Raw genomic sequence first — 72,089 nt, 5'->3', positions numbered from 1 at the left:
TTGTGGACTGGATTCATGCCAGCCACCATGGCCTCAGGTCCAGACAAATCGGCTGTCAGCCATTGAATGGCCGCCAGCCAAACAGCTCTTTCCGTGGCCGAAACCTGTTTGGCACAAGCAGCAGTCTTCGACTCTTCATTGCCGAGAATTTCTGGAGAAGGACATCCTGAAAATGAAGCCTTACTAGACATTCTTAAAAATAAACAAATAAATGAAAATTAAAATTAAAATTAAAATTTTTTTTTCTATTTTTCATCATAATGTAGGATATAATTGTATACATTAGGATGACAATTTGTGGATTGTGTTGTCACATTTCAAAGATTAAGCATTCTATTACATAAATCATCTAAACCCGACACGACACGAATACTAATTAGATTAAAAATATAAGCTCAAATATTATGTAATTATTAAATAATTAACACATAATGTAACGCATTTGACCCCAATTAATAATCATGTCGAGATATATTTTGTATAAGTTTATATGATTACATATTAATGACCTAATTAACTTGTTTATTTAAAAACAAAATTAAAATAAGTCAAATGTATGTTAAATAATTTAAAATTATAATTAGATTAATTAACATGATTATTAAATTAATTAATTCTAATCAAACTTACATTATAAAAATCGACTAAAATACTGTCTATTTATTAAATTTAATTGTACTCAATCGAAACCCGTGAATATTATACTAGATTCTAAATATGTTAACAAATCGTATTAAAACTTAACACCCCTAATAAACATTCTCTTTATTTTTTATTTTTTATGATCTAAATCCAATCAATTTTTCGATAATCTCAAAATATACAAGATCTATTGCCAAAGTAATGAAAGCCCACGTTTTCCTCGAGGATCCAAAGTTTCTTCTCTTACTCAAACTTTATGCTTTAATCCCAACCCTTTTTTTTTCTTTTTTTTTCTTTTTTTATCATAATCACCTCACATATTGCCCCATGTGTTGTAAAATATACTGAAGACCCATCATTTTCCCTCAAACATTTTAAAGAATCCAAAGTCTTTTTCCTTTTTTCTTCCTTTTTTTTTTTTTAACACGTGTCACCCACTTTTCATTAGTCAAAGTATTCCAATCAAAATTATGATGAGGATTTAAGATACATCAAATAAAATAAAATAAAAGTATAAAAATGTATATGCTTTTATGCTCAAAGGATATTCCACCATGTCTTGGTCAACCCAATCCCAATTTGACTTACAAGTGTGAACCATACATCTTCCTTTTGAATTGTTTGGAGATATCATTTCCCCTTTAAATTATTCATAAATTCAAATTTTTTTTTATATATACAATTATTGTATATTATATTATATATTTTTTATAATAAAAAAAAATATTATCTCTTCTTAAATGTTGCTTCTTTCTTTCTACACTTTTCTATATAATTGGCCTTCAACCAACTCACGATGACAGGGGAAAAGATGGAAGGAGGGTGTCGTGGCAAGAACCATAAAGCCCCCATGTTTTTATTGTATGATTGAAAGGTTGAATATGAAATTAATATTTATATAATAATATTTTTAATGTACAAAAAGTAAACTTCATAATAGAGTATTTGGGCCATTAAATCCAATAAAAATAAAATTTTATCAATTGAATTCATATGGGTCATACAAAAATACAACTACTCAACAATAAATTAAGTAATTAAAAACAATTTTTGAAAATTTTTTTAGCATAATAATTTTACTTAATTGATTCGTGTTTTTGATAAGAAAAAGTAGATTTTCGTACCCTCATTAAAAAATTTATAAAATAAGAACCTAGTTTTAAAAAATTTAAAATTTACATATTTATTTTAAAATAATGAAGGATATATTTGGTAATTATTTTTTAAAATAGTTTTGAAAAATAATTTTAATATATTTTTACTCATTTTATATATTTGTATAATTATTATTTTTAAATAATTATTAAAAAAACAAGTAAAAACATAATAAAATAATATAAAAGGGAAAATGAATGTATGTTATTAAACGTATTTTTTTTATTTTTTGTTTTGAAGAATATAAAATTATTTATGAAAATAATTATAAAACAGATCCTAAAAATTTATATATTTTTTTTATTATAGATATTTTTTATCATTCCATATATAATCTTCTAAACGAATCTTGTTTCGTGATTATTTTGAAATAAGTGGGTAGAAAATAAAATTACATACAAAATTTTAAAAAATATGAATAAAATAAAATAAAGGGCAATTATTGGGGTAGGTTGAGTAAAAAAAAAGTGGTCCAATTAAAGATTGTGGGGGCAGCCTACCCCACCCAAAGACCAGAGGAAAGACAGCTTGTAGGTACACCCAAACATTCAAAACTTGTTTTTAGCTTTCTGATTACAGATTGGGCTGGGCCAGCCCTAGGCCCACTAGAGGACAGCAATGAAAAGAAGAGTAGACACAATAGCTCCATGCCTGCCCTCCACCTTTTTTCTTTTTTAGGATTTTTTTTTAAGTTGAAATTTGTTTGTTTGGATGAGAGTCGTGACTCATGAGACTTGAGAGGGACTGTATTTGTTACTTGCAAAGAAAAAGGAGGAAGGTTAGTTTGAAAATAGGGTTAGGCCTTAATTTTTCTTTAGAAATTTTGGAAATTTTTTTGGTCAACTTGTCCTATATTATTATTTTTGTCATGTTACTTGCATTAGACTTAATTTAAAAATGTATTAGAAGTTTGTTAGAAGAAATTAATTAATTAGATAAGTTTTCGGGTCAAAATAGTCATTTTATGAAAATAAATAAATAAATAAATTTATATTTAAAATGACATTTTTATTGTCAGGAGACATAATATTTATTTATTTTTAATTATCAATTATAATTTTATTTTTTAAAGAGGATGATGTGAGACTCGCATAATAAAAAATAAGTTATGTTGAATATAAATTTTAAAAGGGTTTAAAACTGAAGTTGAAGGGATTAAAAATTTTCTATTAGGGTTTGAAAATAATATTATTATTATTAAAAAAAAAACCCAAGAAAAGTTTGACTTGTTCCATTCAAAAGAAAATACAAATATTTTGACTGTTGACTGGTAGAAGGTATTCTAAATTATTTACCGCTTGAAAAGATTGGGTGCCCTTCATCTTGGGGTGTATACCCTGTGGGAGGACAGTGGTGGGGTCAGAAGCCTAATCAAAATTCCCAAAGTGTAGGTGGGGAATGGACCACCATGGATAAGCCCTATGTGTCAGGGACTCAGAATAGCATAATCATTGCAGAAGCTGACATTTCCACTTGGTTGCTGGTTTCTTAATTTATTTATTTTTCTGAGTCATGTCACTTTTTCATAGTCAATAATGTTGCCTTTTATTTATTTATTTAAAGTTTAATTTTTAATTTTTATTTATTATAAAGTTAACCACTAATCACATTTTCAAATGCCAGTTTCTTGTCTACAATATGATTATACTTATGTCACTTAGTGCAAACACAAGACCCATGAATGATTTCCAGGATTTTGGAAAAATTATAACATTTTTGAAATAATTGAAAAGGTAGTTTTCAATTTGAATTAATAGAATAAAATTATGAAATAATCTCATATTTATGAATTTATCTTCTTTCATTGTTTTTTTTAAGTAATATATTTTTTACATAAATATTCTTAATTATTTTAAATATTTATAATATATTTAAAAAAACAATGATTATTTTTATAAGAAAATATTTATGACATTTTTTGTTAAAATTTAGTAAAAAAAAATGGTTAAATTTATAAAATTGAGTTTCTAATTATCATTTTAATATTGGCCCCAACAAATCTAGCATTTTCATTGCATTAATAAAGAGCATGGTAAACTTTGAATGAGAAAAAGAAAATTAAAATGGTGAGAGAGAAGTAGAGGTTCATCCTAAAGTTCAGACACGATTTTACATTGATTGACATGGAGTGGCCTAGAAACATCATTTTTCTTTGTATCGTCTAGATTCTATTCAAACCAATTGCTTTCGAGCTGGAAAATTTGGATTGTTCTTGAAATCATCTATCGTAATCGTAAAGAAAAAACTTATTATAATCAATTTTGATAAAGATTTAAAGTTTATTTGGTAACTGTTTTTGAAAACTAATTTATGACGTTTTAGAAAACAAAAGTTTGTTTAGAAATTTAAAATATTTTTAACATATTTTTAATATCGTTTTATATCTAACGTTTTATTTTTAATCATTTTACATGTTTATATGATAATTTTTTAAAACAATATTAGAAAATAAGTGAAAATAACTAAAATATATACAAAAAAACATAAAATAGTTTTTTGTTATTGAACATGTTTTCCCGCTTTTTTGTTTTTTTTATGATAGAAAACTATTATCGAAAATAGTTACAAAACAAATCCTTAATATTTATGAGTTTTCATGAATCTGATATCAATTATTAAATTCAAGTTTTGACTATTTTATATGAAAATTAATTTTCAATTCATTTAAATAGACTAAGTCTTTTACGATATCTAACATCACTATCATTTAGGTAATCCATCATTGGGTTTAAGAACGATATCATTGCATTTCAGCAATTAAGATTTATGATGTGTGATGGTGTTAGTCTTTCTAACATTTTCATTTGTTATTTTAAAGACAATTTAAAAAATTTGAATCTATTTAAATATATTCACTGTTAGTATTATTATAAAAACGAGTAATATGATTAGCTAATCTAAGTACTCGTTTGGATATATTTTTTGTTTTGTATTTTTAAAATTATAAAATAATAATTTCTATATAAATTGTAATAAGTATGGTATAAAAATGAACTCTAGTGTCTTTAAATTTTTTAAAACTTAAAGTAGTAAAATTATTTTAATATCTTGAATTTTTAAAAGTCATTATCGTGTAATTTATAATCATTTTAATATTTAAAAATAAAAACAAAAAATATATCCAAACAATATCTTAATTGACAACATGAGACACACCTAATAGTAACCAGATACTCATTTATTCATTCAAGATATTAGTAATCAATTATGCTTACTTTTAGAATAAATATGATTAATGAAATATTTGATGATATTTTAAATCGATTAAGGTCAAATGTATTTAACCAAAATATTGATAATAAAATTAATTTTAATAAATTTAAAATTTGAATTTAACTATCAAATTTTAATACTGACTTAAAATTTGATAAGTATGTAAGGATGCCATACGAATATTAAATTGTTTACGCAAATAAATAAAATTAATCATAAATAAGTTGGGATAAAATATAATTAATTAAATAAATAAAAATTGATATGGGTGGAATGTCACTCACTTGTGGGAGTGAATAAATTCCAAAACCTCTAAGTAATGGGTGGGCCCCACGTAACACCCATTGATGAGATGCCATCACGTGTCATTCCACCCACATGTTTTTTGTTTTACACCATCCACCACCTCAACCGTCCACCACTTCCTATGTCCCAACCAACATTCATATTTTTGATTTCTTCCTCACTCCAACTTTCTTATCAAAATATTTCTAATTTGTACTTTTTTGTTTTTTTTCATAAAAATAACATATAGTATTTGATGTAATTACTTGTTTTATACTTTTTTTATTTTTTATTGTGACATAATTTATCTATTATAAATATTTTTTTCAATGTTATTTTGAACGTTTATTGTTTAAAGCAAATTTCGAATTAGAGATATATATTTAAAAAAAATTAAAACAAAAATGAAAGGTGGAGATGATGTATTTCACCATTAGTGTCAAAATTAATGTTTAAAGGTGAAATATATTAAAAATATTTGAATAAAACCATATTTTGTTTGGTGGTGATTTAAAAAAATAAAAATAATCAAGATTTATAAAATATGAAAAAATATTTTAGTGTTCAAACCTGTTTGGTATTGATGTCGAGAAGAAGAGCTCTTAGTCTAAAAAGTGTTTTTGAAAAAAAAAATAAAGTGTTTAATAAATTTTAGGAAAGATTTTAATTTTTTTTTTAAATCACTTGTAACATTGAAAAACCATTTATAACATTTGTCTAGAGAAACATTTGATAAAAGATTATCCTAAAAACACTTTGAGTATAAATACTATTAAGTGCACTTTAAAAATCACTTGCAATGATTTGTGAAAAAATATTTGATAGATGATTCACGTGAAAACACTTAAAAGAAAATACTTTAATTAAAAACACTTTGAATATAAATATAACTAAATATACTCGAAAATCACTTATGTTTTCTATAGAAACATTCCATAGATGATTTTTCTAAAAATATTTTTTAAAAAAATATTTCAATTAAAAACACTATTAAATGTACTATAAAAGTTTATTAAATGATGATTCTAAAAAATGGCTCTTAGCTTAAGAGAGTTTTTTTTTTTTTTTTTTTTTAATTAGGTGTTCAACAAAATTTAGGAAACATTTTTAAAAGCCTAAAACATCACTTTTAGATTTAGAAAATTACTAAAATGTGTTCGAGAGTGTTTTTTACTCAAAGTATTTTTAAAAAAATCAATTATCAAGTGTTTTGTCATAAATAATTTTTTAATACTATAATTGACTTTTTAAATTTAGAAAATATTTTCTAAAAAATTGTCTAATATTTAATTTTAAAAAAAATTAAGTTAAAAACATTTCGAAAATGACAATAAAACGAAAAATCTTATTATAATAATTTATGGAGACTAACCGGAAAGATGATTCTCTTAAAAATATTTTTAGATTAAAATAATTATATCAAAAGTTTATTTGGCAGTCATTTTATAAAATGCTTTTAATATTTTAAAATTTTTATCATTTAAATATTAAAAATCTTAAAAATATTTTATAAAATCACTATTAAATACCCTCTAAAAATGTCTAAAATAGAAATATCGTGATCTAAATTTTATACAAAAATTTATTTATTTATTTAAAATGATGTTGATATACATAGAACTTGTACCATTAAATTATTAATTTCATAGTACTACAAAATGTTCCAATCAATCATTCTAATAAACTTTGATTATCATTGATTTAACTTTTATTATAATAATATTTGATTGTCTAACATTAATCCACGTGTCCTCTCTTTGCATGTCATGCTAATTATTTGGCCGTTAAATATGTACTATTTATTAAATTAATCAGAGCTTGTACGTCAAGTTAGGTAGACTTCCCATTTGGTTTCCTATGCTTTTCACTTTATATATTTTTTATTTTTTAATAAAAAGAAAAATAAAAAGTTTAAAATAATTTATTATTTTATTTTCTACTGTTCTACCACCAATCATAAATACCTTCAAATTTGGTGATAAAAATAATGATGCAAATTGTTCTTTTATTTATTTTATTTTTATTTTTTATTTATGGAAAGAAATTATGGAGCCACCTATCCGAACATGAATTGTAAATTAAAAATTTAAATATAAGTAAGATTAAAAATATATATAAAAAAACTGATTTTAAATTTATTTTATTAACAAATAAACTTTTGAAAGCTATGTTTGATTCCCTTGAATTTTGAGAAAAAATATCAGAAAAAGAAAAAAAGTGAAAAATTAAAAGAAAAAGAAAAATCGTATTTAAAATTAATAAATTATTTTTATATATTACTTTAAATTCATTTCATATATATTTTTATTTTACTTTAAAATAAAATATTTTAAAAATATATAAATTTATAATTAATTTTAATTATATTTTATTTTTTTTCATATATTATCTTTTATAAAAAATTAAGAATGAAAAAACAATTTTTTTTTTTGTTTTTATCAATTTTCTTTCCCATTTTTTTTTTTATATTTTATGAGAACTAAATATAACCTTAAGATTTGTTCAAAAAATTTATATTAGATGTTTCAATAAAATAGAAATAAAGAAAAAAATAAAAAAATTTAAATGTTATAAAACCTTTAATTTTTATGTTATTTTATCATGATTTTGATTACTATATTTTAAATTATATTATATTATGATTCATTTTTCCATTCCCTAATTTTCAAATGGATATTTTTTTTTTATTATCATATACCAAACACACACTTAAACTAATTTAATATAAATTTGAAATCCGACTTAATCCCCATTTACAATTATAATGAGCTGGCATATTCAACAATTAGCTCCCATTTAGATGTTGAACTTATTTTTAATTATTTTTTTAATTATAATCATAATAAATTAATAATACAACTTTTTTCTAATATAAAATTATCCCATAGATTTATAGATTTGTAATAGCTATGGAGGTGATTATAATAATCAAAGGAGCCTGCCATCTTGTCTCTCCATTTTTTAATTATTTTTTGTCATATTATAAAGAAATTACACGTGGGCTTTTACAAAGTCAAATTTCACAGCTTTACTAAAGAGCTAGTGTTAAAAAAAATTTAATTGGAAAAAATATAATAATTCCCAAGTAATAAATAAATTACTAATTAAATATCTTTTAATTAATTTGGTTATATTTTTTGAAAACCAATAAACAATTAATATTTTGCTTTATCTTTCTACAAATTTTAACTTAAATGCACTTCACAATTTATTTTCTAAGAATAATTTATAGCACAAAAATAATCAAATATACAAATTTGGTATTTTTTAAGAATAATTAGAATATTTCCTTAATATTCCCAACCCCAATTCATCATATTCAATAAAAATTTACCTATTTATCCCAAAGTGTAAAATGGCGGCATCTTAAATAACAAATTTGACACTAGAATTAAAAATAAAATGAAAGTTAAAATAAATAAAATGAATTAATAATTTAATGATTTTTAAATATTTTTTTATATAAAAATTAAATAATTTGAAAACATAAAATTTTTAATTATATTTGATTTTTTTATATTTTATAAAATAATTTAAATATTATTTTTATTTTTATTATTTTAAGTTATGTTTGATTCCGAAAAATTTGAGAGAAAATATAAAAAAAAGAAAATAAGGAATAAAATGTGAAAAAAAGAAAAAAATGAAAAAAATATTTAAAATCAATAAATTATTTTTATATACTTCTTTAAATTTATTTTATTTAATTATATAAAAATTAAATGATTTTAAAATACATAAATTTCTAACTAATCTTAATTATATTTAATTTTTTTTATATTTTTCATAATGAAATCAAATAAAAGAAAATTATTTTTTTTAATATTTTTAAGAAACCAAACGTAACCTTAATACTTTCCGGGAAGATGACGTGAAGTTAAAAAAAATAATAAGGGAGAAAAAGGTAAGAACTCAAACCAAATAGAAGAAAGGAGACATATGATAAGCTACAATGGGGTGCTGTGCATGGGATTAGAGACCCAGTGGAGAGTGACCCACATTTATAAATGTTTTTCACTAAACCTAAACCGTATAAATAATATTATATTATTAAAATAATTTTTTTTAAAGATTTTAAAATTAAGTAATTTTATTAGTTAATTAAATTAAAGAAATAATTAATTCTTATTTAATTTGTGCAGAGATCCGCGACTGTAAACAAACGTGCCGCGTGTAAAAAATATTAAAAAAACAAGGAAGTGGAAGACTTTCTCTCTCTATGTCTGCCCTTTTCTCTCTCTGGACTGTTGCTCTCTCTAGTTTTTTCCTCAAGGATTTGTCTGCTCGCGCTTGATGGGGAGGAGCTTGATTCTGTAGTGATAAATAAATGGGAAAGAACAAAAAAGCCAAGTTGAGTCTGATACACCTGCAAAAATCGCCATCCTTCTGTTTCTTCTGTTTCGGGTTACTGTATCGACTTTGGATGAGCGAATAAAATGGTTTTGGGTGATGGGTATGGTTGGATTTTGCTGGGTTCCGTGATCTTGTGGCTCAGATTGGTTTCGTCGAGCTGACCCCACCTGGGAATGCTAGTGATAGTGAGCAATATAGATAAGCGTATTCGAAATAGAAATTATTTGTCTGTTTATGCTTTATGTTGTAACTTGTATGTGGGGGTGTTTGTTGAGCTGTTCTATCTTCTCTCTTTGGGTTCTGGAACCTCTTGGGTCTGGTTCGATCGTGGTATTTGAGTTCGGCGGTGGAGCTTTAGCTTTCCACTTTTGATTATTTTGCAGATTTTGTGGGTGGGTTTCTAGTCTTAGTTCAATTTGGGTGGCCGTGGGATTTGAAAAGTCGGTTTCGGAATATCTTTACTGTTGTAGATTGGTTTTGATTCGAGGGTTTTTGAACTGGGTTTAGTCGAAAATTCTTGTACGGCTTGCAGGTTTTAGCTGAGCTTGAATTTATAGGTAGGTTCGTCTTCAACTTTTCTTGGTGGGTTTCAACTCTTATTTGAATTTGGGTGTCGACTCGGACCGAGGATTAAATTGAAAATTTGGTTTTCTTTTTTAATCATTAATATTGTTTTTTGGGTGTTGGGGTTTGGTTGGGTTTATGTTTGAGTTTGTGGGTTTCAAGCTAGACGGAAAAAGGGGCAGAATCAGTTGAATTGGGTGCAAATGGCTTCCGGAATCGAGTTTGAGGAAGACAGTGAAAACAAAGGTAGTATGTGGGTTTTGGATCAGAAGCTTGATCAGCCCATGGATGAGGAGGCTGGCAGGCTTAGAAATATGTACAGAGAAAAGGTAACTCAATTCCCTTTTTGAAAAATTTCCTTCTCTTTTTCTATGCAGATAGACTTTGGTTGTAACTTTTTGGAGCCAACTGTAATTTCTTGATATTATTAGTCCAATACCATACTGGATTATACTGTTTCAAAAATCACCCCACCAAATCTAGAAGTTCTAATCACAAAGGCTTTAAAATTTTCGATTGCTCATCATGAGATCGATATTGTTGTTTGAGTTATTTGATTGAAGGATAATGGAAATAATGACACTGGAAGGAGTGCTTAGATGTGGATGAATGAGAAGTAGTTTTGTTGCTGGGAAAGCATAGGAAAGAAAAGAAATTAAAATTTTCCATCGTAAACTTGTGTTTTTTAGGATCCAAAAAGAACAGAAAGTGTAATACATATATTTGGATTGATATCATTTTTTTTTTCTTTGAAATTTATTTTTCCTTTTTAGAGACAAAAACAACTGATGATATAACATTCTGTTGCCTTTCTTTTATTCTGTTCTCTTGCCAACAAAACTAATGGAGACTTCCTCCCATTTGATGGCCCCCTTTCTTGTTCTGTAAGTGTTATAGTAGTATTGTTTCTATAAACATTTTCTGAATGCTCAACCTAATAGAAGGTGAGAGACCGTGAGGATATTGTTGTTATTGGTGCTTCAAATTTGATCTGTATGCTGAGTCATTTTGATTCCATGCAGAAATTCTCGGCAGTATTGCTTCTTCGGCTTGCATTTCAGAGTCTTGGAGTGGTCTATGGAGACTTGGGCACATCTCCCTTATATGTTTTCTATAATACATTTCCTCGTGGAATCGAAGATCCTGAGGATGTGGTTGGGGCTCTTTCGTTGATCATATACTCCCTTACACTTATTCCGCTGCTCAAGTATATTTTTGTTGTGTGTAGAGCAAATGATAATGGCCAAGGTAAGCTGATCAAAATTTTTGAACTTTCTGAATGTAATTTCTGATTTTATTGAATGTTAAAGTGGATAAAGAAAAATGTTTATTTCTTAAATTGATCTTCATAATGAAATAATTGGCACATTGAAGTCTATGCCCAAAGACATAAATATCACCATTAAAAGACATGGGTTCTTTAATTCCTGTTATGTGAAGTTTGATTTGCCTGTTGATTAAATGAGAATGAGTTTATGCAGCCACAGGACATTCTTTTTCTTTGTTTTCACAGAGAACTGAATGTCTGATCATGATTATTTTCTTCATGTTGGGACTGTTTCATCTCCAAGACGATTAAAAAATTATCAAAACGAACAAGAAAAGGAAAAAAAATTAACTGAATATCAAGTACAGTTGTGGAACACAAGTAATTAACATGTGAGATGTTAGGTTTCATCTTCAAGGTATGGATTAAATATTGGTTTTGATCATATAATGTTCATATCCAAAGGGGAAGAGATACGTTGTCCATTGTGTGCTTCAGTCAGGTGTAAAGAATAGTAGAGGGAATTTATGGTTTGAATTTTTCATACAAGGTAAATCTACTGGAAAATTAGTAGCTTGAAAGCACTGAAATTTTGATAAAAATTAAAATACCATTTAAGTCAGACCTCTATATTTTCTGGACAACTGTCACTAAACTGATGGGTCTGGTTAAAATATCTGTACTTCATACCATCTCTCTCTCTCTTTGAAAGACTGGATCATTATACCACAAGTTAGTTTTTTTTTGATAGGTAAAATGAAGTATATAATAAATCATTATACCACAAGTTGGGAGAATGAAAATGGAATAGTGGGATGTAAAAACATGTTTGCGTTCTTTTGACAAGACAGTATGTTTCTGTGATGTATCAACAATTTCAGATGCATGGCTCTAGCAAGAGTTTGTATGTCTGCATTATTCCCTTTTTGATGTTGATGAGGTGTATATGGTTTCTGCTAAACCATCCTTGTCCTCATGCAGGTGGAACATTTGCTCTTTATTCATTACTTTGTCGACATGCAAAAATAAATACTATTCCTAATCAACATCGAACTGATGAAGAGCTTACAACATATAGTCGTACTACATTCCATGAACATTCTTATGCTGCAAAAACAAAAAGATGGTTGGAGGGGCATGCATCTAGGAAGAACATGCTCCTTATTCTTGTCCTTGTTGGTACATGCATGTTGATTGGAGATGGTATTCTCACTCCTGCTATATCAGGTATGCCTTTCTTCATCCTCGAACCATTTATAGCCTCTTTATTTATCTATTTATCTGCCTTTCCATCTACAATAAAGTAGAGATGCATTTGCTTGAGCTACATTGGGTGTATGTATGAATGTGTTAAACCAGATTATTGAATGAGATCATTGAAGTGCTAAAGAAAACAAAACAAATGACACAAAAATGTTAAACATTGTTCAGCAAAGTACATATGGCTGTGGGGGAGTAGAACAGGTTTCAATGTATTTAAGCATATGGTTGTTCATGGAGGATAATAAGCAGATTCAATGTCTTTTAAGAATAAGGTTGTCCACGCAGGAGAGACAAAGCAGATTCCAACATCTTTAAGAATAAGGTTGTGGTCTTTGGTGCATTAGTGTGATAACCCTTGTTACTTTTCTATGCCTTTGATTTGTTAGAGTCAATAAGTTGTAAGCAAGCATTTATAGCGGGTGTGTTTAATTAACTATCAATCACACAAATAAGAGACAGGAAAGCATCTCAAGAGAAGGTAGAAGATTTATTACCTCAAACAAACCAAAAGGCAGTGAGTTTAATAGGGAGAATCTTGTTTGTACTTTTTTAATTTTTCTTTTGAATTTTCATTTCAGGACATGGACTTTGGAGGAGACTAAGAGATTATTTCTCTGAAGAAGTAACTCTAAAGGCACTGTATTTATTACAGGAGCAGTAAAGTTCCATGTTTTTCTTTTTCCCTTTTTGGATATTTTACTGTAGGGGGAGGGTGTGAGGAGCATGAAATTGGAAGTTATTTATTTTGGATTATTAGGGCCTTATATTTATCACTTGAACATTAGGCAATGATGCGAGGGCTTACAAGAGAAATTTTTTGTTGGAACCAGCTCTTCCGCATGAGCACTTAGTCCATTGTTTCAAAAAGATGCATTTTCTCTTAGTGAACCATGTCAATTTTTTGAATTTTTTACCCTAGATACCCACCAAAGAAGTATATTAAATGTGATAAAGCACAATTAATTTTATAAAGGCAGAATTGAATATTTCCTTTTAGTCGAATAAATTTTTTTCCCCGTTTTGCATTTTCCACAAAGTGCTAAAACAGCATTGCCATGCAACCGTGGTCCATAATACAACATTCTGGCACTCCTGACTATGTATCATTGCCACCATCAACAACACCACGGTCATGGCTATTCCACCATCATTGTGCTCGTCATGAACATCATGTCTAAAGATTCATTTCAACTGTATTGAATTCACTCCTGAAAACTTACTAGTTTCACTCTGTGTGTTGTTTTTTTTGGGTTGTCATATGTTTTGTTTTATAATTTCAACAGTATTGAATTCGTCAAAATTACTATTTACTAATATATGGCAATGATCAGATGTCATATTGCACAACTTAAGGCGCATTTTGTTAAGATAAACTGCTACACTAGCACTGCCACCGCAACAAAATCCATCAGTAAGCACCATAATAGACCACATTCTGGTACTACCGAGAATATCTCATTGTTGTTGCCACCAACAACATGGTCACTCAACCATCTTTGTGCATGTCATGTGTATCATGTCAAAGATGTGTTTTAGTTTAGTAAAATACCTTTTTTTGTTCCAGTCTGCTGGTTTCTCTCTCTCTATTGCTTTTTTGTTGTCAAATGTTTTATATAATCTTTAACCATATATATCTTGTGTAACATGACCTCTTCTGAAAATTGCCTTATATTAGTGAACTCTGATGAATTTAATACTGTTGACATTAGAAAAATGTTAATAATAAGATGGACACAAAGTATATACAAAATTCAAGAAAATTCAGTTGCTCAGAATCTTAGGCATTGACAAACATGCGTACCAGAACTGGCAAAGCCATATCCCAGCTATTTGGGGTCATGGATAAAGCATGGTCCATCAAGATTTGGAATTATTTTAAAAATGGCGCTCAATCTGATTTGCATTCTTTCTAATAGATGCCAAATTTGTATAGAGCCAAATGGTTGTAAGAAAAGAGAGTGTGCCGTGAGCTGCAGTCAATTCCAGTTTGCTTTCCCTTAACCTGGCAAAAATGAGGAGCTCTTCAGAAGGGATGGAAATGACTTGGAAACTCCATGGCTTCCACCAAATGTGGATAGTGGTAGAAGACAAAGGCTTTGGTGGGTGAGATTGTGTGAATATTGGGGTGGGATGATTTGTATCAGAATGTAGAGTTTACCGGAAACATCTAGAATTGGGAGTGTGCGGGGATTTTCTTTCAATGTTTACTCAAAAAAGCTAAGCAGGATACGTAGTGTATCAGAAATTAGAAAGGCTTTTAATAGTAGGGTCTTGTTTTGGAAATTTAGTTCTTGATGTGAGAGAATATTTTTGATAGAGAAGGTTTGGGACCCAGGGATACCCTCAAAAGTGCTGTTTGATTCTTAGGTGGTTGCTTTTTTTATGAATATCTGATAGTGGGTCATTTAACTAGTAGGGATGGGCTTTATCCTAAGCTATGTAATGTGTAAGAAAAAATAAAATTGGTTGATAATCTTATTTTACATTGCAAGATGGCTGGAGTTTTATGCTTTTGTGTATGTCCTCTCTTCAGTTTTAGACAGTTGATACTCTGAAGTGCTAGGGTGGTGGTGTTGGGCCGGCACTAATGGGGGAATTGAATGGGAAATGATGAAGAGTGGTGCTCCCCATATGGCCTTCTGTTGCAGTTAGAAGGAAGGAGTAAGAAGAATTTTCTACGATGAGGAGTGTTTGATGACTAAATTGAAATTTATCCTTTAAGATGCCCTTTTTTTCTTGTTTTTGTCTATGTTTTTTTTTACCGACATGAACCCTATGGCCCAAGGTAAGGTGTGTTGATGAACCGAGATTAGTACTCCAAGTTTAACTTATGGCATTTGCTGAAATTAGCTATATCATCACCACAACTGTGGCATTTCTGTGTGATTTTTATTGTTTTCAATCGCATAATTTTGCATATTGCTCTCTCTCTCCCTCCTCAACCACATTGAAATATGCTTAATTGACTATCTTTTGCAGTTCTTTCTGCTGCTGGTGGGATCAAGGTGGATCACCCTGGGATGAGTAATGGTATCTACCCATTCTAAGCCTAGACATTCTCTTCTATTTGCTTCTTTATCTTATCAGTCTTTTCATGGCAGTTGACATGAATTTATTTTCAGGCCACTGATTAAATCCTTCATACTAATGCTCCTTTGTTTTCTGCACTGCAGAGATAGTTGTTCTTGTCGCTGTTGTAATCTTAGTAGGTTTGTTTAGCATGCAACATTATGGTACAGATAGAGTTGGTTGGCTCTTTGCTCCAATTGTTCTGCTTTGGTTTCTTGTGATTGGAGGTATTGGTATATTCAACATCTGGAAGTATGATAGCAGTGTTCTGAAAGCATTTTCACCTGTGTACATATATCGGTATTTTAAAAGGGGAGGGAGAGATGGTTGGACCTCTCTTGGAGGGATCATGCTTAGTATCACTGGTAAATTTCTTTTATGTTTTTTGATTCATAGATTTTATATCCCATTTGTGATACATTAATATCACCTACAAACTGATGACTTTGGATTCTGATACAGGGACGGAGGCACTTTTTGCCGACCTAGCCCATTTTCCAGTTTCAGCTGTACAGCTTGCGTTCACAGTAGTTGTATTTCCTTGCCTTCTTTTAGCCTATTCTGGACAAGCTGCATACCTCGTGAAAAACCAGGATCATGTGGTTGACGCATTCTATCGTTCTATTCCAGGTTTGTTTTGATATCTTGTATTTGGGGTCCAGGGGTGAGGGATATTGTTTGAACCATGATGCCCGTGTTAATATTAGGTATATTCATAAACAATGAAAGCAGAAGCACAACACAGAACGAATACAGTAAAGATGATATGGGAAGGAAATTTTACATGCAGCCAGCCATTAACCCCAATTTTATACGTAAAACCTACACTTTTGATTATAAGGTCTAACTTTACCATAACATCACCATCATAAAACCAAAATCCTCCCCTTTTCCCTACCATTGTTTAATATGAGTCATAGATTACCCAAAGCCTTGGGGAATTGTACCATTGTTCCAACCATAGTCCTTAATTCTCAATCCTCTACAAACCCGAACATTCCAGAGCCCTTGTCTGTGAGTATTTGATTTTATGCAGCTTTACTCAACAATTTAAGTGCTCTTCTAAATCTCCATTTCTTCTCTAATAACTTCATTCTAAACAATGGATTTGTGTCTTTAAATGTTATGGAAGCCAAAACAAAAAGCTCTGATTTCTGATACCATAACTAAATTATACTGAATGTGGGATTCTAGCAGTCCTACATGTCTTTTGCAATTGTCCAGGAGTTGGTAATTAATCTGGAACAGTGAATGAGTCTGAAATTAGGAGTTGAGTACATAAAAAGCAACAAACGTTAGAAAAAGAGGGGAATATGTTTTCATTTTTGGAAACAATTGAATCAGTCACAGAATTTCATAAAAATTGTTCACCTATATTTGCATAATATAGGTTAAAGCTCATGTTAGCTTAACTTAGATGAAAAGGTTGATTATGTTTGATTAAGATTTTCTTAAAAATCCTGTCAGAATGATTCACAAGCCTCTTTATAGGGTAAATTGCTATTATCTTACAGTTGTGATGATTTCTTTTACTGCAGACAGCATATACTGGCCAGTGTTTGTTGTTGCAACTGCAGCTGCTATTGTTGCGAGTCAGGCGACCATATCTGCAACTTTTTCGATAATCAAACAGGCCCTTGCTCTTGGCTGTTTTCCAAGAGTCAAAGTTGTACATACATCAAAGAAGTTTCTTGGCCAGATATATATTCCAGATATTAATTGGGTCCTTATGGTTCTTTGCATTGCTGTGACTGCTGGGTTCAAAAATCAAAGCCAAATTGGCAATGCGTATGGTGAGTTCATGATGCATCTGGTGGAATTTATTTAATCTTTCATTATCATAAAATATACTTCTAGTAGCATAGCATATAACTCTTTGAGGTGTGCTAGCATAGAACATAAGTACCTTGACAATCTGAATACACTGCAAAATATTGGCTGTTAGGTTCTATATTGAAGTTCTATAACCTTACATAATCATGAATACACTGAAAACTTTATTTAGATATATGCATAGAAGAGGGATTTGTTACACATAATTGGCTTTTGGCTTCCTCAGGCCCTCCCTTTGTCTTTTGAACAGTAATTTTCTAGACTATTCCCAATGTCCATACGATAGAGGGAAAAGGAAACAGCATTGCAGGAAAACTGTACAAGATAATTTATCAAATTGCAAGTATCTGGTCCTCTTTGTTCTCCCTGTCAAGTCAACTTGAGGCTGTAGTGGTCCAGCGTGCATGCTAATTCAAAATTCTATTGCTACATTTGTTGGGTTAATGAATTTCTATAGTTGTGAAGTGTAGGACTTAAAAAGAAATCAAGTAAATAAATAATTCATAGGTCAATTATCTTCACAGCTATCTCAAACCCATTGGTTAATTATTTTCATGAGTATCTTGATCTTTTCTTTAAAACAGGTGGAGAAATCTGTTTTCATCATATGGTCACTTCTGCATGCTACCATGAAAGACAACCTAATGAATTTTAAGGTCTGATATGATAGATTCTCAAATATAAGAATTCTAACTTCTCATTAATTCTAAATGGGAAAGGAAAAAACTTTCATTCCCTCTATTTATTGTTACCATTAAGTTTTTATAATTAGAAACTGTTTGAAAATGTTGTTCAATTCTGCATAGCATGTTTACAGTTACAGATTAATGCAGGTGGGTCAGAACAAATAGATGTTTCTTCATGCGTATTTGACTTATATTTGCCTGGTGAATTATGAGATGAGCTTATTGCGTATTTGACTTTTTAGTAACTTAAGTGTCTGATTTCACAACAGGGACAGCTGTCGTGATAGTCATGCTGGCAACCACATTTCTGATGATATTAATTATGTTATTAGTGTGGCGCTGCCACTGGCTTCTTGTCTTAATCTTCACTGGCTTATCACTGGCGGTGGAGTGCACTTACTTCTCTGCCGTACTTTTCAAGGTCGATCAAGGCGGTTGGGTCCCTCTTGTGATTGCAGCTGCTTTTCTCATTATCATGTACGTCTGGCATTATGGTACAGTGAAGCGCTATGAGTTTGAGATGCACAGTAAGGTTTCAATGGCGTGGATTCTTGGGCTTGGCCCTAGTTTAGGGCTTGTCCGTGTCCCTGGTATTGGACTTGTGTACACTGAGCTAGCGAGTGGGGTGCCCCACATTTTCTCCCACTTCATCACAAACCTACCAGCCATCCATTCTGTCGTTGTTTTTGTCTGTGTCAAGTACCTTCCTGTCTACACTGTTCCAGAAGAAGAGAGGTTCCTTGTCAAGCGGATTGGACCCAAGAATTTCCACATGTTCCGTTGTGTTGCAAGATATGGTTACAAAGACCTCCATAAGAAAGATGATGATTTTGAGAAAAAGCTCTTCGATAATCTCTTCATGTTTGTGAGGCTAGAGTCCATGATGGAAGGGTGCTCAGACTCAGACGAGTATAGTCTCTATGGCCAAACCGAGCAATCAAGGGACTGCCTGTTGAATGATAATGGCAACACTAATTCCTCCAACTTGGACCTGACAATTTCATCAGTGGATTCAATTGTGCCGGTGAAATCTCCATTGCACGCTAGCAATACTGTCACATCGTCAGGTCATACCAGCAACCAGACAGAGGGTGATGAGTTGGAATTCATGAACAACTGTAGATCTGCAGGGGTGGTGCACATACTGGGAAACACGGTAGTGAGAGCTAGGAGGGATTCAAGATTCTACAAGAAGATAGCTGTTGATTATATATATGCATTTCTCAGGAAGATATGTAGGGAGAACAGTGTGATCTTTAATGTTCCTCACGAGAGTCTTTTGAACGTTGGGCAGATATTCTATGTTTAAATTCTTTGATAACATGATCAATAAGAGTTAAATCATGCTTACTGCCTTGACCCTACACAGTATTATCATCTTAACTCACTGTCATTTCCTCAGTTTCAGAATGAGGAAAGCGGTACTGGAGATTGGATGGATGAATATGGACAATCCAATCTCCTTGATTCAATCCCATTGCAGGAGCTTTGATCAGGATGTCCTCATTAACCCTGTTCTTTTACCTATATGTATTGCCACATTTTTACCCAATTTTGATCTGAGGCTTTACCTAGAATTGATGGGTTGGATTCTTCTTATTGGGTTGATCCATTTCTTTCCATATCGCTTGTCCTTTTATCCTCTTAGCTCTCTCTCTCTCTCAGGGTGTGTCAGTCAGGAATAGGAAAGGAATAAGAATGAAAGTGAGGCCTAATACTATATAAAAAATTTTTAAAAAAACCATGAATTTTGGTTATCATGAGAATGGATTTCCCATTTCCCATTCCAGTGTTCCAAACAATGAATGGGAGGCGAAATGAATTTCCCATTTTATATTCCACCATTCCAAACATGAACTTCATGGAATTTCATTGTGGATACCAGGAAACAAAGAAAAGATGAAGCGGGGGATGAAGTATGTGAGAGCGCAAGAAGTCGGTAAAGTTGGTTACAAACTTACAGAGATGACCAAAAGCCAAGTCCGTATTTGCTATTGATACAAATAGTAGATTTACAGAATGTTCATTTGTTTCTTCAGGTTTGCACAAAAAGCGATCATATTGTTCAATAATCATTTAGAAAACCAACCTATTATCTCACACCCTCAATGGGAGCCCATTCTCCCTACTTGTATCATACACAGTACCTTTGTGGGTAAATAAAAATACTCTTTTATTATCATCATAATTCATTATGAGCTTGAAAAAGGATGAATCACCAAACACCTGTTTACTTGGTGACTGGGTTGTGTGCTGGTCCTGCTGAATAACCCTGGGGTTTTGTTTGGCATGCTGCAGACATCGCCCGTAATCGTCTAGCAATTTCAGTGAATGATGGGCGGCCAATGGGATCTGGGGCCCAACACTGCTCCATTAGCAATTTCCACTCAGAATCACAGTAGCTTGGGACAGGTGGTCTCAATGTGTTGTTCACAATGCCTCCTGCATGCAAGGAGAGAGGTCATCAAACTAGAGATCAACTTCCACAATATTTCAATCCCAGATAAATAGACATGCAAGGGCAGCAAGGCAATCTAGCAAAACCGATCCACCTTACGATAACCAGGACTGCTTTCCCTCGATCAATTTTATAGTTTCGAAATGGGTCCTAAGATTGCATTGAGAAGACTATACAAAGACATGAAGAACATAAAAAGATACGTAGATTGTTGCATACATCACACTCGTTCAATATTTTGTAGGTACAAAAGGGTAGTATTCCACACATTTTCACATTCCTCTTTTGCTGCTTTTAGTCAACAGAAATAAATAAATGCCTTAGGAAAGGTTCTCTTTCTTATTATCATCTTGAAGATTATTTATTAGAAAACAACTTCTATTATACATGTGACAAGAAAATTTTTTCTTCTAAACTAGGAAAGAGTATCCTGATTCCTGTGAAATAGAGTTTGCGTCAAGGAACATAGAGACAAGGAAAGACAAATAATTGAACTATGACCTGGATCCATATGCCTGTTTCACCAACTGAAAGCAATTTCCAGTAACATATCTTGGAGGCACAAAATGAATTTCTAGTAGAGAAGGAGAGAGAGAGAGAGAGAGAGAGAGAGTAAACACACCTATGATTGCTCCATAATGCATATGGGCATAAGGCTCCTCACCAGTGAGGATCTCCCATAGGACAATACCAAAGGAGAAAACATCAACCTGCAAGCAAGATGGGTAACTGTAAAAGACTGGAGATTTGAACAAGCAAGCGAGAACATGTTATTAAATATCAGATCATTCTCTGAGATACCATATTTCTAATGAGGTATCTTCTATCTAACGGTTCTCTACATTAAAATAAAGCTTCCTTTGAGAAATAAGAAATTGGCTCGTAAAAGCTTCCTTTGAGAAATAAGAAATTAGCTCGCATACAAGACATAGTTGAAACAAAAATTTCACAAAACTAATGGATAGGAGAGTTAGAGACTAAATTTTCCAATTGTGAGAAAGATAAGGCCTTCTACTCAGGTTAACTTTTATTTCTTTTTATGCTTTTACAAGCCTGACACCAATGGTGATACCTCACCTTTTCAGAAACCCTACTACTGCTACCATTCAATAATTCTGGTGCCATCCATGGAAGGGTTCCCCGCACACCACCAGTAACCAAGGTATTTCGTTTAATTTTTGACAAGCCAAAGTCACCAACCTGCACAAACATTTTTCCTTAAACATGTAGTTAGATTTTGGATTCAAGGTGTTCGCCCTAAGAATGAAGAAAGGCATTACAGGCCTGTAATGAAAGCAATCACCATCATAAAGACTAATCTTTTTATGAGAATACAATTCCTACTAATAGTAAGCCCATTTAGAATTTACCTTGCAAATGGGTCGTAGAGGATCTTTCAAGTTCACAAGCAAGTTATCGCATTTCAGATCAAAATGCACAATATTCTTTGAATGCAAGTATTCCATTCCAAATGCCGCATCCATTGCAATAATGAGCCGCTTACGACGATCAAGATGCCTAGATATTAGCAAAACACACAAGAGTAATGAAAATTTGGAAGAAGAGAGCTTTAGTATGAATTAAGCATGTAGAACTCTGAACAAAGATATTACCTGTCCTTGGAAACCAAAACATGCCTAAGCGAACCATTAACCATAAATTCTGTCACAGTGGCTAGTGTTCCCCCTGGTCCATCCTGCACCACGCCATAAAATGCCACCACATTGGGATGGTGAAGCTTTGACAGAATGTCAGCTTCACGCCAAAACTCCACAGTCTGAAAAATATCATTATTGGTTATCTTTTATGAAATAAAAATCAAGACAAACATCAATTTTCCTTAATGAGCAAAAAGTAACAAGAAAATTGCCAATTAAGTGTCTATTTGGACACACTTCATATTTATTGGTTTTAAAATAAAAAACTTCTATATAAAAAGTAAAACATCTTATACAAAAAGTATAGATTTACCTTATATCTTTAAAAACCATTAAAAAATTTTAAAATTTAAGGTAGTAAATTTTTTTTGATACCTCAATTTTTTTGAAGTTTTTAAAACCATTACCTTTTCAATGTAAGCCTCTAAGAATTGTTATATCTTATATAAAAGTTACTACTATTTTTTTATTTTAAAAATAGAAAACAAAAAATGTATCCAAGTAGATACTAAATTATTAGTTATTACTCACTATTCACAATGCTTAATCTAATGTTATAATTTGCAAAATGTGTCCTTCCCTTCCTTCTAATTTCGTAGTGTTAATCATCTTCTAACAGAATTAAAATTTTAGATAACAGCCATAGGTATGAGTATCATGACTGCATGTAGGTCCAACTAAGTTATCACGTGTGTTAGCTTGTTTTATCAATTAAACAGGAAATGGGTATTTGATTATATCACTTGAATATAAAGAGTACCAATCTTTCTTGCTCAGATGAACGACCAGTGAAACAGCTCTTCTTTATTCTTTTAATAGCAACGTCTGTTCCCCTCCATTTTCCATGATAAACAGTCCCAAATGTGCCAGAACCCAATTCCCTCAACTCTTCAAGATCTTCATTCTTTATGATCTATTATCCAGCCAAAAGGAAAAAAATCAACAAGAGATTAATAAAGAAACGTGACAATTTCATGAAATTGATTGAATGGCCTCTGGGCAATGGACAAGAAAAAGTAAAAGCATCAGAATGATCAGTGAAAGCAGCATCTGATGTTAGATCAGATACTTAAGGTACAAGTGCATGTGTTGAAATGAGTTTTTTACTCCATAAAGCATGCGGAAAATTTTGTATTATGCTAATCAAAGAGAAAGGCCAAGATAACAAGAAATCAAGATTACTAAGTCATCATCAAGGGGAGATGTAAAAGATAAAAAGTGATTCAAAACATTTCATATAAGCATCTGAAACTATTTAAGAAGAAGTAGCTTTTAACATTTCCAACAGCATGAGCAGTATTGAAATAGTTCGTATATCTCACTTTGACTAAATATGCCTTGCAGACATGAAACACCAACAGTTCTTAAACCAATCACCACATACCATATGTTCAGTTGCTAAGAAAAGTGCAAAAAGGGGAAAACATCAATATTTCAATCTGGTGGGATCAATGGATCTAGTGGAAGGAATATATGCTAGTGATAGTAAAATGTTTGTGATATGAGTCTCAGATGCCCATTTTCCATTTTGGCAAGCTTATTTTAGGAGCAATTTTCACTTTTAGCCCAGTTGTGTTATATTCATTTTAGCAATTGTTTCTGCCTCAGTTACTAATGTCTCTGCAGGAGCTCCATTGAGCCTAATTTTTCTAGTATGGAAACATGTTTTATTGTCAAAGGATTAGTTGGGGAAACACGTCCTGTTTGGATTCTGACTCCAATGGAACCAATAAAGTTAAAACTTTGATGGGTGTTCTTTGGAAAACCCAAGACAGCTAGGGATAGGAGAGGTCTCCAAAGAATATTGTGTTTCAACATCTTTTTTGATAGACGAACAAGAATATATATATATATATATATACATCATAACTAGGGATTCTTAAACTTAAGCAACAAATGAAATATGTTGTATTTAAAATCTTATGACATAAACACATACTCAAACACCTAGGTTAAATCCAATCATCTTCTGGATTGGGTGGTTATACCATAGGCAACTTCATTACTTCCCATGACTCAATATGAAAAACAAGGTCCTGGTGTGATGAGCATAAAGACCCAATACAATTTATAGATAAATTACTTCTATTTTCCAGAATCATGAGTAACCCAGTGTCTTATTTAGTCCTACAGGATTAAATTTAATGCTCCTATAAATTGGTGTTTATGGCTCTGAAACCATAAACACCCAGGCTATGAACATATTTATACATCTATATATGTATGTATATATATTAAAAGCACCAATAAAAAAGAGGTGAACACAGTGAGAAAACAAAAAGAAACAATCTACATCCACCGCCCCAATCTAGTACTTAGAGCACAACCACTCAATAAAATCTATCAAGGATAGTGGACTGGGTTGACGATTAACTAGAAGATGCTTATGAAACCACATGCATAGATTAGATTAGATTAGATATAAGAGAGTCCTTAAGAAATTGGTTAGCGCGTTGCACCCTTTTAAAGGATCTTCAGTTGTGTTCCTTCCAAATTGTCTAGAAAAGGCAAAGAGGAGCTAATCTTCAAGTCTTTCTTCTCCTTATGCAGTTCCTTCCAAATTGTCCAGAAAAGGCAAAGAGGAGCTAATCTTCAATTCTTTCTTCTCCTTATGCACATTAAGCTCCCATTCCAACCTATTAACAAGTCCCTCAATAAATATGGGAGAACCCACGAAATTTTAAATAAAAAGAACAGAAAGTGTCACGACTCTCTAGCTTTCCCACAATAGTTGAGGAGATGATTTACTAATTCTTCTGCATTTTTACACACAACAATAACTCACTAAAAACCATCCTCTCCTTTTAAGTTGGCTCATGGTTAGAATCCTTCCTTATGCTGCTCAATGCCAAAATCTTATTTTTCTTCCACAGCCCCTCTCAAATCTCGTTCTGACTTTAAAACTCCCCACCCTTTTCTTATTGACTTCCACAAGCCAACAGCATAACCGCCCCTCCTTAGCTGAGACTACCATCCTCCTAGCTCTTCTCCAAACTTTCCTACTATGGTGTTTCTCCAAAGCATATCCCTCTCCTAAGTGAATCTCCAACACCATTTACCCAATAAGGTTTTATTGAGAATGGACAACCCATGCCTAGAACCCTATCTTTTCATTTTTGCAAATCGATGGCCATTTCATTAGATGGAGCTTTTTATTGAGAGCTACTCCTCCCTACAGGAAATCCCTTTGTCGTTGAACTTTGAGAGCATATTCTAAACGCATTGGAGAAGGTTTAGCCATAGAGGCCTCTATAAATAGCGATTCAGCTATTGTCATCTCATTAGTGTCTGACATGGAATGAGGTTCCTGAAAGTTCGATGGTTGGAGAATATTGCTTAAAGAGTAGAGATTTTTGTTTTCTTGGTTCCGCATTTAGGCCATAAAGTTGCAGTGTGTTAGTCATGCGAGAAGCAAACAGAAAGATTCTTTCGTAGGAGATTTTCGACTTGGTGTGTATGAAGATTTACATGCTTGTACATCAGTTTGGTCTCTTTTGTAGCTGTAAACCTTGTGTTTTATTAAGTTTCATGTTTGGAAATATTGCTGGAGGGTATAGTTTGTTGTTTTCCTGGTGCCACATTTAGCTCATAAGTTGCATATTGTTAGCCAAGTGAGAAATAAACACTAGGATTCTTTTCTAGGGGATTTTCTACTTAGCGCGTATAAACAAATTGTTAGCCAAGCAAAAAGTGAGAAGCAAACAATTTTGTAGCTGTAAACCTTGTATATTATTCTTATTCTGCTGCTCCAAGCGAGAAAAAAAGGAGTTACATATATTTTGGGTGGTTCACTTTTGGAAAGGACTTCTCATCAGTGGCAGAACTAGAAAGGAAGTTAAGGGGTGCAAGGTATGAAATTTATTTTAGGGGGGGCAAAATAATTTTGAATAATTCATAAAGCCTAATGGTAGTCATCCTTTTTTACTCAAAATCTTAGGTTAAGGGATCACATCCCAACTCCTACACTTTTTCTCCAAAATTTCAGGGGGGGCGTTTGCCCCTCATGAGCACAATGTGGCTCCGCCCCTGTTTCTCATCCTTCTGTCTTTAGCATTTTAATGCAATGACTTTGTTGTTTCTAAGTGAAAAACTAAATAATAATTGTTTGTTCATGATTTTGCTGAGGAGTAATACAAGGGATCAACTCCCACCTTCATCAAAGTTAGGGGTATCATGGATAAGGGAGCTGCCCCCAGATACCCTTGCATCTTGTTGATTGATTCAATTTAAGCATTTAGACCCAAAAGGGAAAGGAAAAAAGACGCCATACATTCAAGGCGACTTAAGGTTTCTTTCTTTCGTATTTTTGGCTTGATAAAGCTTGCAATCTCCCCTCTATAACAATCTAAATTGAACCTAATTAGAGTCTTTTTGGAGAGCAGCTGAGAAATTAGAGATCACTGCCACTCTCCCCTTCTCTCTATTCTTTCTTTTTCTTTCCCACACTTCTGTTTAGTGGCACCTCTTAGAGATGGCTGGCTTTTGTCTACATAACCCTTCCACCTTTCATAGGCATTTGAAAACTGGTTGTGGCTTTGCTCTTGGTAAGTCTCCTGTCATTTTACCCATATTGTGATTGTAATCTCTTCTATTTTCAAATGTTTTTAGTGTCTAACTTTCTCTTAGTTTCTAGCCACTAGTTAACCATGTCATGATTTTCTACCAGTTTCATCTCCCTAAAGCAGGAGCCACTTTAAATGAAGTTTTATACTTGAAAATACCTAAGTTGATGTTCTTGGTCAAACTTGAGACTGACAAAAAAGACAACATACTTTCGCTTTAATAAAGTCTTTCTTCCTTTCTTCTTTTCTGTCCTGCATTTTTGCTTTGTTTTGTTTCTTTCAAAACAAGGAAAAAACTTTCATGATGCTACCAAAGTGCCTTGGCATTATTCTTTGGATTAAAGGTACTGAAACTATTCTGAAGATAACAAACTCCCAGGTGTGCATATATTCATAGTTCATCAATTCCATATTGAGTACCAACTAAGAAACTGTAAGCATCATACCTGCAAGGTGCTAATATCGATATCTCCCAAAGAGGGATCAACAAAAGGTGCGCCTGTGTTCTGAATTTCGAATTTTACCTCCTAAAAGTAGTAAAAGAATTAGGAAATCTGGAGGGGGCAAGCATTTTGAGTCAGAACACTCGTTACTTAAAAAGAACAGCAGTAGATAAATGTACCTCATAATCCGAATCTGGCGTTCTTGGGTTAGCCATTCCATCCATCTGCACGCTTTCATCTCTCTTGACCGGAGAAGGGTCATAATCTTCATGCATATCAATGGTGTTAGGTCTAACCATGCTGGAAGACTCTTGCTGAATTTCCTCCTCAAAATTGATACGGGAATCCATAGGACCCAAGGCAACTCCATCACTCTTCAAAGGAGGAAAACTGTAATCTATAGGAGTCCCTTCCTCAATATTCATAAGTGAGGATGGATACCCAAGATGATCCTGGTCCATAAGGGAAACACCTTTCCTAATAAACTCCTCTTGAGCCAACTTTTGAAAGAATGACCAATGCTTAGGTTCATGATTCTCCAAATTCAAGCTCAAGCCAGTTCCATCACCATGCAGTGGACTGATTCCAGGGGGGCCCTCAGAGGTTCTTGCCTTGGAGAATATATCAGAGAGGAAGTCACGAGGGAAGCGGTCATTGATATCAATAAGGATGTCTCCCCCCTCTGGAGCACCAACGCCAACGGAGGATTCTCCTCCAGGAACAGATCTGAGTGGGTTCTCTGTCCAAGCCATAGGCTGTGCATGCCCTTTAGTGTTATCGTCATTGTTTTTCTTGACAGCCATCTCATCCCAATGAAATCCTGTTGGCTTAGAAGGAGAGTCATCATGGGGTTTGCTTGAAGTTCCTTGACTTGCTGTTAAATTATTCAACCCAGCTGCTTCTCTATCACTGACAGCAGGGTCTTTATTACCATCCCTAACCCCGGCTATTTCATGATCATCCACGGAAGTTGGTGCTGGCCATTTTGATTCAGATTTCAATAACTTTGGCCCCAACCCATCTTCAGAAATATTGGAATTCAATTTTTTAATATCATCAGCAACATCTTTATACTTTTCAAATTGTGTCAGTCCATCCTCAACAGTTTTAGGATTTGTATACAGTGCTGTTGTAGATGAGGCGGCCTGCTCACTCTGGGAAGTCACATTCCCACCATGCAGTTTATCAATTGATTCTGCAACCTGTTGTGAAACATCAGATCGTGTGTGACTCATCAGAAACTGAGAACCAAAGGAATCATCAGACTTTGACAAGCGGTTCAATTCTGCCTGCTCCCTGGGAATACGTTCAGAATGAAAAACCCGTGGAGGAATCAGTGTTTGTTCAGGGTAGCTAACTTCAGTTGGATCAGCCTCAGAGTCACCATATCCGGGAGAAAATGCTCCACCAGAGGTATGAAAATGGCCATCTCCATTGAATGTATTTATTTTCCCATCACTTACAGCTTCAGGGGGCTTTGAGATCTGTACAGATTCTAGGTGTTTTTTACTTGTTTTTGGAAGCAACATGGGCACTCCTATGTCTGCAGTAGAATTGACAACTGATGCTTCGTCCCTAGGAATATAATTTGGAACGGAACCATCATGTGGATGTGAAGAAACATTGTGCTCACTTTCTAAAGACCGGATCTTTTCCAGCTCGTTCATTTTTTGGACTGAGCTATCAGTTTTTATTTTTGCCTCCTTCACAGACGCTTCCTTTTCTAGTGACCTATTCTTTTCAGGTTCATTCATTTTCTGGGATGAGTTATCTCTCTTCAATTTATCCTCCTTTGCTGACACCTCCAGACCCTGCACATGAACATGGACATCACTGTACATCTGATCTTCAGCCGGACCTCCCTGTCGAGTCACATGCCCATGGAGAGGCATATGAACCAGATTTTCTCCAAATGGTCCATAGTTAAATGGTTGAGAACCATAACCATATGGAAATTGAACAGAAAAAGGAACAGAATTCCGGCCATCTAAATCATGGACACTCTCCAAGTGGTGAACAGGAAACACCTGATGTTGTTCAGCTTCTCCGTGACGCATTTTCTGACCTTGGTAAGGCTTTGAATTGGATTCATAAGCACCAGAAAAATTCGGCACCAGTGGTTGAGAAGATTGGACTGCTGATGAATGTACATTGACAGTCGAAGGTGCAGTACTAGGTCCAGGTAATTCTGTTGCAACTCGACCAGTCTCCCTTTCAACATTTAGATTGAGTAACTCATCCAAATTGTTATCTGAAGTGCTTGCCAACCCAATTGAGTTCTTTCTTGATTCTAGGTCCATTCCATTCACAGCAACCACATATTGAATCTCAGAGTCACCCTCCATGCTTCCCAAGCCAAACTGACCATCATCAAAATCACTACTAGAAAACAGAAAAAGCCTAAGTTTCTGCGATCCCCCATCTTCTAGTACATTACACTCCTCCATCATGTTTTGCAGATCCTCATCACAAGATACAGAAACCAATGCATCAAGGTCCTCACCAGGAAGCTGATATTTGATCGTATGAGATTGATTATAAATTGTCATAGTTTTCTGCATAAGATCCTGCCAAGATATGTCCTTGTTCATGCGAATAATACGTGTTTCACCTCCTACATACCTAAGCTTTCCATCACTTGGACGGGGGAGGATTTTACCACCAAAACTGCAGAGGAACTTGAACTTTGTCGATGATCTCTCAGATGCTCCTGAAGAGGTATAGCCATGAAGTCCCCGACTACTGTCATTTCTAGATGAGATTCGAGGCACTGATCTTACAGAATCATAGTAACCTTTATCTTCGTGCACAGAAGAGCTCTTCCTCTCAAACTCCTGGACTCGACTTTTTTCAACAGAGGTAAGCATTGGGATATCTGGCCCACTTTCTGACCCTGTATGAGATGCTCCCAGAAAGCCCTTCAGAACTGCATAGTTAGTTGCACTGTTAGGATCACCAGAAGCACTTGGAACAAAGTGTTGCCGGGGATTCATAAACTCGAGAGCAAACTCTTCACCAGTCTGAATGGAGTAATTCAGCACAGGCCTAGCTGCAACTGTTATATTGAAATCAGGAGGTCTCATATTGGTATTAATGGTGCTCGATGGATCATGAAGAAACCTTTGATTTGCAGACCCAAGTCCCTCATTTCTGGCTTCCACAATGTTGTATCGAACTTGTTCGTAGTTTTTCTGTTGCTCCATTTCTCTTCCGAGATTTCTCTCCATGTAGTCCAACTTCACTTGGACAAATACCCGAAATAAGAAGCCATGTATATCACACCAACACGCATTTCAGCACAAGCGCAACCGGTCTAAGGTCAATACAGAACTTTACTTGCAGCAAACCACATCCCATGCAGAGAATCCCAGTCCTCAACAAGGGAATCCAGAACAGGAAAATGAGCTTTCACTAACTTGTTAAGTCAATGCACGGACCTTCAAGGCATTTTATACAGAAACATATAAGTAAGTGCCCTTAAGATGTATATAAGATCAGCTTTTATAAAACTTCACTGGGAATCAAATCACCCACAGCAAGGCTGCATAAGGAAGAAGAAGCAATCATCTCAGTGAAAAAATGATAAACACAGAAATCATAACATCATTTTAACCTGGAAAGGACACAAAATACATAATTTGAGCCATCAACATACTCTTGAAGCTCCAAAAATAAATGGAAGGAAGCGCACACTTGCTGCACCTTCAGAGAGTTCTTGCTGATGAGCCAATATTTAGTGCAGAAAATAGTCTCATTACTAATTTTTTTATCACAAATCATAAGATTAAAATAAGGAATAGTTCCAAAAATTTTAAATTCCCTCAACACCAGTCCATCTCTTAAATACATCAGACACTGCTTTCTTGGCTAGACAATACTACTCATTGCTTACAACCTTAAATCCGAACCCCTTTCAGTAAACATACTCAATCCAACACCAAACAAAGTGCCAATTAATGCCTAATTCTTCTGTTATTGGAGTTTACTCGATCACTGCAATCAGCCAACTATTCTCACACACATAATTTTACATGAACCCCACAGTCAAGCCTCAAAAGATTCAGTTTTTTTGAAAAAATAAAAATAAATTCAAGAAAACACAGTAAGATCATGTACTGAAAATCCCCAAAGAAACCCTAGTCAAGCACCAAAAGCCAACATAGTCCAATTCAATTATCAAAACTCCGCAACAACCACACATCAATTCCCACCTCCACCAAGACAAATCCGATGATCCATCTGATGATTCAGATTCATCAAACACCGACATCAAAATTTAAAATCTAAGGCCGCGTTTGAACCTGGTTTGGCCGATTCGATGCCTATGGAATCCATAACTCAGTTGCAACCCAATTGCGACCAAACGCGGCCCAAGATTTGACATCACAACAAAGGCATAAAAATCAAATAACCGAGTTTAAGGAGAGATCGAACTCGGATTGATACAAGTCCAGGTGAAAAAAAAAAATGGATCCAAAACCCAGAATTATGTACCTGAAAAGAAAGAGGAACTGGAGCTTTATTACGAAATTGCCACTCTTCTTCCAGTGATCACGAGGGTTTAAGCGGATCAGCCATCACTGCACTCAACGATCTCCCTCTCTCTCTCTCTCTAAAACCGCGGAAGTATTTTCCTTTCTCTCTCTTCCTCACTCTAATTTCTATAAAATCTGTAATATATTTTCAAAAAAAAAAAAAAACTTCTTAACTTTTCCCGTATTCTTCGGCTAATAATCTCTTTTGTACTAATTACAGGGGAGGAAAATATAAATTTTTAAAATTTTGATTTTGATTTTTATAATTGATAATTCATATTTTGTTTGTTATTTTACAAAAGAAAAAAAAATGTAACAAATTAGAAAAATAAAACCCGATATTCACACATCAGACATGTGAAATTATTATCAATAAATTCAATTTAACTAAATTATTGTCAATATATTCAATTTAATTATATTGATTATATCAACATATGTCTGTTTTTATTGGATCAAATATCTTATCATTTTTTAAAATATTGGAGTTACATGTTTTTTTCTATTTCTAAAGTTTTCATATATTTTCACACCCCTTGAGACCAAGAAAAATTGACAAATTTATTCTAAGATAAAATTTTTAACTTGTTATCCTTTTACTTAACATACATTATTATCTCAATTAAAAAGATGATTAATTCGAATAAACATGAGAATCTAATTACATTGTATTATCAGAATATATGTTGTATACTTAAAAAAGAAGAGGTTGAACTCCTTACGATTGCCAAACTCCTTTTTCCTCGGTCCACATAGACAAAATTTGTTTAATAATATTTTTAATAATAAATTATATAAAAAATAATTTTTAAAAAAAAAAAATATTTAAAAACAAACGTTTTCAATCCTCTTTAAATTACTCCAAAATAAACTATTAATTTTTATAAATAAAGTCTTACAAATATCATAAAATACTTGCATTCCTCTTAATTTTATTTTTCAAATAATAATTTCTCAAGTTACACTTTTTTTTTTCGTTTGGTTATACTAAAATCTTAATATCTGAATAAGCTATTATTTCTAAAATATGTTGAAATATTAAATTTTATTTTTTGGGAAGATGCTCAGGACTGTTCTTCTCTCTAGACGAGTGAATTTGTAGGCTTTCATGACTTTTTGGGCAGGGTAATGATTGAAATTTTGGGGTTTTATGGGGATGTATTTGAAATTTGATATTAGTGGGGGAAATGATAAAAACAAATGTGTGAGGAGGGTAATTAACTGACGAATCCAATCACGGAGGGGACATTTCTTCACTCACCGATGTGGGTTCCAGCCACGTGGCAAGGTGGGTGGTTGGTGAGTGAGATTGAAGCAATAAGTTTAAAATGAAGGTCGGGGTTTTGGGCCGGGCTCATAGTTGGGCTTTGCAGGGTGAGGTTGCTGGTTTGTTTTTTGGGTTAATAGAAAAAGTCATAATGTTTGGCTTTTTCTCTATTAATATTAATTAATACAATTAAAATAAAGCACAAGTCAAAGTCAAAGATATGGACATAATTTCAAATTTTCATATTTGGTAATTTGAAAGTTTAATTATACACGAAATGATTTTTTACTTAATTTAATTAAGGTTTTAACGGAAAGAAACATTATCTCTTTTCTAAATATTGTTCAAATTAGTTTTTGAGATGATAAAAGTGTTTTTTCTTTCAAAAATTATATGCTGGATGGGGATTTTGACTTGAAAGAAAAGTTTAATATAAAAGTTAAAAAATATTACTTTTTATTATAAGTCATCTATAATTTATAAAAATATATTTTTTTTATTTAATCAAAATTTTATAATATGAGTATTGTTTGATTAAAATTACGACTTTGACTTAAGTTCCAATATTTAACATAAGCATAAAATAAATAAATAAATAAAAATATTTCAAATTGGTCTTAAGTCTTTTTTTTTTTAACAATTTTTAACTTAAATAAGTATAAAAGATAAATATAACAATAATAAAATATTAACAATTTTTAACAATTTACCACTACTTTTCTAGTGATTAATCTAAAAATGATGTTATCGAGATTAAAATGAATCAATAAGCATATCATCATTTTCACAAAAAAAAAAAAAAAAAATGAAATGAGTCATGTTATACCTAAAAATAGGCTTATCTAAAATACTACACTTGGGCTCTAAAACTCTAAATGAAATGAGCACATCCTAATGACAAAGTCAAGCTTAAAATTTTAATATAAGGAGGATCATAAGCAAATTTAGAGATCAATATTTATATTCTTCAAAAACCATTAATTTTTAATATTAGTTTTTGATAAGACATAGCTCTTATGTTGAAAATGTACATCGTAAGAGATTTGTGATGAATACTTCAATCAATGTTAATACACTAAAAGGATATCAATGGGGTAGTTATGTCTAATTCCGTTACATCATGTTTTGTTTTTAGAAGTTCAATTTCAGTACACACAACAAAGTCTTTAACCTTTTTCAACATTGGTGAAAATTTTCAAACTCATTTTCGCTAAAAATTTTCAAATAGTCCATGGTAGAAAATGACCTACATGGAAGAAAACATGTGTTATCTTTAAAGTTCGTTTCAACCAAATAAAGTCAAAATACTAAACTTTCCATAATAGAAAATCTAAACTCGGAGATAATAAATAAATTAATGAAACTATTGCAATAAATATATAAAAAGAGAAATAGAGAAAAGCCAAAATAGACAAATAGAAACATAAAATAGAGAAATGTGGAAAGAGCTCACAATTACAACCTTCTGAAACTCCTATGAAATGATTCATAAACTGGTTAGCGTCGCCTCCCCAACAATGATACCAAAAATGCTTGTATCTCAAAATTTTATTCTTGCTATCAACTAGTTCCCAAGTGCAAGGATTTTAAATTTATAGTACTAGGAAAATGGAAGGTAAGTTCCTTGTATTTTTTTTTTTTATATTGAATTTTGAATGTAGGAAAGTTGAAAATTTAGGAACTTTAATAAATAGAAAATGGTTAAAGTTTAGGTTTGCTTTAGGCATTTTGCCCTTGTAACCCTTAGAGACGCACCACACCATAGAGCTTTTGCTATCTCTAACCATTTCCCTTTCACTACATTAAAAATTAATTCGAGCTAAGCTATGTGTTTATAAAGTTTGTGATTTAATTCAATGATCTAAGTCATTGAAAGAGTTCTCACTCCCTCAATTAATCCTAACACACAATATTGACCAAGTCTTATGAGGGTTCTACACCTTAGTAGTCACTTCACCAACCACCATTCATTTAGGACATTTTCAATCAGTAATGACATGTGATGACAAGTGACAACAACGAAAGTGTTAATCTTTGCATTAACTTGCCTTAATTAAGCTTTGATGAATTGAATTGAAGCCTAAGTCCACCCTTGCCTCAAAAAACACACACACACATACACGCACGCACACACTTGTAATACCAAGACAAAAAGATAAAATTGAAAAATTAAACATTGAAATTTAAAACATAAATAAAAATGTTAAGTGTGGACCTATAATTTTCATGTATGTTCCCACTAGATGGTGAGACCTGTTTTTATTATAAAAAAAATTATTTTTTATTTAAATTAGAGCTGTTATTTATTTTTGTTTATTTTTAAAGGAAAAACCAAATAAAACCGTTATGACATTTTTATTTTTTTTATAAGGAAAAACGTGACTACTAACAACTAAGTCCAATTCAAAGGGTCAAGTTATTTAATAGGAAGATATCATGGGGTACCATCATTCGAATTCTAAAAAAAAAAAAGTATTTACTAAGTGAGTGAAGGAAACTATGACAATTAATTAATTAATCATAGATACCAAGAAAAAAAAATATACATGAAAATATAGTAAAATTAAATTATAAGAATACAAATTAATTGATAAGAGAATTGTACAAAATGATTTATTAAACCGATTAAACAAGGGATTTGATTATTTTAAAGATTACAACACATTTTTTAAAAATTTTAAAAAGAATTTATTTATATTAAAACTAACTTCAAATGGATTATTTTTATTTATTTATTTACAAGCAAAATTTCAAATTATTTACAACAAATTATTTGACTTATATCTATTTACATTCAATTTAATTTTCAAGAATTTTTTTTTTTTACTTGTTTTTATTAAAAGAAGTGACTAAATAAAAATTTATTAGAAAAATGATTTTGATCAATGATTTTCATCATTTCATTCGAGAAGTATCTTAATTTGATTTTTGTATTAAATAAGAACTTTAAGATTTTGCTTAAAAAAACGAATTGTTCTATTTTCATAGTTTCATAATGAATTTTACCTGACTTTTATTACAATATGATTTTCATAATTTTATGTAAAAATTATCTCAATTCAATTTTATTAAAAAAAAATCATTTACATTTTTTTTGAATGTCTTTTAAAATTTTATTGAAAAAGATGGTTTTCATTTTTCATAGTTTTACTTTAAATAAAAATTTTCTGCACAACTTTTATTGAAAAAAATAACTTTAATTAAAAAATGAATTTTGTCTTTAAAAAAGGATTTTTTCTTAAATGTTCTTAAAATTTATTTTTTACAAATTTTACTTGGAAAATAATTTTACCCTTTAAAAAAAATAGATTTTTAAAATTTATGTAAAATAATTTTTGCTTGAATTTTACTAAAAAATATTTTTTACAGTTATTACTTTGAAAAAAAAAAGAATTTTACCTTTTTTAAAAAATATTTTTCAATTTTATCCAAAAAGGAATTTTGCTTAACTTTTATTTTAAAAATTAATATTTTATTTTAAAAAAAATTTCCTTTAAAAAAAAAATAAAGTTTACCTAAAAAGTAATTTTTCTTAAATTTCATTAATATATATATATATATATATATATATATATATATATATATATATATATACTTCCTACTTGGAAAATAATTTTACCCTTTAAAAAAATATTTTTACAATTTATCTGAAAAGGTATTTTTGATTGACTTTTACTAAAAAATATATTTTTTTTTACCATTTTTCTTTGGAAAAATAATGATTTGACCTTTTTGAAAAAGATTTTACAATTTTATCCAAAAAAAAAAATTCTTAACTTTTATTACAAAAATTACTATTTTTATTACAAAAAAAAAATTCCTTTTAATTTTTTTTCATGTTTATCTAAAAAACAAAATTTTCTTAAATTTCATGAAAAAAGGGTTTTTTTTAAATAAAAAAAATTTACTTGGAAATGAATTTTACCCTTTTAAAAAAAGATTAATATAAAAAGGAATTTTTGTTTTAATTTTACTTATGTTTTTACAATTTTATTTTATTTAAAAAAAAAGAATTTGACCTTTTTTAAAAGGTATTTTTGCTTGACTTTTACTAATATATATCTATATTGCCATTTTTCTTGGAAAAAAATTTTTACATTTTTGAAAAAGATTTTTCAATTTTATCCAAAAAGAAAAAATTCTTAACTTTTATTACAAAAATTACTATTTTATTTTAAAAAATAATTTTTCCTTTTAATTTTTTTTCAAGTTTATCTAAAAAACGAAATTTTCTTAAATTTCATTAAAAAAAAGTTTTTTTTTTTACAATTTTTCTTGGAAATGAATTTTACCCTTTTCAAAAAAGATTAATGTAAAAAATATTTTTTGCTTTAATTTTACTTATAATTTTACAATTTTATTTAGAAAAAAAAGATTAGCTTTTCAAAAAAATATTTTTCAATTTATCGAAAAAAAGAAATTTGCTTAACTTTTATTAATTACAATTTTTACTTGGAGAAAATAAATTTTCCTAAAAAAAAGGAATTTTGCCTTTTTAAAAAATTTACAAGTTTGTCTAAAAAACAATTTTAGTTAACTTTTATTAAAAATATTTTTTCTTTTAAAAAAAATGACAAATTTATGTAAAAAAATATATATATATCTTAACTTTTATTATAAAAAAAAGATTTTATGATTTTATTTACAAAAGATATTTCAATTCATATTTTACTTTTAAAATAAAGATTTTGCAATTTGTATGAGTAAATTTATTTACCTAACATATATAAATCCAAATTCATTGTTTGAAAAAAAAGATTTTATAATTTGGATGATTTTTTATCCCAATATTTAAAAAAAAATTAATGGAGAAAAAAAAAAGTGGTGTTTGGGTTTGGGGTTTGAGAAAAAATGGGTGCTGAGGATTTGACAAAATAATGGAGGGTTTGGGTTAATCCTATGAAAAAGGTTAATGTGGGCTAAAAAAAATGGGTTGAATATTAAAAAAAAAAAACAATGTGAGAAGGGGCTTATAAACAAATTTAGAGGTTTAAAAATATGTCAATCTTCGATAAAGTTCATGAGTGTAAGGAATTGAATGTTAAGATAAAATTAAAATTTGAACAGTGAGAGAAATGAAGTGAATTATACTAAATAACAATAAAGATCACCAAGATCTGTACTAGTATAGCACAAATTCGCTTAAATAAAAAAATGTGTTTAAAAATCGCCAAGGAGAAAGATAAAATATTTGCATTAAGCTCGAGAAGGGTTCTACTACAGAAATAGATGAATGAATGGGTGAACAAGCGAGAGAAGAAATAAATAAGAAACTAGTGCCTAAAGGAACAACTTATCTAAAATATAAAAAGGTGGGATGCAACACCAAGATAACATAAAGGTAAAAACAAAGATAAAACTAGAGCATGGTCACCATGACTGAAATCAAAGGATGATAAGGTGAAAACCTAAAACATACTTGAAATGAAGGGACTCAGTTTACAACTGAAATAATCAAAAACAATACTTGAAATGATAAGATGCGATTAAAAACAGAAATCGCCTAAAACATACTTGAAATGATGAGATGCAATTAATGATCAAAATCACCTAAAACATACTTCGAATAAAGATGAGACGCGATCAATGATCAAAATCACCTAAAACATTAATTGAAGGACAAGACACGGTCAACGATTGAAATCACTTAAAACACTCTAAATGACAGGACATAGTCAAGAACCAAAATCACCTAAAACACTTAGAATGACAGGATGCGATTAACAACCAAAATCACCTCAAACATTCGAAATGATGAGACATGATCATGATCGAAATCACCTAAAACATAACTTGGAAGGATGTGATATGGTCAACAATCGAAATCACTTAAAACACTTGGAAGGGACAGACATGGTTTATAATCAAATTCACCTCAAACAAACCTAGGACGATGGGATGTGGCCAACAACTAAAATCACCTAAAACATACTTAAGATAAAGGATGAGATGCGTTCTACGATCGAAATCACCTAAAATGAACTCGAAAGGAAACGGAGGTATGCCCTAATATGACGACTCACAAGGATCAATAACTAGGTCGAGTAATAATGAAGTCTACTAAAAATTTGAAAATCTCAAAGAAATGGATATGCCCTAGTATGCGGAGATGACCAACATGAAATGCAAAATGCTAAATCAAAAGACACTTCAGGATACATTCAATGACAATGAGACAATAATGTCTAGCCTTAAGCAACAATGCCAAACAAAACCACGCATCATGAAATCTATGTTGATAAAACAAAGTCAAATGATGGATAAAAACAAAGTTTGCCAAAGCTCTAAGTCCAAAAGCAAGCAAGTCTAAACACGACATATCAACTATCAAAATGAAAGCATAATTGCAAATATATCAACAATCTATCAAGTCTTATCATCATGTAAGATGTTGAACCCAATATCCAAAAGGCACATGAAAACTCAACTATAAACCTCAAGATTGGCTTACATCCTCCCCTTATCAGGAGAGTGATATAATGTCATGTGTGATAATGAAATGGATAGGCTGAAAACAAAATATCAGTGACACTCCAATAGAATAGATATAGGTGCGAAGGTATTGAAGGTAGAATATATGGGTATACAATTAATGTAAGTGGGTATCTAAGATGAAACAATTATGTTAGATCCCAATGTAAAAAATCCAACGCAGCGACTATGCCCTGATATGAATACTCTCTCAAATGGCTATACCCTAGTATAATTATATCAAATAAATGTTTCCCAATCATTTCTCATACTCTAATGTGAAAGGAATATTTGATTACCTCCAAAAGAATTGTTATTTCTTAGTATACAGGAGTGAAAATGCGAAATAGTCTAATAATCTTCACATCACTTGTCATTCTCCTATGTAAATAATAAATTCGACCACTTCCAAAAAAATTTGGCTATGCCCCATTGTAAGTTGTTATTGTTAAATCAATCATCAGTGAGTGGGCTATGCTTGAATGTAAGGTATCAAGGAAAATGACCATGACTTAGTATGCACCATCAAATAAAGTTCAAACTCTACTCTCGGGTCCTAAAATGGATATATCTCGATGTAATCTCAATAACTCCTAATCCACATGCTCCATGAGAATGAGTAAGTTGACTATGTCTCAATATAAGGTCTTTAAAGTGGCTATGCTCCAATATAAAACGTCATTTCAAAAATCAATCACTAATGAGAGGGTTGTGCCCTAGTGTAGGGTTGTCTCATAATTCCTAATCCATCATACTCTATGAAAAAACAATGAATTGCCCATGCCCTAATACAAGTTATGTGAAGTGGTTATGCCTCAATGTAAATCATCATCTTAAAAAAATCCATCACTGATGATAGGGCTCTGCCCTGGTGTAGGGTTATCTCATAGCTCCTAATCTGTCATTGTCTAAGTGATCTCGAACCAATCTCAAGTATCACCCACGGGTAAGCTATTAAATACAATGTTAATGTCATGGCCTCAGGATGGTCTCAAGACTCGAGACATAATGTAGGTTAGGGTAATAGAGTGAAATAAATGAAAAAAGACTACTGAATAGTTCTAATGATCAAATCCTTATGCCTCTAGCATGCACAATGCAACAAATAAAGAAGTTCCAAGGTCATGGACTTCACAAATACTAAATGATACAAATGATTGAAACAGTGAGAAGATTGATATCAATGAAAAGAATAATGAACCAATAGAAGTACTACGCAAGTATACAACCATCCACATGAATAAGTCAGCTAAAAGTGTTATATGACCACCATATAAATATTAAAGTAATAATAATAATATTAATAATAATCAAAGTATTATAAACAAGTCAAGTCAATATTTACCCATTTAATCATTGAAAATTTCAATAACAAACCCTTACAAAAATATTATATCATAATAACAACAAGAAGTAATTAACTATCGATTAAATATAAAGGAGAAAAACAATTAATAACTTGAGTTATATAAATAGAACAATCCATTACTTACTTATCTAACAAGTATTAGATCTCAATGACAAGCACTTATTGTAATTGTTATGTTACGATAATAATAAAATGTAACTAATTTTTATTTAAATGTTATATACGATAATAATGATACATTAAATTTACGATGGTAATGATAACTTGACTTACCATTCACGAGGATTATTTCATTATAATTACAATTATAATAAAATGTGCGACAATAATGATAACTTATGTTATGTAAATGTGTTGAAGTTAATAATTACTTGTTTAATCGATGCATTAGATTTGATAAAATATAATCAAACCCTATATTACATGCAACAAGTTGATATTTTGCATGATAAAATATAATCAAACCATATGTTACATGCAACAAAGAAGGGTCTAAAATGGATGTTGGATGTAAACAAAATTTTCCCTAGGATTTAACCGGAGGGAAAATAAAAAGGAAAAAGAAAAAAGAAAAGAAAAGAAAAAGGCTGCAAATGAGAAAAGCACAAAAACCCCATAAAAAAACCCAGGAAGCAAATTGATGGCGGCGAGTATTAGGAGAAGGGAAAGGGAAGTAGCTATCCATCTCTTTCTGGCCAAAAGGGGCTTAGGGAGGAGTGAGAGGAGAGAATGAAGAGAAAAAGGAAAAGAGAGAACATGGTGTTGGGGGAGGAGGAGAGGAGAGAGAGTGGTGGGAGGAGGGCAGGGGAGGAGGGTGCTGAAAAAGCCACGTGGCGAAATGGGAGTGGTTGGGTGGTTTTTGTTTGCTGAAGCTCCCACAACAACAACACAACCCCTCCTGCCATGTCAGACTAACCCCGTCCTATGACCCCGGCGAATCCGTATCGTATGCTTTCTCTCTCTCTACAAAATTCTCTCTCTAAAACTCTCTCTCTTTCTATTTGTATCTCTTTCTCTCTCTATTTATTCATTTGTCTCCCTCTTTCTCTCTCTCATCGTATATCCCCATGCTTCATTCTATGCCCTAATCGCTCAATCTAATGCTCTCTCTCCCCCTAGAGTCTCTATCTCCATGTATTGAACTCCTTTTCGCGTTTTGATTCTTCAATAAGATTGGTAAGCTCGTTAATCCGTTTGGTTACTGTTTCTTTCTTGATTTTTGTACTTATTCGTTGGTGGGTATTTCCTGTTTTCTTAATTGGAGCTGATTCATGCGTGCTTTGGTCTTCATTGTGGTGCCAGTGTGGATGATATGGTGGTGTTGTTTTTAATTATCCGTGAAAGATTTGATCTTTTTTGAGTGGTTTTGCAATTGGGTTTTGGAGTGGTTTGTGCGATGAGTCGTTAGTGAAATGAGGTTTTGGGTTTTGTTTTTGAGTTCAATGTGTTTTTGATTGCTGAACTCTTTGCTGATTTCTCTTTTGTGGAGGATTTTACACATTTGATAACTAATTGTTTGGGAATGGAAGGTTTACAGGATTGTTGGATGGGGCACCCGTGTCTTGGTCCAATTGTTGGATTTTGGTCGTTGTATAGTTTGTATCTGTTTTAGAATGCTGTTTTGAACTGGGTATGTAGAAATGTGGTGAATGATTGCAAATCTTACGGTATTCTTAGCAAATTTGAACTCGGGCATTAGTGATTTATTGAAAAACTTTGTGTGTTTGATTGATGAAGTTGAAGTTGACATGAATGTATATCTTGGTGTTGAAATTGGATAGTTTTTTCCATTATTTTTGTCGTTATACAGTAAAATAGAAACTGGAAAAGTAGAATAAACTGCAAGTTTTGTGCTTGATTGCGGTTGGATCAGGATAAGAAGCTAAAAATTGATATGCTTTTGTTGCATTTAGGTGAAGTACTTCTTTTCCCTGACAACTAACTGTCTACCATCTTATGATCAATTGGAAGCAAAATGTCTTGTGTTTCCTGATTTTGTTTACTTGTCATGAACTGTTCTAATTGCTGCCATATTTCAATTGGCATTCAGTCCTCTAGGTGTTCTTTGATGCTTTAGTCAAAATTACTTTGACTAGTGATAATTGAAAAAATATGACTTAAGTACTCTTTCCATCATCCCTTCCCTTCAATATTGATTCAAAGCTACTTGGTGATCTGCTTGGTGATCCATAGTGGAAAGAGTACATTTGAAAGACAATGTCAGTCTCTTGAATGCTAGAAAGATGGATAATGAGTTAGATCAAGGTTCAAGCACTTGTAACTTATTGGACTGCTGGAATTTCTGGTGTACAAGTCAAGACTTCTCTGAAAGTTGTCAGAAGATTTTCTCTTGTTTGCTCAAGTACAGCAATTATTGAAGCTTATTGATGTAGTATAATTGCTTTGAAGTGGGGAATTGACAATTTTAGATGGATTGGGTAAATATTTCTCCTGATGGAATGGCTAAAGCAACTATGATGTTCTATTTTATCAAAATTTGATACATGCATTGGCCATCCTCTTTATTTGTTCTCCTTCAGAAACTTGCTTAACCCATGTTTATATGTTTTCCTTGCGAGCATTTGGAGTCATTACAAATTTCTGTGTGACTTATCTAAATGTAGAATTTTGAAGTTCCTTATATATTGATACTATACTCATTCCCATGTTTTCTCTTGTTGAACTTGCTGACTCTTTATGATGTGATCATGTCATCTTATAGTATTTTTGAATGTTGATATTTCCATTATTGATCATATTTTTAATATATTTAATAATGTTGAAGTGCAGAAGGGCTTGGATGCTTTGCAGTGGCTAGACAGCTGTCCTGAAGCTTTGATGGTGGAGCTTCTTTGTTGATTAATGATATGATTCCGTCTTTTTTAGTCATAAATGTAAAACCTAGAATCCAAAGATGAAGGAAAATGGTTCAATGACTAGCAAAATGATCAACAGAAACTGGGTCCTGAAGCGCAAACGTAGAAAACTTCCGTGTGGACCTGATCTATCTAATGGTAAGGAAGGCACTTCTATAGCCTCAGAATCTACAGGAAATACTTCTTCAGCTAAGCGTCGGCTGAAAGGTGAAGCAAGTTCTGATCGATCCGCATTGAAGAAGAAAGGAAATGATGGGGTGAGTTGTTTTTCCCAGTTAGCATTTCTAATTTATTTCTGTTGGATATTTGGCTGTGCCGTTTCTTGAACTAGCATGCTGAACATTGTGCTGATCTGGACTTTGGCTACAAAACTGTATATGGTTGTTCCATTCAAGTTCCCTTTACAGATTCTTCTGCCTGTGTTGTTATTACTGCAATATTGACTGTGATTAGCATGTTTTAACTATTCCTGACTTGTGATCTTCTTAATTATTTCATTTTCCAGTACTACTTTGAATGCGTGATCTGTGATCTTGGTGGAAATTTGCTGTGTTGTGACAGCTGTCCTCGAACCTATCATCTCCAGTGTCTCAATCCACCTCTTAAGGTATGTTCATTTTTCCTCCCTAACGTGTTCATGACCCCTTTAGACCTCATTTGATATAACTTTTTGCTTCTGCTTTTAGCACAAGTAGAAGCAGAACCATAAACTATGATTTCTAGTTAGCTGATGGGTTAGCTTTTGTGAATTGTATTTCAAAAGAGCTTTTAATTCTGGAAGAGCATTTTTTGTGTGTTTGGAGAAACATTTCTTGAATCTCTTATAACCTTGAAATGATTATTTTATCTACTTGAAAAGAGAATTCCTAGCCTACTTGGAAATGTAAAAGATCCAAACTTCTTTCCACACTTGAAAAATATTCATCTAATAAATTAAAATGCAACATCCATCTCCCATTATTAAGTGCAAAAATATCAATAACAATAAATTAAGTATTGTAAATTATGTCCTAAAATATGATTTATACAAAAAACCAATTATGTCCTAAAATATGATTTATACACAAACATAAATTAATAATGAGATATAAGAAGTGAATTAATTGCTGCAAAAGATATGAATAGAAATAGTGATGGCATTGCTTGTATTCATGATCTTGATGAAATAATGGTGGGTGGATTAGTAGTATTTGAAGAGGGTATAATAGGCATTGCCGAAAAGAAATGAATTCTGATTGTTCCTATCTCATTCAAATCAATTACCTTAAAATATGTGTAGTTGGATTGTACATCTGTCTTGTCCATGATTTTTGATCTTATTCAATTTTTTCAATGCTTATTTTTAAGTTTAAAATAATTTAAAGTATTATACGTGATGGTATCGGTTATAACTTCACTTGCTACTAACCACACTAGAATTGGCCATTGTAAACACCATATGTTATGTAATCCTCACCAGATACAGATCCTAAATCTATTCCACCAACTAAAAAAGAAGTAAGAGTGCTAAAAGGATATGCTTTGTATTGTAAATATTGCTTGTTGAGATAAAAAGGGTTTCCATGTGAAGTTACTTCATCCTTGCTTCCGCATTAAACTCTTTTTAGAGCTTCAAGCAATTAATTACCAATAGTTAAACATCAATAAAAAAGTTCTTACTGGTCTTCAAGAAGATGTTTTGATCACTAAAAAGTCAATCTGGATAAGACCTTGCCTTTTTAGTTAAATATTGCAGTATTTGATACTTACATGTTCTTTTTTTTTCTTTATATTTTAATTTATCAACTGAAGCGCATTCCGAATGGAAAGTGGCAATGCCCCAAATGCTGTCAGAAAAGTGATTCGCTTGAGCCCATGAGCCATCTAGATTCCATCTCAAAACGAGCAAGGACAAAGATTGTCTCTGCAAAATCTAAAAGTGAAATCAAGTCATCTGGTACTGAAAAGGTATCAAGGATTTTTGGAAGCTCCATTCTTGGAAAGAAAAGATCTGCAGTGAAAGCGAAATCTGCAATATCTCGCAAAGTCTGTTCCATTGAAAAGAAACTTGATTCATCCCAAATAGATGTATCCTCAAGCCCCAAGCCAAGTCATCCATCTGTTGGTGGTTCTATAGAGGGTAGTTCATCATCTGTGTTTGTTGATAATGAAAAGAAACCTGATTTGACTCCAACAGGCACACCCACCGATAGGACGTCAAACTCTGCAGCTAAGGAAGTCTTGCCTTTATCTAGGGATACCGCTTTGGAGCCAAATGATGAAGCTTCTGGAAGGAAGCCTGATTTATCATGTGATAATGGAACTTCTGGAAACAAACTTATTCACGCAATGGATGCTGCCACCCGCAAAGCCAGAAAAAGAAAGCATAAAGTTAATAGTGATGACAGTCAAAAGAAGTCTAGGACTGATAAAGGAAAACATGCTGCTAATACTTCTAAAAAAAGTGGATCCAAAGCAAATTCTATGAGCCCTGAGACTAGTAGATCACATCGAAAGCGTAGAACTGCGGATAAGGGTGTTTCTGCAGGTCTATCAAAGGAGGATGTTGGAATCAAGAGCTCAGATGTCCAGAAAAAAAATGAGGTCTCTCTCTCTCTCTCTATCTATCTCCTCCTCCCCCACCCCAATTATATGCTGCTCCTTTCTGTTGTTTCTTTCTTTCATTTTTTCTTTTTGTTTTTTGAGCTTGTTTAGCTTGGAGAAATTGCGAATGACACTTATGTAGTTCACCATTTTTGAAAGTCTGGACTAGTTTTCAAATTACTGTTTTCTTTCTTTCATTTTTCATTTTCTTTTAATCCAAATTTTACCCTGCATGTTTAGTACAGAGGCAAATCTGGATTAGACTTATATGGTGCACTGATTTTGTGAATCTGGATTATTTTTCAAATAATAAAACAAAGAAAATATTCTGAGAGATACAGGTGCCTCACATTATGCACATAATTCAGTATTTTGTTTTAGCAAATGCACCTCCATACACATATTTACAGGAAAAATTTAGGAGATCTCACATGCCAAAGGCCCTGAAAGAATTGCAGATTGTTGATCAGTGTTTTTTATCCTCATCAAGTTTATTCTTAATTGCTGGGTGGGACGTCAGAAAGTTTGAACCTGATTTTCCTCAGGTTCACTGCATACACTCATATGCAGTAAAAACTTTGAAGTGTCATATGCTAGAGGTCCAAAAAAGATTTTGAACAGTTGATTGTTGTTATCATACTCATCAAGTTTACCTTTTTGGCTGAGCGAACTTGGAGCATTGGATAGTTTGAATCCTATGTTTCTTAGGTTCCCTACATACACTTGTAGGTGGTAAAAACTTACAGCTCTCACATGGTAGTGGCCCAAATGAATTTCAGAAAGTTTATCGATGTTGTCATCCTCATCAAGTATATTCTTGGTGGCGGATGTTTCCTAGGTGGGATGCTGGATGGTTTGAAGCCTATGTTTTTGGGTCCCTTCACCTTTCATGCACTTCATGTTGTGAGGCCTTTTCTTTGAATTATATGTACTGGTTGGCTAGTTATATTAGAATGGAGGAAGATTATTTTTATTAAGGGCATATATTGGCTTTATTAGATAATTATTATTAGGATCTTTGTATGTATGAACTCTTGAAAACTATTGCCTATTAAAATAAGTATAGAATGGTCATGTCTATCCTACTTCAAATACAAGATGCTCTGATCAACCATGTGGATGGTTCTCAGGCTTGGGTGTTCTGCTTGTTGCTTTTGCTCTCCTCATGAACACCCTATCCCACCCTTTAGGCGCCTATTGTATACTCTCTATATGTTTTGGGTCGTTCTTTGGACACTCTTCTCTCTCTCTCTCTCTATATATATATATATATAAATTTGTGTTTTTACCTATCAATAAAATATGAACACCCCATCCCATTGCCTCCTCTGCATGTCCTCAAGTCAGATTCCCTTTGGTGCCTTTTAATATATTCTTCCTTTGCTTAAAAAAAAGAAACAAAACAAAACAAAACCTAACTTTGAACCATCAAATGGTAAGTAAAGATCCTTATTTAATGTTTTGTAAAGAGTTGATCTTTGTATGGTAAGTGTGGAAACATTAATCATTCCTTAGTAATCTTTGGTTTTGGGGTAGCATGTACAGGGAAGTAGGCTTCCACTGGGTAGCTGCTACTAAGGTAGCAGGAATAGATCTACTAGGCCTTGAGTCAGGTTGAACTCCTCTCCCCTCACTACTCTCTTTGGTTCTGCCTTTCACTATCTCTTATTGATTTTTGTAGATTGGGTAGGTTCTTGGTGAGGGAGGGAGTGGTTGTTTTTTGATTGTCCTCTCTCTTAAAGGTTGTGCCTTTGGGTACCATCGGTATATGTTCTGTATGCCTTGATGTATATCATCATTGTTTATTTATAATATTTCCCCTTTTACTTATCAAAAAGAAGTTTGGAACCATTGAGACGCCAATTTCTTTTTCTCCCAAATTTAATTTTCCTTATATTGTTTTCTTTCTGATGGCATATGCCTGCTATTTCTGGCATATGAAAACCTACACTGCTCAATGACCATTATCTGAAAGTATATATAAGACTGTCTCTTGTTACCATTTCACTAGTCCTTTTATATGTTGCTGTTGTATTATGCTGGTCACCTCAGTGCAATAAATCTGCCTCTGTTGTCTGATTCCATTACCTATTTATGTGTATAGATGTGAAATATGTAATTTCTTTTCGGTTTCATTTTTGTGTTCATACATATTATCATGGTAACTATCATCGACATTGTCATCATTTTCTTCTTTTTTCTTCTTACTATTGTTGTTGTTGCTTTTATTACTGCTATATTAGTGTATTTATTTCCTATGATGCAGAAGCTTCCTGTGGAAGGAACAAACCCATCACATGATGTTGTTGAAGCAGGGGGTAACATGGATGAAACAGTGACATGTGAAGAAAATGTTACTGGTGAACTTCAACAGGTAAATGAACTCTTTAGATTATAACCTGTGGAATTACTTGTTTCAATGCTATTTTGTCTCAATGTGCTCTCTGCTGAGTTGTTCTGGTTTGCCACAATAGAATTGATTCATGTTCTTTCATTTTCATTCTCATCATAGGTTGATCGGGTTCTGGGATGTCGAGTCCAAGGTGATAATACAAACTCTTCATGTCACATCTCTGTGACGGTCCCGACTGACCTGCCATCTGATAATGTACTAATTCCAGAAAATCAAAACAGGTCACCCGAGGAAATTCTTAGTGGTGATGTAGATTTAGATGGAGAAACTGCTGAAAAACTTCATGAGGGTTGTCAGGGCATGACCAACTGTTTTGAGGGGGAGAAAAACATTAAAAATGATGTCAGAGTTGATAAAATAAATGTATACAGAAGGTCTGCTACCAAAGAATGTAGAGAAGGGAATGCCATGAATACAGAAAGGAGATGTGCCAAGAGTTCTACAGCCATTGATGGTAAAGATCAAGATCAATCTGCTGTAACTACCGAAAATTTGAGGAAACAACCAACCGAAAAGATGGTGATAGAAGATAGCACCAATGTTACTTTAAGAAGTCATGAGAATGATGAAAGCCCAAAAATTTGTGAGACACCTGTCTCTCATGAAAACAAGGACACAGATGCAGATACTGAAATGAAAATGGGTGGTGGTGCAGAAAATACTGTTCAGGATGCTACCTTGGCTGAATCTGCATCTTTTGATGGAGAGATGGTCTCATATGAATTTTTAGTTAAGTGGGTGGGAAAGTCTCATATTCATAACAGTTGGATTTCTGAATCCCAGCTGAAACTTCTGGCAAAGAGAAAACTTGAGAATTACAAGGCAAAGTATGGAATGGCAGTGATAAATATCTGTGAGGAACAGTGGAAGCAGCCTCAACGGGTGATTGCTCTCCGTGCTTCAAAAGATGGTACAACTGAAGCTTTTGTCAAATGGAATGGTCTCCCTTACGATGAATGCACTTGGGAAAGACTAGATGAACCAGTGGTTGAAAAATCTTCTCATCTGATTGATGCATATAATCAATTTGAAAAGGAAACGTTGGAAAAAGATGCTGCTAAGGATGACTTGCCCAGGGGGAAGGGTGATGGTCATCAGAGTGACATAGTTACTCTTGCAGAGCAACCCAAGGAGCTAAAAGGTGGTTCATTATTTCCCCATCAGCTGGAAGCTCTGAATTGGCTACGTAAATGCTGGCACAAATCCAAGAATGTGATACTTGCTGATGAAATGGGGCTTGGAAAAACAGTGTCTGCTTGTGCTTTTCTTTCATCATTATATTTCGAGTTTAAAGCCACATTGCCTTGTTTAGTTTTGGTTCCTCTTTCCACCATGCCCAACTGGCTTGCTGAGTTTTCATTATGGGCTCCTAATTTAAATGTTGTGGAGTATCATGGGTGTGCAAAAGCAAGAGCCATAATTCGCCAGCATGAATGGCATGGCACTGATCCAAATGGGTCAAATAAGAAAACGGCTTCCTATAAATTTAATGTTCTTTTAACTACATATGAAATGGTTCTTGCGGATTCCTCTCATCTGCGTGGTGTTCCTTGGGAAGTTCTTGTGGTTGATGAGGGGCACCGTCTAAAGAACTCAGGAAGTAAACTTTTCAGCCTGCTCAATTCATTTTCTTTCCAACATCGAGTACTGTTGACTGGTACACCTCTTCAGAACAACATTGGTGAGATGTATAATTTGTTAAATTTCTTGCAGCCGGCTACATTCCCTTCCCTATTTTCTTTTGAGGAGAAGTTTAACGATCTTACAACTGCGGAAAAAGTAGAGGAATTGAAGAAACTTGTTGCTCCTCATATGCTTCGCAGACTTAAAAAGGATGCCATGCAAAATATTCCTCCTAAGACTGAACGAATGGTCCCAGTTGAGTTGTCGTCCATCCAAGCTGAATACTACCGTGCAATGTTAACAAAGAACTATCAGCTTTTACGGAACATGGGAAAAGGGGTTGCCCAGCAATCAATGCTCAATATTGTGATGCAGTTAAGAAAGGTTTGCAATCATCCATATCTCATACCTGGTACTGAGCCTGATTCTGGGTCCGGAGAATTCCTTCATGAAATGCGGATAAAAGCTTCAGCCAAGCTGACTCTGCTGCATTCCATGCTTAAGGTGTTATATAAGGAAGGCCATAGAGTCCTTATATTTTCACAAATGACAAAACTTCTTGATATCCTTGAGGATTATTTGACTACTGAATTTGGGCCCAGAACATTCGAGAGGGTGGATGGCTCTGTTTCTGTGGCTGATCGTCAAGCTGCCATTGCACGTTTTAACCAAGATAAAACTCGGTTTGTCTTCCTTTTGTCAACACGCTCTTGTGGACTTGGGATCAATTTGGCAACTGCTGACACTGTCATTATTTATGACTCTGATTTCAACCCACATGCTGACATCCAAGCAATGAACCGGGCACATCGAATTGGACAATCAAATAGACTTTTGGTGTACAGGCTTGTTGTTCGTGCTAGTGTTGAAGAGCGTATTTTGCAGCTTGCAAAGAAGAAACTGATGCTTGATCAACTTTTTGTGAACAAATCTGGATCTCAGAAGGAAGTTGAGGACATCCTAAGGTGGGGAACAGAAGAACTTTTTAATGATTCTTCCAGTGTAACTGGGAAAGATGCAGGTGAAAATTCTTGCAACAAAGATGATGTAATTCCAGACGTAGAACATAAAAGTAAGAGAAAGGCTGGTGGCCTGGGGGATGTCTACAAGGATAAATGTACAGATGGAAGCACCAAGATTGTATGGGATGAAAATGCAATTATGAAATTGCTTGACCGTACAAACCTGCAGTCTTCATCGCCTGCTGAGGCTGATCTGGAGAATGACATGCTAGGCTCTGTAAAGGTGAAGTATAAGATTTATGTCATTTATGTGCAATCAATTTTGATATTCGACTATATTAGCTGAAAATGTGTGAAATCTATGTTTGATGTCTCTGCTGTGAAAAAAACCTTGAAATTCCTTTTTTCTTTGCATCATTTTTGTTAGAGAGTTTATTAATTGTAATTTCTAAAATTTATGCTAATGTGACTGAATTAAGTGTGGCAGCTTAAGTCAGCAAATTTTACTGTCAATTTTAACCTGCATATGCATGCTAGGTGAAGATATTTGGCTTTTGCTAATGATTAATCTACAAGGAGACATCAATAAGTCAATTTTGTGAATGTGCCTCTTGTCTAGCTCCCTCAAATATAGAGAATCTGAAATATTTTCATAGTTATTTTGGTAACGTGACAGATTGTCAATGTTTTGTCAGTTTTTTGTTCCTTTTTTGGATTTAGTTTGGCCTTATTTAGATATTAGCAAGTTTTTACTTGTTTTAGCTAAAGTTTCTAATTTTTAGTAGTAGGATTTGGCAACTAGGCCTCAAGGAAAATCTTTGTTTCAATATAGGTAAACCTATAAAAGGTTCTTATTTGGTTTTCTCTTTTTAAGCTTGAGTTTTACCTTAGAAACTTTTTATTTAGGTAAAAGTTTATTTTTTTGAGACTAATTTTTTATAGTTTGAGGGATTTTGGCTTTGTTTGGTAACTGTTTTGAAAACAATTCTGAAAACAGTTTTTGAAAATTGTTCTTCTATGATGTAAGTGTGTTTAGAAACTTGAAATGTTTTTAATCTGTTTTAAAAATAATTTTTATACCTATTGTTTCATTTTTATAATCATTCTCCTTGTTTGTATAATTATTATTATTTTTTTAAAGTCCTCATAAAACAAGTGAAAATAACTAAAAAATGTTCTCTAAAAATACACTGTTTTTGATTTTTAAGAACAAAAAATAGGAAACAATTTTTGGTTTTCAAACTTATTTTCCTGTTTTGTTGTTCTAGAGAACAAAAAAAAGTTCTCGAAAACAGTTGTCGAACAAACGCTTTGTAACTATGCTTCTATATAAGCAAGGTTTGTAGCAACAATTTAATCATTTAGTTATGCAAAGTATGCATTCTTTTAATGGTGAGACCACATTAATTTCTCTTCTAGGTGAAACTCCTAAGATGCTTTATTGAGACTTCAAGATTCACTCTAAAAATTTTAATTCCACCATCCTGAACCCAAAAAACCTACAATTTCTTTGCTGTCCAGAAAATTTATTGAACCTTTTCCTTTAATTCCAGTGCATACACCTTCTAAAATTAAATCCTTATTCCATCCATAAACAACCCTAATTGCACCTTCTCCTCCATAAACCCTAAGAAGAGAAGTCCTTGCCTGTTGTTATTTGATTATAGGCAAATACTTTTTTGGTTTTTCTAAATAACATCCTTGTACTGGAGGATTCTTTCTACCTTGGCATCTTTTATACACAATTTTTTTACTTCTGTTTTTTTTACGTTTCTTCTGATATATAAGAATGAGCTATCTGAGAGATTAGCTCAGAATTAAATGAAATTATGGGAACGTATAAAAATGCTTTCTAGTTTTTATTGAAGTCTTGCAAAGAACTTGATCATACCCTCATGTACCCCTCAGGTCATCATGTAGACAATCTAGTTGAGTCATTGACTGGGTTGAAACCCATTGTAGGTGGTTTGAGTTCAGGCTTCTGGACTAAATCAACATAGAATGAGCCCTCATACTTTTTTATTGTTAATTTGACATTGTTTCTTAATAATGTCAAACCCAACTCAACTCAATGAAAATGTTAAGTTGGAGGCTATTATTTTTCAACCCAACTCAACTTGAGCTTTTAACAATCTCAAACTGTTGTAATGTATTGCAAGTGCACTAAAATATAATTCTCCTAAAAGGTATTCTTTAGACTGTCCAAATGCTTAAACATTGTAAATATATCAGCTTATACTTGTGTTTTCTTTTTCCTGTATTTTCTTTTTCTCTTGATGTAGAAAGTTGTTTTGGTTGCATCTGAGCTTCTCTATGATAAACCTTTATTACTGATTTACATAGATATACAACTTATAGGATTTTTAGCTTTGAGTTTTTCTTGCGTTTTCTTCAATCTTCCTCCTCCCCCTTGAACAAGCTTTGCATGCATAGCTTTTCATTTGCCTTATGCTTCATGCAAATCCATCCAGACTTTTTTTTTTTTTTTATGTCATGCATCTATATATCATTAATGACTTTAACAAGCATTATAACGAAACTAATATCCTCTGTTTTTCTTTCATGCATGAAATGTTTCCCATCCCTCATCTCTCTGATCAGTCACTGGAATGGAATGATGAGCCAACAGATGAACAGGGTGGAACAGAATTACCTCCTGTTGTCACTGATGATGTTTCAGCACAAAATTCTGAAAGAAAAGAGGATAATTTGGTTGGTACTGAAGAAAATGAATGGGACAAACTTCTGCGTATAAGGTAAGAAATTGGTCCTTGTGGTTACTCTCTTTCACTGCTTCAATGCATTACTGTATCACCAATATGCCTGCTTGTGTGATATATTCCAACATTCATTTCAGGATTACTGATGTTATTAAGAAATTAGAAATATCCAAAAGAAAGAAGCTTGAGTAGAAAAGTTACTCTTTAAATTTGATGAAACTTTATGTTAGGACTTGGTTATGTTTTGGTCATATTAGAAAATGGAACTAAATGTGTGTGGTTATTGTGTGTACAGAAATGAAATTCACTGTGTCTCTAAAAATTCATTACTGAAAATTCAAGAAATGATTGAAACTGATATAGTGGTTTGACATGGTAACAAGGTTGGATTCAGGAAATGTACAATAGGGTTCTAAATCAATGAAATGTTCGTAAACACTGTAAAATTGGTGAAATTTTTATTGTTTTTTCCTTCTAATTTGCAATTGTATATGCTTATTAAAATTTGAGAAAGTCGATCCTCATTTTGTGTTAAATTAGCCATTTTCTTTAGATGTCACTAGCATATTTCTCATATGATTTTTCTTATTATCTATTTGTAAGAAACATAAGCTATTTATTCGAAGGAGGTATAAAGAATGATGAGGGATCCTTTGAAGAAAGTAGTATGAAGTATAAGAGGCCCATTCTACTGCATAAAAAAAAATGAATGGAAAAAACTCAACGGCAACCTAGAAACCTTAAATGAGGGGGGAATAGTCTTCACAAACTCTATAGGAGTCCTCTTGGTGGGACCATTAGCATCCGAATTTGCCAAGATAGGATCCCTACTGAAGGAGGAAAGCATGGCCCTTGACAAATCAATGATCCAAATGACAATGATCAGATCTCCAAGCATCTCTACAGCCTATCATCCTATGAAGATTGAAATCCTTGACTTTGTAATATCTTGTATCTAATATCACCAAATCATTGCAAAAGAAAGAATAAAGATGTTTTATATGATGGGTCCTAATTGTTAAATTAATTAAAATGAATTTATTGTTATTTACTAAATCTAGCCATATTCAGTTTCCATTATGTATGATGACAGTATGAAAACTTTCAGATATCAACACACAGTAATATGAAAAATCAAGACTTCAAGATATCACCTAATTAAAAGCTTGCATTTGGCAGCTGAGTGACATATACACATAACACTAAGAAGTAAACATATCAAAGCTGTCTCGCCACAACTTCCTCTAACCACTTCCTCTCTTACACAATAAACTGCTTCTTCTCCTTTTAAATTGACATATGAATTTCATAGAGCAAATCTTTGCCCAAATTCAAAACATTGTATTCATTAATGATTTACGAGAAATCTGACAAGGCTAGATAGGAGAGGATAGACATAAAAGATGCCGAAGAATAATTTATGTTTTGATATTCCTAGAATACCTGCATTAGAAAAATGGAAGTTTGTTAATGGTGGATATCAAAGTGTATTGTATGTTTAATTGGGTTAGATGGGAGAAATATCAAAGTGAGGAGGAAGCTGCTCTTGGTCGAGGGAAGCGACAGAGAAAAGCTGTTTCTTATAGAGAGGCATATGCTCCACACCCAAGTGAAACATTGAGTGAGGTAATATTATTTGCTTTCTTCATGCAAGCAGATTACTTTTCCAAGGATATAGTATTTTATGACTTTTTTTTTTTTTTCCGAATCAACGTATGATGCACCATTATTCTAAATTGTTGACAGATGCCAAACTTCCGTATGTTGGGGTTCTTTTTGTCTTTGGGAATTAATGCTTCTTAGTAAAGGTGTATTTGTATATGGTCTTTTTGTATTGCTAATGAAGTTGGGACAAGGGAGATTCTCTTGGATAAGTTCACTTTCTTTTGTTTTGTTTGATTTTAAAAAAAAAAAATAGTGATTCATTGAAAGATGAAAAAAAATAAATTATCCTACCTATTTAGCTTGTTTCATAGCAAAAACAAGTTATCACTTATTACTGGATTCTGCTTAAAACCTTCTTAATATGTTAAATAAGAGATTCCTGACTAAATATTATAAGTGGTTCAAATTGTCTTTGGGTTGGAGCTTTGTTCTCTGGTTGATTTTGTTAAAGGTCCTAGTTATGGTTGGAAATTTGCTCCCCCCCCTTTTTTTTTTCTTTTTCTGGTTCTTCTGTTGGTGCTTTCTGTATACTTCTTGTATACATGAGTTGCACACACCTATAAATATGTTTCTCCATTTGCCTATAAATAAAAATTAAGTGGTTCTAAATTTTTGTGACTTAAATTCCTCTTTACCATATTGTTCAAATCAATTTCTTTTTAATATTCAATCATTCCTGCAATAGATTTCACTATAAAGAAACTTGCTCTATGCTATTGTCTTCTTTCCTATTTTGATTCCAGAGAAACACTTTTTTTTTTTTCATTTTTTTCTCCTTTTCTCTTAGAGATTAGAGATCTCACTGCCCCAAAAAAAAAAGGTGGAGCCTCTTCCATGGGCTTGTTTTTTCCAAGATTTTTGTAATCAGTTATGGTTTTAACTTTAACTTTTACCTCCTTTTTTCTTTTTCTTTTTTTTGATGGGCAATATAAGAACCCAAACCCCTATATCATTCTGATATATAATGTTAAAATTAATATATTATAATTGATTGTTTGATTTTTCGTCATTTATTGGATTAAAACAAAATTTATAACCTAATTCACTATTCTAGAGTAGCTTGTACCCGATCAAAAAGTGGTTTTAATACAAGCTATTATAGTATAGTGGTTTTTAGGTGTCGTCCACTAGGATGAATTGTTCTCGGTAATTAAGTCTTGAATGAGAGGAGAAGAAATGATTGTGATTAAGTGAAATTCTCGAAGTTAGGATTTTCTAGAAAATAATTTCCATGGTGAATAGATGTTGAGATCTAATTTTCATCAAGTTAGATTGAAAACCTAAATTTTCATTTAAACCGATTTTTGATTTAGCTTTAAGTCTAGGTCTAATTTCTCGCCAAATTAGGTCATTTAATCCAAGAGATCAATTCAAATCATATATTCAATTCATCTTAAATTATCTTCCAATGATTCACACAATGCAACTATTCAATCTCATCAAATCTAGCTTTAAGAATTTAATAAATCTACTTAGTTTGCATTGTAATAATCATCTAAGACAATTTGAAGAGAAAAATCCCCAAAATTCAATTAATCAATCAATTGGATCAAATTACCTGTGTAATTCAAGCTCATTTCTCTAATTCACCATAGATCTTGTCTCTAGATCCTCCTTCTTTCGAGAAAAACGAGATTTAGCCACTCATGCTTGGAGATTTGGTTTCACAAGGCATGTTTGGCTAGTGAGAAAATGAAGGAAAATAGAGAATTCTATTAAGAGAGAAAATCTGGAAAATTCTACAATTAGAAATGTCCAAAAAGCTCTTTCATGAGAAAATCAAGTTCTATTTATAGGTCAAGGTCAAGTAGACACTTGACATCATCTAAGAGGTATTTCGAAAGCTTCTTCATCAAACAATCTGGAGTTTAATTATAAAATGGCCATTTTGCACGAGATCAAGCAATTTCGCATGATTGTGCGAAATAAAAAATGCAACAGCAACAATTTACATCTTCCTGGAGCATTTTGCTTGACTGTGCAAAATTTTCGCATGATCATGCGAAATCAGCTTTGAAATTCCCCTTTGGCTTGCCGCACAAATTTCAACTCCTTTTTGTCATTTCTTCCATTTCTTTCTTTTGAATCTACCTCAACCACCTCCAAATCAGCTCCAAATCTTGGTCCAAGTGCATTGATTCTTCCTCATCATCCACATTATTTGCCCTCCTCAATTCCATTTCGCTTTTGTCACTCAATGCTTCAAAAATCACCTTGAAATATCTCCAAAACTTCACAAAACCATTAGTATCTCTTGCAAAGGCAACAATGTATTACTTGGGCATATTAGGCATAATTACTACTCAAAAGGTATGGAATTCATGCGAATTATTATTTAAAATATATTGTTTTTGAGTAGTAATCAATAATAAAATTAATATGTTGTAATAATGATAAATCATTTATACTATATCTATAAATTTGAAATTCAAAACATGTTTTATTGGAAAACATCATTAATTCTGATGTATCTCTGTGGGATAGCTCTTGATTTTAGAATCTCATTTTTAATTGTAAATTTGTCTACTTTCTATCAAATTGTTACATTTTTACCCCAAAAAAGAAAATGAAAACCATACAAATTTTCACTTCTCTTTAAACATAATGTCATGCATGTTAATGTACAAATACATTATCAGATTTGGATAAATGTCATATGTGTTTTACATGATGAAATGGTTGTATATAGGAATTACTAGTTATAATAATGTTGTATTAACAAATGTCTGAAATAAACTATTTTCAAACTTCTACTGTTTTACTGATCAAACACTTGGATTCAATTCAATACTTAAACTGCTGATGATACCCAAAAATTTCACTCTTGAATTCAGCACTACCTTCCTTCAAATTTTTAATTCAATACTGAAGTTATCGGTTCTTGACTGCCTGTTTTCCATAAATTTTACTCTCAAATTTAGCACTATCTGCCTTCAAAATTTTTAATTCAATACTAAAGTTTTCAATACTTAATTGCCTCTTTTATCAAGCGTACTCTTAGTTAATCTTGCTATAGAATACTTAAACATACTCTGAGTTATAGTTTTCGGTTCTCTTACTTAATTGCCTGTTTTATTAAACGTGTTCTTAGTTAACAATCTATCTCTGTGGATTCATGTGGACATAGATCAAAGCAGTATGTCTTTAATTGCCTGTTTTCCCTCTTTTTTGTTTTGCCCCTTCATGCTCATTGTATACCTCCTGTGTACTCTCATCCATTAGTTGCATTTTTAATACATTCTCTTGTATCTCAAAAAAAAAAAAAAAAAAAAAAACCTTGTCACTAGCTTCATTTGTTTAACTTGCATTTCCTTTGCTCATTGGTGGCATGTGTATATATTAAAACAGAGTGGTGGTGAAGAGGACCGAGAACCTGAACCAGAGCCAGAGCGAGAATATACTCCAGCAGGGCGAGCTCTAAAAGCAAAATTGTAAGTCGTGATTCTTTTCACAAATTTATACTGTTAATTGTTTCCAGTGAAGCCACCAGCGATTCAAGATTCTTAATGATTCTGCAGTGGCAATAATTCTAGCATATAGAAACTAATAGAATATATCATAAAAAGGATGGAAGTGTCAAGATTGAACTCATTTCACAAAGTTAACACATCAGACAAGGTCTCATTGTGGAATCTTTTAGGAGTTTTGCAAAATAAATATTTTTGTTCAAAAGTTTTTGATATTGGAAAGAGCATTGCTACTCTTCCCACCTTTTTTCTCTTCTTTTACCACCTTATTAAGACGCCAAGTGATGACTGGAGGAAGGTGGTAAAGAAGGCGAGACTAGCATTTTCTTATTCAACAATAATTTAAAAACCATTTGATTCTATGTCATCAAATTGGCCATACTCGATGATTTGAGAATAATTTGGTTTCCGATTTTTTTCCTCACCATGGATGTTACCATTTACCATCTCTTTGCTTTGTACAGTGCTAAGCTCCGTGCTAGACAAAAGGAACGGCTGGCTCAGAGGAATGCAATAGAGAGATCTTGCAATGTTGAGGAACCTTCAGTAACTGAGCCACTCTTGCCATTTCCTCCCATCAATGCCAAAGACAGGGAGCAAGTGACAAGATTAGCTCAACCTGTGAGAGAAAAGGCTCCAGCAATTGACTTGGAGGATGGTAAAATTGGTCAGCCATTGGATGCAATGAAGGGCAAGGCTGACTCTAATGTAAGGCTGGGCAGACAATCAAGGCACAAGAGTCATTTGGATCTTTCGGCCAGAGCTCTTGGCCATCCCTCTCCTGACATCTTCCTACCAAGTCACCATTATCAGGGTACAAGCTATACAAACTTGGTGGCCAATAACTTGTTACCAGTTCTGGGACTATGTGCTCCCAATGCTACTCAACTAGAATCATCGCACAAGAACTTTTCAAGATCCAATGGCAGACAAACCAGACATGGGGTTGGACCAGAGTTCCCCTTCTGTTTAGCTCCTTGCTCCGGAACTTCTATGGAGATGGATATAAAAGGCCATGAGAATGCCTCAGACAAGCTAAGACTGCTAGATGCATCAACTGATCTACCACAGCTGCAGCGAAAGAATAACAATCCAGATAATTGTTCTCCCTTTGGTCCGGTATGCTCCCTCTCTCTCTCTTTCTCTCTCTCTCTTTCTGTTCACATAATTATCGTTATCATAATGCTTATTTTTATTTGCAGTCCCCTCCAGCTGCTCCACAAGAAAAAGGTTCTGATTATGTAGAAAGATCAGGTGCTGGTTTCTCTGATTTCCCAGAAAAGATGGCAATGGCCAACTTGCCTTTTGATGAAAAGTTACTGCCTCGATTCCCACTCCCAGCTAGAAGTATGCCCAATCCATATCCTGACTTCTTACCTAGCTTATCCTTGGGGACCAGAGTTGAAGCTGCAAATGACTCTGTGCAAGACCTTTCTACAATGCCATTGTTACCAAAATTTAAATTTCCTCCACAAGATGCACCTAGATATAATCAGCAAGAAAGGGAGGGACCTCCCACATTGGGCTTGGGCCAGACGCCAGCCACATTGTCATCCTTTCCTGAAAACCATAGGAAGGTCCTTGAAAACATAATGATGAGGACTGGGTCTGGATCAATGAACTTGTTTAAAAAGAAATCAAGAGTAGAAGGCTGGTCTGAAGATGAGCTTGATTTCCTCTGGATTGGTGTTCGTAGGCATGGCCGGGGTAATTGGGATGCTATGCTTAGAGACCCAAGGTTAAAATTTTCAAAGTATAAAACTGCAGATGATTTGTCAGCAAGGTGGGAGGAGGAACAACTCAAGATTTTAGAGGGACCAGCTTTGCCAATGCCAAAATCGAGCAAATCTACAAAAGGTAATAAATCTTCATTGTTTCCAAGCATCTCTGATGGAATGATGATGCGAGCGTTACATGGAAGTAGACTTGGTGCACCCATGAAATTTCAAAGCCACCTAACAGACATGAAATTGGGTTTTGGCGATCTTGCATCCAGTTTACCACATTTTGATCCATCTCATCGACTTGGTTTGCAAAATGACCATTTTTCACCTGTTCCACATTGGAATTCTGACAAATTCCCAACAAATTTTGTTAGAGATTCTTCATCTGGACCCTCTGATAGACCAGGAACTTCTTCGAACATACACATGGAGCAGCCATTTCTGCTCAATTCTTTTGGTACCAGCAGCTTGGGATCTCTAGGTTTGACTTCCTCAAGTAGCTTTGATCTGTTGCAGAAGGAGGATGAACTAGGTGCAACTAAGTATGGAAAATTGCCTAGTCTTCTGGATAGATCATTGAATCTTTTGCGCGATTCTCATAATAATATGGGTGCTGGCGAATCAACAAGCTCTGGATTGATGCCTGATCCTAATAAAGGGTTGAGTCTTTCCAATTCAAAAGGGAAAGAAGTAGAAGGAAGTAGTCCATCAAAGAATAAGCTACCCCATTGGCTCCGGGAAGCTGTAAGTGCTCCTTCAAAACCTCCAGATCCTGAGCTGCCTCCCACAGTCTCTGCAATTGCTCAATCAGTTCGCTTGTTATATGGTGAAGAGAAGCCAACAATTCCTCCATTTGTGGCCCCAGGCCCACCTCCCTCCCTGCCAAAGGATCCCCGACTTAACCTGAAAAAGAAGAAGCGCAGGTCACATGTGCTCAGGCGGCTCTCAGGAGATGTTGCTGGAACCAGCTGGAACTTTCAAAGCAGCCTTCATGGTGAAAATTTTGCATCAAGCTCTGTTCCTTTGGCCCCACCATTTCCTCTGCTTCCACAGAATACTGCTGGAGCCTCAGGACTTCCATGGATTGAACCCAACCTCAATCTGCCGCCTCTTAACATAAATATGATGAATCCATCATCCTCATCATCGTTCTTAAAGCCCCAGAAGAAAAGCACTGGTTTGTCCCCTTCTCCTGAAGTGCTTCAGTTGGTAGCATCCTGTGTTGCCCCAGGCCCCCATATACCTCCAGTTCCTGGCATGCCAAGCTCAGGCTTCCTCGACAGCAAGCTCCCTTTGCCAAAATTCATCGACAGAGGTGAATTTCCAGACTCAACAGGGGCATCTGGAAATCAGAAGGGTAAGCAAACCTCAACCCTCAGTGTGCACGCTCCACTGAACCAGGAGAGAAGAGAACAGATTGAAAGTGGGGATTCCAGCAGCAAAACCCAGTCGGACCCTTCTCATGCTGAACATCCAAATGTGGAGGAAATATCATCAGAGGGGACTGTCTCTGATCATCGGGTGAGTGACCATGAACCAGAGCCATAATATTGGAAATAGATTGATGAAGTGCTTGCCATTTTTTTACATGCTACTAAACTTTCAGGCCAGTTAGGATGTGCTCAAATTTTTGTAGACATGATTTTAAGTGTTTAAGTAGCAAAATATAGGATCATTTTAGGACATCTCTTGTGTAAATTTTCTGTAAGAGAAAAGGAAACTACATAATGTTGCCTGTTTGGTATTTGCTTCCCTTTTCATCTCACCCACATTCTATGAGCCTTTTTCCCCTCCTTTTCTTCCTGCTGGAGACAGATTCATCATTGTTACTCAATGTAGGGTTGGAATGGTGCCATTTCAGCTCCCAGGAAACTCTTGACAGATCTATATATATATATATATATATGATCAACACATATTTGATCACCTTTTTCTTTTGTTTACTTGAGCTGTTTCCTTTAAATGCATCGTGGACTGGCAGTGGCCACTGTTATATAAATTGTTTTACGTGTATATGTCAAATAAACTTACATTTCAGCAGTTCTGGCCAAGGGGTTTTTTGTTGGTGTATCCACAAGTCATTTTATCAGTGCTTTGTACAACCTAGAAAATTAGCTGTTAGGTTGCAATTGAGGCTATTTGGGTTGGGTTTATACTTTGTAGCCACAATTCAAGCCCAATTTAACCAAGAAACACTATTTGAATCTGATTCAATCCATCATTTAGACCTAGATACTCAACCTAAGTTCAATTTGATTTTATTTTTCCAAGTTTGGAGGTTTGTGTTGATCAGATTAGATTCAGGTTATCTTGATGGTTGAGTTATTTGAGTCAAATTGTTTGAGTTGGGTGGAACTCCATCATTTACACCTAGATATGCTCAACCTAAATACTTCATTTTTTCGAGTTTGGAGTTTTGTTTTGAGTTTGGGTTGAAGCCACCTACGTTGTGACAGGGGATGGTTTAAATTTGGTTTTAACTCCATCTCTAATCAAAATTGAATCAATCAATTATGAACATATGTCTAACTAAACTAAACCAAATTGACCACTCTAACCAACTAAACCAATCCATTTGAGTCGAGTTGATTAATCAATTTGGGTGTAAGCCCAACATATATTCTGTCTTCAAATGGTAGGCCTTCTATTTTTCTTCTTTAAACCGTTTCAACTTTCAAGTGTCGTTAAATATGTAAACCCAATCCAAAATATTATACTTTATTAGCTTAATAGAGCAATAAATATAACTTGAGTGAGAGAGAGAGAGAGAGGGAGAGAGGGAGAGAGAGAAATGACTTAATTTTACTCCAATTCAACTGGGTGTATCCTTGGACTTGGCCTGGAAGAGAGGCATAAATGTCTGTACAAAGCATCTAGTATTGACAATGTATTGTGACTCACCACCGTATACACCAAATAAAAATGTAGAAATGAAGTCCAAAGTAGCTTGGGTTTTGGACACCACAAATTTCAAATCATATTTATTTGCCCACACCATTAATCACGGAAATCTGTCCCCAAAATACAACATATCCAAATGCTCCAACATTTTTAATAAATTGCTTGGAAATGGTAGCTTAGTTCCACATCCATGGCATGTTTAAACATGTTTAATCCTCATTCAACGCACACAATAACCCCATAAACAAAACCCCTTTACAAATTTTTTTTTCTATTTCTTTAACTAGTCGATATAACTCAGGTTTTTCTACGATACCGAAAAATAATCTATTAATTTATACAAAAAAGAAAAAAAAATTGATTTAACATCAAAAAAATAATCTCATTTATTTATGCCCCAATCTCATTTATATCTTTACATCTCACCATTTCCTTTCCTTCTACTTTTATTTAATAATTCAGAGATTAATTTGGGGTGGATTTGATAGAATAAAAAACCAATACCATAGAATTTTCACATTGTGAAATTAATGAGCTTCAACTTTATGGCTAAAGGTTAGTCCCTGCAAATAATTAATGAATCATTGTTTTTTTCCAAAGGTGTCCTTTTTAAAATTTTTATGATGGTGTGTGATCAGTGGAGAGGCAGCAACATATATTTGGGGGGTCTTGGTTAGGGGAAGGGAGATATGGAGCTAAACCCAAAGAAAGCCCATCTCGTTTTTACTGTAAAAGTAGAAACCAGCAGTGCAGTTACCTTTCCAAGTACACTTAGACTTCATACCCATTACAAGAAAGAATCTCCCCTGCTCCTATCTACTCTCTCTTCATGCTTTTGAGTTGTCTAAGTGCAGCACATATGCATAGAAAGTACTTAGTTAACATACAAAAAAGAGAGAGAGAGAACGATCTCTCCATCTCCTATCCACTCTCTCTTCGTTTGTGCTCTTTGAGTTGTCTAAGTGCTGGATACATAGAAAATGCTTACATACATATAAAAAAAAGGAAAAAAGAAAGAAATAAAGAAAGATCTGCCTGACTCCCATCCATTCTCTTCATGCACGTTCGTTTTTGAGTTGTCTAAGTGCAACACGGATGCATGCAAGAGGCTTAGTACTTATATGTAAAAAGAGAGAAGTAAAGAAAGAAATTGTTTCTAATGAGAAGGAGCGACTAGTCTTGGAGGGAGGGTAGTTGGGTTGGCCACAAACCTCGAGGAGAAGGCGTGGAACTGGTAGTAGTCTCCATCCAAGAAGCTCCCCCACCCACTGCTATCAAAGTTGAGAGAATAGCTCTGTGGGTCATACTTGCACTGAAACGTAGAACCTGAACTCGGCCGAGTCGCCGCCGCCCGGAGCATTCGGCTCTGTTTCTTCAGTTTCCTCACTAGTTTTCTTAACCCATGACAATGAGTTGAAGTAGTGGTACTAGTGCAAGAAGTGGTGGTGGTGGTGGTGGTGGTGGGCGCTTTTGAAGCGGCGGCGGTGGCGGCGGCACCCTCACCGTCACCGTCGCATTTGGTGGCGGTGGTGGAAGTGAGCTTTGGCCATAGGAGGAGCCATATGTGAGTCATGTTTAAAAAAGACTGAGTTGATGCCAGTCACTGCTATGTTCTCAAAGTCTGAGGCCTCTTTTCTCTATATATAGAAAGTGGCGTGTGGCGGAGACTGAAGGAGGCGAGTAGAGGTGGCACGCGACTACCGATAGAGAGGGTGGAGGGCATAGCCGCATAGGCATGTGGTCGGCTATATATTATTATTTAACGTAAGATTTCATGCAAGGAGGGATTTGAATTAGTTTGGAGTTAGGACCATTTTCAAAAAGTTGATGCTAGCTTTTACTCACGCTTTGGAATTATTGGTAACGTTATTAAATGGATAGTGTTGTTGTTTTTATGTGAAAAATAAAAGAAAAAAAAAATTTAAGTTAATAAATTATTTTATATATTTTTTAAAATTCATTTATTTTGATTTTTTTTATTAAAATTAAATAATTTTAAAATGTATAAATTTTAAATTAAATTTTAATTTTATTTAATTACTTAATTTTTTTTCCCTATAATAACTAATAAAAGATAGCCTAAATGCATTGAAAATGTTGCTTAGGTATAAATAATTTAAAATATATATTTTATAATATTGTTGTTCATTTTATAATTACTTTCACTTCATAAAATGAGTAGATTTAAGTGCACAATTGTGTCACTAGTATATCAAAATGTTAGAAAATTTGTGTTTGAAAAGTATTCTTAAAAATAAATTTTTAATCTAAAAAACACTTTTAATTGGAAATAATATTTTAATAATTTATCTTGAACATATTTTTAAAACTAAACTTGAAATGTTTTTAGATTTTTTTAGAATGTGTCCAAAAATATAAAAAAAAATATTTTAAAATATATATATAATGCTTTCTAAAAATAAATAAAATTTATTTTTTCATTAAATTTTTATTCTTAAAAACATTATCAAAAGGATTAGGATTTGTTTGCTAATTATTTTCGAAAATAGTTTTTGAAAATCCTTTTTTGATGTTTTATATAATAAAAATCTATTTAGAAATAATTTTTAAATATTTTTATATGTAATATTTTATTTTTAAATATTTTATCCGTTTATATGATTATATTTTAAAATAATTTTTTAAAAAAAAATATATATATATATATATATATATATATATATATGTGAGAATAAGAAACAGTTTTACATCGTCAAAAGTATTTCTCGAAGTGAAAACTCTTGTCATAAAAATTAGCAAACAGGCTTAGTATTAAAAATTGTTTTAGAAAACGTTATCACCAAGTCAAGTGGGTCGTGGGGTAGACTTCCCCTTTGGCAGCATAACTTAATTGGTATCTTTTTGGGAAAATGTATCATTGATTAATTGATTGGTTAAGATGTCCTTCTCACATTTTTATTTTTTATTTTTTAATATTTATTTTTGTTCTTGTCTTCATGTCAGTTGAGACTTGAGAGTTGAGACTGAATTTTTGTTAAGCATCAAACTTAGTGAAAAATGCAGCCATGGTCAAACTATTCTTACCCACCTAACTTCCAAATTTTTCATTAATTAAATTTTATAATATGATTTTAAATTAAATAATAATTTGTGTTTTTAAATAAATACTTAGATTTTTTTATTTTATTTTAGAAATAATGTAACTCCATTGAAAGGACTAACATCATGAGTTGTCTAATCAAATGGAAAAATTGATACAAAAAGAATATTTGATATGGTATATGATTGAAATCATTCAATCAAGTCCAAATCTTTCAAAGGTCATTCTAAAATCTGAACAAATGTCAGCATTTTTATTTATTTATTCATTTATTTTTCTCATCGTATTTGAAAACCAACCCTTAATAGTCAAATTTCAAGTTGAATTAAAGAAGGAAAATTTTTTAAGTTTTTTTTTTTAAAAAAATATGAAGAATATTTCAGAGTTTTTTTTAATATTATATATAAATTTAAACTACATTTATAAAAATAAATTATTTAATTTTTAATATAAATTTTTACCCTAAAAATAATTAAAATTTATTTTTTAAAACTCAAAATCATTTAATGAAAAAATCACCACTATCAACATTAAAATTATATTTGATTCTTGTACTAAGAAAATAAAAAAGTATTAAAAAAATATTTTTTTATATTTAATTTTATCATCAAAAGAATTAAATAAATAAATAATTTTGAATTAATTTTTAAAAATAATTTATTAATTTTAAATTTATTTAAATTTTTTTTTCTATTTTCCTTAACTTACATTTTTTTTTTTTTTTTTCAAATCAACATAGTGTAAAAAAATATAAAAATAAAATATATTGTAATAATTTTGAAATAAAAAATAAAAAATAAATTATCGTGGAAATGGAGAGAATGGGCATGATGGGAATTAAAGAGAGGAATGATTAGGCCAAGTGGTTTAAGCAGAATGGTACCGGTATGTCTGAGGTGTATGTCAGACTACACAAATTATTTGACTGGAGACGACGCGGAATTGACAGTCTCGATCTTAGCAATATCTACTTTTTCTGGGTCCCACCCATCACCTAAACTCTCATTCGCTCGTATTTTAATATTTTGTGTACCTGCCCCACACCCAAGTCGCCGTCACCTCCTTTCCGTTGACAACATCTTCATTTACACTTACAAGACATCAACCTTTTTGAATTGTTTTTTATTACTACTTCATTGTAGCTATCTTATCATATTTTTCTATGTCAAGATTTTTTTTAAGGCGGCGTTGGTGGCCAATAAGACGATGATTTTAAAACGATGTGGGACTAATTTTAATAAAAAAAATTCCCTTTCATTTTTTTTGTCATTTTATTAACGAGTTTGAAAGTGATTTTACCCGGCATTTTGAAGTTAAAAAGTATTTTTTTATTATAAAAAATAAATATTTATAAAAATTTAAAATATATGAAAAATCATTTATAATATTTTTTGAAACAACACTTAATAATTGATTTTTAAAAAAACATTTCAACTAAAAAATACTTTTGTCATAAGTAAATTGTATTTTTATTGGAAGTGTTTTTTAAAAAATTATTTTTAAAATATTTTTCAAAAAATATTATAAGTAATTTTTTGATTTTTTATATTTTAAAAAATATTTTTTAAAATTATTATCAATACTCTTAATTTACACTTTCAAATAAAATTTAAGAATATAAATATATAAAATTTGAGGAAAAAATATTAATAGTAAAAGAAATTATAATGTAAATCAATGAGACCATTCATTCCACGATTTTATCCTTTATTTTATAAAAATGATTATACGTTGGAAGTTATTTTTAGTCCAAATATGGAATTGGGGAGTCAAAGGGTGGTGGGGGAAAGAGGTTGAAGACAACGCAGAGGGATCGCGAGGAGGGAGGAAAGCACATGGGGTGGGGTTGGGATTTGTGTCAGAGACGTGGTTGGTTGGTTGATCAGCATCGGCTTCACAGAGACATTCACTGGGAGACAATGAAATCAAGAGTCAATATTACTTTTTTCAAATATTCAGTACACTGCTCTCACCCTCTTTTCCCTTTTTTTTTTTTTAACATGAGGGAAAAGAAAAGAAAGATACGGGTCTGAACTCTGAAGGTAAAAAGATTGAAAGAGAAGTATGAGCGTCCATTTATAAGAGTGGTTATTGTCCAACCTCATTCTTCAACTCCACTCCAAATGACTACCTTACAAACTGCACGCCCATGTGTGGACTCTGGAGTGGAATGCGGAATGCCTTCTCCACGATAAGGATTCAGGCGTGCCCTTCTTTCTTTGTCCACACGTTTCTCACTTTCATCTTCCATCTTTTTCCCCCTATTCCCCTTTTCCTTCGACACTAGGAAATACCAAGTATAATGAATAACATTTCCTCACCAATTACCCCGAGTTTTGAATTAGTGGGTTGTTTCTATTTAAACTTTAAAACACATTTACTAGAATAAGACGTAGGTGTTGTTTGTTTTTTTGTTGAATAGAAAAAGTCAAATATTTTGACTTTTTCTATTCAACTAAAAATAACCTATTGACATCATTCAATATAATTAAATTAATTTATTGATAACAAGTTAATTTTAATTATATTATATGATGTCAACATGTTACTTTTAGCTGAATAGAAAAAACCAAAATATTTAATTTTTTCTATTCAACCAAAAAACAAACATCACTGTAGTTATATATTTATAATATTATAATTTATCTTTCTCTCTTTATATATGGGTGGTGCTAAGAAACTGATTGAAGGAGGATAATATCGGGGACATTAATTGTTTCAAACTATTCATGTATTCGGGTGATAAGATAACTAATTTCTTGAAAAGTTAAAAATCATGGGATCAATTTTCACTACTCATAATTTTTTTTATATTAAAATTTCAAGGAGGTATTTAGCTCGATATGAAATAATATTATATTGTATCTCATATTAATAGTATCAAATAGACAAACACTTATCATGAAACCAAACAAATTCTCAAATTAGAATAAGGGATCAATATTCATAATATTTGATATATATATTGTTTATTTGTGTTCAATGGACATTCACGATTTAAACACATGTTTATATAGTTATGATGAAGAGAAGTCCATAAAATAAAATGAAAATATAAAATAATAAGCATATTAGATATATATATAAATCATTAAAAGTATTTTGAAAAAAAAATGGTACAACTGTTCTCACACTCACGTATTCCGAGGAGAGTTGAGCATAGTTTTCACGGGCTAATGGGCTTTTAGCTTCGGCCCTTTTCTATTTCATCTAGCTTTGAAGTTTGAAGAGAAAAAAAAAAGTTTGGACCCACTACAATTGCCTACTAATCCATGTGCCTTTTTGGCTTTACTTTAAGTTGTGTAGGTGGCATCCAAATTGGACTTTGGGAAAGTTGGATATATGCTTATATGCTTTTCAATTTCGATTTGGGGAAAGTTTTGTTGGTTTTAACTTGTAGAATCTTTATTTATTTATTTATTTTTAAATCTAGTTTACCAAATCCATATTTATCATACTCTCAATTAGGAAATTAAAAATATTTAATGAAATATGAGTTATTGAATAAAAATATAAACATATGAAATTAAGATTCAGATATAAATTTATGAGATCTCGTATTTAGGAAAAATAGAAGTAATGAGATTTGAATTATATATATATATGACACAATCTGAATGATAGTACCTTTTGGATAAGTATTAAAAAAATATTATTCATATGGCAACAAGGTGAAAAAAAATAAAAATTTGTACTATTGGAAGATTGCTTTGCAACATGTACATTGATAGATATAAGATGTAACAATTACATACAATATTCAAGAATATGGGATAAAAGATTTTGGAGGTACATTTTGTCCTCAAATGTTTTTATTATTAATAGTCTATTTGATTTTATTTAATTCAATGACATGTTTTAAAATTTAATTAAGAAATTAAGAGGAATAGTTATTTTGATTTATTTTTTAAAGCGATTCATAAACAGACATTTATTTTACAAAATAGTTAGCAAATAAGACCTAAATTTAATGTCATATCGAGAAAATTGTATTTATTTTTATAATATAGATTGACATATATTTAAAACATGGGTGAATAATAATCTATACAAAATCAAAGATGATTAGATAAAATTATGGTCTTGGATTGTGAAGTCATGTGAATGGGAGTATTCAACCTAAGAATCTAGTCTTGTTTTCTAAAACCACCTAGTGCATAGAAATGCTAAATGGAGAACATGCTACATGTATACTCTATTATACAAATACACACAACCCATTGTTCTGAAACCTACAATATAAAAAACCATTGACAAATTCATGTTGGAATGGTCATTTTTTAAACTTGGGTTAGCTCTTTGTTCTGAATCCAATATATAAATTGAAATTCATTGAATAGGGTAATTTTTTTTATAAAAAAAATCTAGGTTAATTTTCCAAAATTTTAACACATTTTAATGTGTTCATGAACCTTGTCCTTGTTAAACTCAAAGCTTATCCGTGAAAGTATGAATGTAGAGTTCAAATAATTCATTTGGATTGGTTTATGAGAAATCAAAAAGTTTCTTTTTTTTATTTTTTTTTATTTTCATGTTTAATTTATTTTATTGAAATAGTTTTTTACTTGAAAAAAATTAATATAATAATTAGAAAATATTTATTATTATAGAATTATTTATTTCATTATATAAGAAGTTATTTTATACTTATTAAAATTTTTAGGAAATTTTATCCACTTAAAAATGTGATTAATACTATCGGATTCGGTTTGTAATTATAGGAAGCACTTTTAAAGCATGTTTGACAATGTTTTTCCTTAAAGTATATTTTTTTTAAAAATGTTTTATCTAAAAGTGTTTTTAAAAGAATTACACATGGAATATTTATTTAATAACACTATAAGTGATTTTTTAGATTTTTAAAAGTGTTTATTGAATTTTACCAAACACCTAATTTTTTTTAAAAAACATTAAAAAAATAAAAAACGTTTCATAAAATCACTATCAAATGAATTCTTAGTCTAAAAAGTTATTTTTGAAAAAAATTTAAATGTTTGACAA

General features: G+C 32.4%; 4 protein-coding genes across 9 annotated transcripts; 2 read left to right on the top strand and 2 right to left on the bottom strand.

The window, feature by feature from the left end:
* Nucleotides 1-9,456: 9,456 nt before the first annotated feature.
* LOC100264706 (potassium transporter 11) lies at nucleotides 9,457-19,694 on the top strand. The gene is made up of 8 exons (XM_002276225.5): nucleotides 9,457-10,541; nucleotides 11,235-11,460; nucleotides 12,461-12,706; nucleotides 15,722-15,772; nucleotides 15,916-16,176; nucleotides 16,274-16,441; nucleotides 17,350-17,604; nucleotides 18,600-19,694. The coding sequence occupies exons 1-8, from the start codon at nucleotides 10,416-10,418 to the stop codon at nucleotides 19,637-19,639; spliced, it is 2,373 nt and encodes a 790-aa protein (XP_002276261.2). The 5' UTR covers nucleotides 9,457-10,415; the 3' UTR covers nucleotides 19,640-19,694.
* A 581-nt stretch (nucleotides 19,695-20,275) lies between these two features.
* LOC100242423 (uncharacterized) lies at nucleotides 20,276-32,161 on the bottom strand. Of its 4 annotated transcripts, none has more exons than XM_002276201.5 (9): nucleotides 31,946-32,161; nucleotides 27,631-30,992; nucleotides 27,455-27,535; nucleotides 23,207-23,359; nucleotides 22,402-22,565; nucleotides 22,159-22,306; nucleotides 21,866-21,988; nucleotides 21,411-21,498; nucleotides 20,276-20,772 (listed from the first exon to the last, which is right to left on the bottom strand). In XM_002276201.5, the coding sequence occupies exons 2-9, from the start codon at nucleotides 30,676-30,678 to the stop codon at nucleotides 20,561-20,563; spliced, it is 4,017 nt and encodes a 1,338-aa protein (XP_002276237.2). In that variant the 5' UTR covers nucleotides 30,679-30,992; nucleotides 31,946-32,161; the 3' UTR covers nucleotides 20,276-20,560. The 4 variants fall into 4 exon arrangements, with proteins under 4 accessions (XP_002276237.2, XP_010648992.1, XP_019079072.1 ...); XM_010650690.3 differs by having other exon boundaries at nucleotides 27,631-30,888; nucleotides 31,946-32,152; XM_019223527.2 differs by lacking the exon at nucleotides 21,866-21,988.
* A 9,564-nt stretch (nucleotides 32,162-41,725) lies between these two features.
* On the top strand, nucleotides 41,726-63,052 carry LOC100247555 (protein CHROMATIN REMODELING 4). 3 transcript variants are annotated; one of them, XM_003631145.4, is made up of 11 exons: nucleotides 41,726-42,269; nucleotides 43,884-44,226; nucleotides 44,475-44,576; nucleotides 45,761-46,552; nucleotides 48,819-48,926; nucleotides 49,065-51,833; nucleotides 54,152-54,306; nucleotides 55,782-55,896; nucleotides 59,284-59,366; nucleotides 59,867-60,521; nucleotides 60,605-63,052. In XM_003631145.4, exons 2-11 carry the CDS (start codon nucleotides 44,008-44,010, stop codon nucleotides 62,672-62,674), a joined length of 7,068 nt encoding a protein of 2,355 aa, XP_003631193.1. In that variant the 5' UTR covers nucleotides 41,726-42,269; nucleotides 43,884-44,007; the 3' UTR covers nucleotides 62,675-63,052. The 3 variants fall into 3 exon arrangements, with proteins under 3 accessions (XP_003631193.1, XP_019078952.1, XP_010649006.1); XM_019223407.2 differs by having other exon boundaries at nucleotides 43,879-44,226; XM_010650704.3 differs by having other exon boundaries at nucleotides 41,735-42,039.
* A 1,671-nt stretch (nucleotides 63,053-64,723) lies between these two features.
* LOC104879122 (uncharacterized) lies at nucleotides 64,724-65,658 on the bottom strand. The gene has a single exon (XM_010650713.2). The coding sequence runs from the start codon at nucleotides 65,598-65,600 to the stop codon at nucleotides 65,184-65,186; it is 417 nt and encodes a 138-aa protein (XP_010649015.1). The 5' UTR covers nucleotides 65,601-65,658; the 3' UTR covers nucleotides 64,724-65,183.
* Nucleotides 65,659-72,089: the final 6,431 nt, after the last annotated feature.

The sequence above is a fragment of the Vitis vinifera genome, chromosome 1, assembly GCF_030704535.1.
Source record: "Vitis vinifera cultivar Pinot Noir 40024 chromosome 1, ASM3070453v1".
Classification (NCBI taxonomy): Eukaryota; Viridiplantae; Streptophyta; class Magnoliopsida; order Vitales; family Vitaceae; genus Vitis; species Vitis vinifera.
This window is presented reverse-complemented; position numbering and strand designations above follow the sequence as displayed.

Bases quoted from the DNA above. Each gene is read 5' to 3' on its own strand.
- LOC100242423 (XM_002276201.5), bottom strand. From the start codon at position 30,678: ATGGAGAGAAATCTCGGAAGAGAAATGGAGCAACAGAAAAACTACGAA. The intron at 22,307-22,401 runs GTAATATCTTTG...GCTAATATCTAG, and splicing joins GTTTTGGTTTCCAAGGACAG to GCATCTTGATCGTCGTAAGC. The intron at 21,989-22,158 runs GTAAATTCTAAA...ATGTTTGTGCAG, and splicing joins CTCTACGACCCATTTGCAAG to GTTGGTGACTTTGGCTTGTC.
- LOC100247555 (XM_003631145.4), top strand. From the start codon at position 44,008: ATGAAGGAAAATGGTTCAATGACTAGCAAAATGATCAACAGAAACTGG. The intron at 55,897-59,283 runs GTAATATTATTT...ATATTAAAACAG, and splicing joins CAAGTGAAACATTGAGTGAG to AGTGGTGGTGAAGAGGACCG. The intron at 60,522-60,604 runs GTATGCTCCCTC...TTTTATTTGCAG, and splicing joins ATTGTTCTCCCTTTGGTCCG to TCCCCTCCAGCTGCTCCACA.
- LOC104879122 (XM_010650713.2), bottom strand. From the start codon at position 65,600: ATGACTCACATATGGCTCCTCCTATGGCCAAAGCTCACTTCCACCACC.
- LOC100264706 (XM_002276225.5), top strand. From the start codon at position 10,416: ATGGCTTCCGGAATCGAGTTTGAGGAAGACAGTGAAAACAAAGGTAGT. The intron at 12,707-15,721 runs GTATGCCTTTCT...TATCTTTTGCAG, and splicing joins TCTCACTCCTGCTATATCAG to TTCTTTCTGCTGCTGGTGGG. The intron at 15,773-15,915 runs GTATCTACCCAT...TCTGCACTGCAG, and splicing joins TCACCCTGGGATGAGTAATG to AGATAGTTGTTCTTGTCGCT.